Below are 60,948 nucleotides of genomic sequence, written 5' to 3'. Positions count from 1 at the left end.
TGTAACTCCTAGTCTTGACTGAGAATGACTTGGAAACAAATAGGTGGAAAGCCCTCTGGTGATTCCTGATTCATTCATCAACATGAATAACTTCTAGAACATCTTATCCAATACAGAAAGAAGAAATACCAGTGTAAGTGGGTTTAAAAACTTACTCTGAGGGTACCTGAGTACTGGCATGATCTAGAGACAGGATCTGTACATTCTACAACTCAGTTTCCTTGCATGGAAAATGCACTCCGACGCAAATCAAGTGTGTATCAGAGACCAGACTATTCCGCAGCTACAGCACCTACGGCAAATGGTTCACCAGGCAGAGCGTCGCTGCGAGAAGAGGTTGCAACAAGAGGTTGCCACGACAAGAAGCTCAGTGGTTGCAGGTTTACCTCCTTTTTCTTGCTAGGTCTGCTCACTGCATCCTACATCCGCTTCTGGCCAGGGGCACTCGAGCAAGCAGCAGATCTGTTAACCACTCTCAAAATGAGTAAGTGCTGCTTCTCCTGCTGCTGTCTTTTTTCCCCTCTCTGACTGCTGGTCACAAAGCTCACGAGGGCACCTACAACTATCAGACTGCCAGAAATTATGGAACACAGGAAATGTTCCTGATTTTACAAAACACCAGGAAATACAGAGGAGGAAACAAAAACTCTACTTATATAAACTGAGAATATGAAGGATATCTTCTCAGGGAAGACAGAGACACAACCTCACTGAGTAGTCATGTGTTGTATGCTCCAAAGCAACACAATGGCCTTCTGCGCTTTCTGTGACAATGAAAAAAATCACCTACCATCTGAAATCCCAACAATACAGCACTCTGGAAAGTTATGCGGGAACAAGGGCTTTCTAGGTGGCATCAGTCAAAGTGAACACTTCAGGAAAGATCCTCCAAGAAACAGAGGAAGTGCATGGCAGCACAAGCATGAGGCTGATCCAGCTCTAGAGAGCGACATGAATGACAGCGTGAAGACAAGGGATGCTATAGATCACAATGTCAGCAATAGCGCAGCGGCCAGGAGATGCCCAGAGGCTAAACTGGCTGTTGGGGCTGCAAAAGAAGTTCGCTTCCTGCTCAGATCCCCATTGGCTGGGGCAGGTTTTTTCAGCCCTGGCAGAGCAGGCTCTGCTGGTATATCTAGCGGCAGTGCTCCTGGGCAGGCAGAGATAAGCACACGCGCTGGTCTGGAGAATGGATCTGAAGATGTTCCTAATCTTCACTGCATTTCTGCTTCACCCTGCCCTGGGCTTCCCTATTCAGGTGAGAGCTGTTCCATGCAACTGTGCTCCATCTTCCAATGACCTGTTCTTCCTGGAGTGAAGCTGTTGAGACCCATTTTGATAAATTTCCTGCAAGAAAAATATTAGTAATTTAATAATATATAAAGCCAATCTAATGATTTACTTCCTCCCTTTGGCCTGATTTTGATTCTATTGCTGCTGCATTTATGAGCTATGGAAGAATAATGCCTTTTACCTATTGGTTTTGCAGGAGAACTATGAAAACAGCACAACAAGTAAGTAGGATTTATACTGTATTTTAAAGGCAACTGTTTATTCCTGACTGTGTATCACAAGCTTTGTTGGTGTGTGAGTAAAGCATGTGAAAGCGCTGACTGTCAGGCCTTTTGAATAAGGCCATGTTTCCTTATTTGTTATTGGGCTGAGTGCAGATGTGTTTTCACACAAATGTGCTTTACACATACTTTTGGGGTATGGTTTGTTAGGTTAATTTAGATGTGCTTTCACAGGCTCAAAAATAAAATTTTAATAAGACATTGTGATACCTTTCCATTAAGTTGAGTGTTACAAAAAGACCGCTACGCATTTGCCTCCTTGCCTACCTTAGTGCAGCAGTAAGAGAAAGGGAGTCAGAAAGCTTTGCTTTGTGCTGGGATAGAAAACAAATAGTACAGGCTTAGATGAACAGCTTTTGTCAACTCACAAAATAGAAGGAGGTAATTGCAGACCTCCAGAGAAGGCCAATGGAAATAAATAAATCTGTAGGTAGACTTTAACTACAGCAAGAAACTGCCAGGTCGGGGGTGATGTGATGTGTTGTGTGAGATGAAGAGGCCTTGGAAAAATTTGCTTGACAGAGTCAGAGCAAGTGAAGTGGCTAATGAAAACTGACCAGTTCTTCTTTTGAGCTGTCATTTATGGCATGTCAGCAAAGGGACATCGTAAAATTACCACTCAGTGTATTTAGAGCCAGCAGAGGGACACGCTTGCTCGAGTTAAAAGTAGTCAGCCGCTGGGACTCAAAGTTGCAGGGTTACTGGGACAAATGTATACAAGGAGCTTTAATTTACCATTGTTACTGCTTTCTGTGTCTTTTGAGTCATCTTTCAATATTTACAGTGCAGGGAAAACGTGAACTGTATCATTTTGAAAGCTGTATCATACCAGATGTTCATTCGATCAAGGGCATGGCAGATGCCTTTTGTGATGCCTCATTTGGGTTTTAAAAAGGTGTTGCAGGCTTTATATGCCTAGGAATCGGAGACTAATTTCCACTGACTTTGACTAGTCAATTAATCTAGTGCCTCTTGGGTGCATGAATTCTGAATCCAGTCGACCCATCTCAGCAATGTGCTTCCCTGCAGAATTTTTTTAGATGCCATGGATCTCATTGATGTAGCTGGTGGGATGTAAATGAACTTTTCTATAATAAACCACTATCATTACAGTGGACTTCCATCACCATATGACCGAAGTAACAGTCTGGAAAGACAACCTGAGGCCTTTTTGGCTCAATAAAAGCAATTCTGTTGCAGGTTCTAGGTAGATTCTGAATAGGAGGAAGTCCCCTCAGTACGTTTGGGCAATAACCACTGTGAAAAGGGAAAGGTGCTAAAAAGTGTGACAGCACTTGGCACGTCTTCTATTGAGAAAATATGGTCAAAAAGATAAGGAACACGGATAGGCTTAGAAATAAGAACTATTTGCATAAGTGTTCTCTGTGTCAGTGTTGGATAGGAAAAAAAAGTTATGCCTTTATATTTTGACAAGGAAGAGTGCAATTATTGGCAAACTGGAAGAGATTGCTAGAAAGGCTTGCAGCATATCCATCATACTTAAGAACAGGTCAAACAAACTGTGGTCAGGGATAACACAGATAAAACCGTTTTTGCCTTGGGGAAAGCAGACAAACCGGATGACCTCTGGAGGTCTTTGCAATTTCTAAACTTTTATGGTATTATAACAATGAAATTTCTGCTCAGAAATTTATACATGAGATCATATTTTCATTTCCATGTTTGTATCTAGAAAGTGACATTTAGTAGAAATCAAAAGAGACCACACTAGAAAAACACCTTAGGACTCAGAATGGTTCCAAGCTGCGGTGAGGTACATACTGAAGCTGAGATTATTTGCCTCATGCTAAATTATAGCCTTCATCCCATTTTATAACTTTACTCTTTGACTCTGTGAAACCAGAGAGGATTGTTGAGCTGGTTAGCCTGCACCTGTTGCAGTGAAATCTAGCCTATTTTTGTCCTGAGTTTCCTTTGCCATTTTCCACACTGAAGCTGATGAAATGCTTTGTTGATTCTTAGATGGTAAATGACCAGGATTCTGTCCTTCAGCACAATCTACTAGGAATTTTCATAACTGTTTTTCTCAATGTCAGTTTAATTTCTGTGCCTATGCGTCAGTTGGTGCACCCTGTTCCCCTCCAAGCAAAGGGACCTGCCAAAGGCATTCCCATTGCTGAGGAGGCCCATACTATTGAACACTGTGAAGTTGCACTCAGAATCTAATTGACCCTTTTTGCTTGTCTTTTTCTTCCTTGCATTCTGCAGCAACAGAACCTACTGAGGTAAGGACAGCTAAATCAGCTCTTTTCATCACTTTGGGGTTCAGCATTGTGGAAAGTGAGGTTGAGACTCAGGTACTCCACCTGTATCTCCATCTCTGCAGGAAAATCTCAGATCATAAGTGTAACAGAGGGAGCAGTTTTCATTCCTATTCCACTTATTGCTCCACAATGTCCAGATATAGCCCACATCCCGGGAAGCTTTTGCCTTCTCTGCGGTCATGGAGGAAACTCAAATTCGCTTTTTATTTATACAAGGCAAGGGAAGTATGGCAATCTGTTTTGCTACAGACATGACCCCCACGGCTGGGTACCAGCCCCACAGTTCCCTAGAAGCAGTACCATGGCCTTTCACCACTGTGTTGTGAGGTGAGGGAGGACTTTGTCGGCAATTTCATCAGCCTTGCACTTCTACTAGCAGGGACATAAATAAAGCTGGAAGATCTGAAACTTACTCCACACTTCAAATTGCATTTCCAGAGTGTCCTATGCTGATTGCCTTTATGATGTCCATATTTGCCAAGACATCAAAGAAGAATACCTACCACACCATGGTACTTCTTTACACATAGCACAGTATATAAAAGCTGGAGACTGCAGTGGTGAAAGATACTTTCAGTGACAGCCTGGAGACTTTTGATCCTTTGCATGTTATATTATTTAATATTTATGTTATAATATAAAATGTGAGATAATACTCATGCATCATTCTTGCAGGTTACTACACAAGAGGATATATACGGTATGTATTAATCTTAAGGAATAAATTTTAAATGAATGCACTCATCATAATATTTCATGGAAAACAGAGTCTCTTGGTTTTGGCCAATGCTTGGCCTTGCTAAAAACCTCAGCTGTTACTTTTGCTAAAAATAGCTCTGCTTAGATAATGCCCTGACTTACGTCACTTCCAAAGGTTACAGAAAGCACAGAGGCCATGCGCTTGTGCTTTTTATTGATGTCAAGACTTCTTGCATAATGCTCGGAGTTGCCTGACTCTCCTTGCAAGGCCTAGGAGTCCCTGATGCTGGGACATCAGTCTGACCCATGGAATAGGAGTGCAGTTCCTATTTCATTGGTTTCAAGGTTTTTTCAAGAGGTCAGCATGCCCAGCAGCAAACAGCAGGACTGCTCTCCATCCTTTTCTGCTCCTGGTGCCTTACGTTGGGGGTTGGGAGTGAACTGTTCCTGCAGAAGGAAACCTGTGCTGTCTGAGTGCACAGAGGGAGCCATGCAGCCAGCTGGCCACTGGAGTGGGACAATACAGACTTACGAAAGTCAAAGGTACAGGCCTTGAAATGCAATGGCTAGGGAGGCGGGGAGGTGGGGGGAAGCAAAGAGGGAAAGAGAAAATGGCTCTTGGGACTGGATTAATGCCAAAATAACCGCAGCTGGAAGGTTCACAAGACCGTGACACTGAGGAAATACCTACATGACTGAACACTATGCCAGTCCCTAAATAGGTTCTGTAAGTTTTACATGCATCTCTGTAATCAGGACCTGATCTAAGTGAGCTCCTGGAAACTCATCCAATTAAAAATCAGGATTCGTATTTTCCCTGTGAACGAGAAAGTGATACTCTTGTATTTCTGCACAGAATCTCCATCGCCTACAGAGACCTACTCTGAGGATGAAGTTATTTTTAACAGAATTCTGAAAGTTAACAAAGGTAATGCCAGCAAAGCCCTACTTATAATGGGTCTCCCTGTTGCTTTTTGGGAGTGATATGGGAGGTACAATGTCTTACCACAATCTGTGCAAATATTTCTCCCATCTTACACACCATCATGTAAGAGATGGCAAGAGACAGGCCACTGGGACTACTGCATGGTCTGCTGAAGCCCCATGGTGTCTCAAATCTATAGTGTCTTTACTGAAGATACCAAGTGTGGAGGCAACTGAACTGTCCAGGCAGTTGCCTCAGCTTTATCTCTCTATACCTTTGTCATTCTTTGGACATAAAAAGAGAAGCTGGATATCTGGATGCTTTATTATTTAACTGCCTTTTTCTTGAATGCAAGCATTGCTTGCATTAAGTCATCATACGGCTTTGTAATGCAGACTCCTAGATAAGCTGTGGTCAGTTCTACACTCCTGCTCCCTGCTCCAGACTTCCTGTTCCTTGATTCTTCCAAACATTCCCTGTTTGTAAGCTTACCTTTCTCACATTTTCTCCTTCAACAATCATTCAAGAAGCTTTGCTGCTGTCTGTAGAAATGGACACCAAACATTCCTGCAGTCTCTAGACAGCACTCCTCTTTTTGATTTGCTTGCCCTCTTGGGTTTCCTTATTTGCACCTCCTGCCTTTGCCCAGCACCCTTCCTCGGCACATGTTTGATGCCGTTCATTCAATGTCACGTGATGGATGATGAGATAGTATCAAAGTACAGCATCCCTCTCACTACCGCAACTGCTTTCAGTCATTCCCTGTCTTGCCTCAACTCCATCCAACAGAGCTGGAGCTTCTAACCTCTCCTCTTAGCTAAAGAACACAGCAGCAAAGACAGGGAAGCAGATAATGTCCATCTAGCCCAATAGTCCATTTCTCATGCCAGCCAGGAGCAGATGCTTAGGGAAAAATAGAAAAGGAGGATGAGTAGGGAGTGACACTTTTCCAAATGTGCTTAGCAACTGTCCAGCAATCTATTTCCATGCTTTCTCTCTCACCACAGACAGCTCTCAGTACTTGCAAGAAGGTGACATAGCTCCACAAAGGAGACGCAGTGCCATCAACTGTCGCCATTGCAATTGGCCCCAGTCCAGCGATGGGATTGTTCGTGTTCCCTATGTCTTGGATCCTACTTACGGTGGGTGCAAATTTTTATTGTTATATTTTTTAATATTTTTTAATTTGATTTTATCCAATAAGCTTCAGGTAGAAACATACTTCTAGTGGCCAAAAAAATAGCTGATTAAATCAATTCTGAGGATTTACTTGTGCTGTGCAAGCACAGATGAATTGTAAATTGCAAAGACCTGAACGGGAAAAAGAAAAGAGATCAAATTTCCTTGAGATGAGATCAAATTCCCTTGAGATGTTTGCATCCATGATGTTTTGGTCTGGTCTTTTGGAGACAAGATATTGATCATTCCTTCTAATGGTAGCTGCCAGAATACCTGCCTTTATAAGTTGCATGCCTGTTGCAATGTGGTTCCAATGGCCTTCTTTTCACTAGCAAAATAGCTTCACAAAGCTGTCTCCAAGTGTCCAATCAGAAGATACATCAACAATCGCCACTATAATTTAAAACAAGTAGTTGAGAAAAAAAGGCTCCCACCTGAATCCATTTGGACAAATACCTGGATAAAGAGGATCTTGTGCCAGGCTACTAATATCTTAAATGAAATTAATTACTGAACAAAAAGCAAGAACGATCATGGGCTAATGTTTCTGTCCCCCATTTACCCTGTTTTTGAGCACACCTAAGTAAGATTTTAATGTCACGTGCCATTGTCATTGTGTGACTCCCAAAATTAACCCTTTCTTCTCCAGAGGAGAGCCACATAAAGGGGATTCATGATGCCATGGCAGAATTTGAAACACTGACTTGTATTAATTTTGTGAAGCGCAAGACAGAACGTGACTACCTCAGCATTAAATCTGCCGATGGGTGAGTTGAATGACAAATTAACAAGTTATTTCTAGATTGTATTTTAGTTCTTCACTACAGTCATTCTGTGTGACCTTAGAGAGGAAAGAGGAATGGATTTATTGAAGAAACTTTCTTTTATCACAGTGCCAAGGTATCTTCCTTGGATACCTTGCTAGTGCAAGGACTCAGAAGTTACATCAGGGGCTCACTGAAGACACTGAAGTGATGCAGGTCATTGGAAAGAAGCATTAAAGTGGAAAGAATATCTAAGCTCATGTTTTCTATGTGGTATAATGCACATTGAGCACAGTATATAACAGATTACTGTAGGTCTTACTTGCACAGGCAAAACCAATTTCAACTTATGAAATAAACAGTTATCTGAAACACACAGTTGGCTGTCAAGGTCAGAATTAGAGCCTATGAGACAATTGTTCAACACCCATTAGCTTGAAAGTGCTATTCATCTTAGCTCCAGCTCTCATGCAGTGTTCAGTATTTTGGGGAAAAAATAAAGTTAGTTATTTCTAAGGAGTTAAAGTCACTGTGTACAAAAAGTCAGAATGTAGGAGCCTCCGTGCTAATGAAGGTATTCCAGGAAGCTTTAGTAATGACCATACAGTTTGTCATTTTCTACACCATGATCAGGTTTGCCCTTCTGTAGACTCTGCGTATCGCAGTGGACAGGAAGGAATCCTTCCACTTCCACAAGACATGTGTGCAGCAAGGTTCTCTGTACTGTCCCTTTGCCTGCCTGACAATAAAAATCCCATAAGTCTTCTGTTGGTGTTCAATGTCTCAGCTGCTGGTCCAACTACGGGAAAGTAGGAGGTGGACAGACTGTCTCTGTGATGAAAGGAGGCTGCATGTGGAAGGGAATAATTCAACATGAACTGGACCATGCTCTGGGCTTTTTGCATGAACATTCTCGAAGTGACAGGGATAAACATGTAAAGATCATGTGGGACTACATCAGTCCGGGTAAGTACCTTTGAACTCCTCAATGTAGAAAGTGGTGTAGACACATCCTACTGTTCCCAGCTCTTCCTTCTTCCCTGAAGGGAGTAAATAGGAAGCATACTCTAAGTACAATATCATATATTACAGCTGACCGATCAGACTTCAAGAAGTTTGAAAACTCCAACAACCTGGGTCTTCCGTATGACTATTCCTCAGTAATGCACTATGGCCCGTAAGTAGCAGCATGGCATTGCTTTCGTTGGAACTCAAATCTTACACTAGAATTATTTTCTATAATAACTCCCTCCTAACTAAGAAAAACAGCATAAATCAGCCCAGACAAGCCATTCCCTAAGATTAATTCATTATGCTTTAGCTTTCCATTAAGAAGCCATTCACAGCTGAGCTTGGGAGCAAATGAGGGCATCTTGAGATTGAGACTACTTACTGCTGGACATCTTAATCACATCTATTTTAACAGCACTGTTGATCACAACAACAAATTGTGTACAATTCTTGTTCTCCCTCCAAAGCATGCCATTAAATTCTGAAAGAAGAAATTGTACTTAAAGAACGTAATTTTTCATGTTTTTTTTGCAGATACACTTTCTCTAATACCACTGGGAAAGCAACTATTGTACCAATTCCTGATGAATCAGTACCTATTGGACAGAGGCAGGGACTGAGCAACTTGGACGTGGCCAAAATCAACAAACTTTACAATTGCAGTAAGTATCTCAAAGCCATCCTTTCATCTACTCGGATCCTTCACAGAGATGTTTGGGTGCGCTGCAGAGGCAGCAGTTTCTCAAAGACTGTGAGGCTGTTCTCCGAAACTAATGGTATCCGTTAGGGTTACTCTGGGAGAGAATGCAAAGGTGAAGCTGGAGGCACATTGTGATTAGCGACAAAATGCTTTCTGCTTCCAAATTAAATCAAACGCATTCACTATTGGCATAGGTGGCTGCTGTGCGACTGGCCTAACTGCGTACCATGTTGTACGCTTCACTGTAGTAATTTGGTTTCTTATAGCTCAGTAGACAACTATAAACCCCACAAAGAGCCAGACATCTCTGTTCCTCATTGCAGTTTGTATTTAAGATCTGAGCCAACATGATTCTTCATTTTAATCAAGATGTACCAGTACTCTGAAATGAATGCTGGCAGATCAGAAAATCGAGACCAGTCCATTCGGAAGAGGTTGCAATTGTAAATAAGTGGAAGCTTCTGCAAGCCTGGTGCTGAAGCAACTATTGTTTCTTTCTCAGGTCGATGCAGCACCATTCTCGACGCAGCATCTGGATCACTGAGATCTGACAACTACCCAAGAAATTACTCAGATAACACCAACTGTGTCTGGCTCATCCGAACTCGATCCAGAAAGGTAATCACAGGTTAATAGTGGTCTCGGAATATGTCTGAACTTAATTCTTTCTATGTTAAGCATTTTGTGCTTTGTCTGTATGCCAGTTGCCAGATAAGATCTTATCCATGGGAGACATTTCAGACTAGTCTCTACTTCTTCTTCATGTCCTTAAGCTAGGTATGGGCAAAGACAATTGCAGAGCATGCAGTTTTGGAAAACCTCCATATGTTGGGCTTCAGGTTTGCAAAATCAAGACAAAGGAGTCTGAGCACAGGAGCATTCAGTCACAGGCCCATTAGGTCTGAACCCTCCAGCTTCAGGGGATGAGAGGCAAGAGCGGGTGAGAAGTTCCAGTTTGGGCTTGGCTACAGTTTAGATTCTGTATTAAAGGACACTCCATGAAAGAAGTCTCATACATGTATATTAAAGGCTAGTTTTCTCTTCCCTTACAGATCTCCCTGCACTTTCAAGCCTTTGAGCTGCAAACAACCCGAGGCTGTCAGGGTGATTACGTTAAAGTTTATGATGGATCCAGCAAGTCTTCTGCAGTTCTAATGGACAAGACCTGTGGATCAAAGTTACCCAATGACGTAGTTGCTTCTAGTAATCTCATGCTCGTAGAGTTTGTCACAGATGGTGCTGATACAGCTTCTGGTTTCCAAGCAATCTTTACTTCCGGTAAGTCTGAGAACAAGGAGAATAGCAAAGAAAAACAATCTGTGCCAAATCATCCTTTCTCTTCACAGAGGAAAAACATTGTTTGAGGAACTGCTCTCTACAAGGGCCATCACTTCCTACCCTGCTTTTGATATAATGGATCAGTCCTACACTGGTACCATTTATTCATTCAGGCAGATGGTGTTAGCCAGGTGATTCACTGTTTGCCTTGCTTCTCAGATATAAGCCATTCCAAAGCATGTGCCACTAAGGGTAACATCAATTTAATGTTCCTCCTAGTGTTACTAGAAAGCAAATAAATCCTAATGCAGTATTTAAATATATTGCTTCTCTGAAAAAGATGTAGTTTTTAATCTCACAGTTCAGAGGGTGAAACGGATCTATGGTGAACCACATCACCCAGCCCCATGACAAGAAGAGAGGCAGTATTTCCATGATCAGGATCCCTGGAACGTATCCATTTTCTTCAGTCCGATTTAATTAAGAATTAAGGCCACAACTATACAATTAAGTTACCACAGGCTTCCAAGTTAGCGTATATCAGCTGGAATAAAGAAATGCCTGTGTGCGTATCTGTAGCCTACGGCAACTGTACGGTAGTGCATCTTGCCTTGGTATGAAAGAAAGATCAGCTGTGTCATATGCCCTTGTATTTGCCATAGGATAAGAACAAGCACAAAGAGTTTGCATAAATCCACTAAATGCAGTAGCTTTTTATGCCCAAACCAAAACAGCTATTTTGCATTGTCTCTATGTAGTAACTCTTTCTGTCCATTGTAGCTATGGAAGGAATGAAGAATAAGAAACCTCCCCATGCCACTTTGATGTGTCAACAACTATAAAACAATCCTCATTGTCAGATAAAATGTGATTTAACATTTACATACTTTAGAGATACTACAGTTTGTTCAGAGAGCTCTGAAAGCTAAATATTCTCTCATTTCACTTACAGAGAGGACCCGAAGAAAACCTGGCATCCACAACTGACTTAATGAAGAAGAACCTATTCTGTGAACATTGAAATCATGTGTTTCCTACTTTGCTCCTATCCTGGCTTGGATCAGTGTGAAATTTAATTCTATTAAGAATCGAAGTTTTCATCTTCCTAAGAAAGTTTATTCCACAAGCCATATAAATGTATGAATTCTATACATCCAGTGTGCTCCTCCTTTTGTCTGCACAGTTAAGTTATTACCTCTTTCTATTTAACAATTAAATAAAAAGCTTCATAAAAAAAAAATTTATTTTCTGGTACATATATATACACACTATCAATGTGATGTTACTTCTTAGCCCCTTTCATTCAGCCACAGGGGTATCTCTTAGGTATATCCCTGATATCATAGGTTTAGTTAGTTGGCTGAAGAGACCAGCTCTGAACTTCACATACTCATTTCATGATCTTCATGGTCTTGACCATGAAAGTCTTAGATACAGATTCTTTTCCCAGCCTAACATTCAAGCTTCCAAAAATGACAACTCCCTGTTATGGTTTGAAGAACCCACAACAATTTATTGTCATTTAAACAATTATCCGATTGCCCAATAACTCCTCCCAGAAAGGGGAATCGGAAAAAACAAGGAAACATGAGGGTTGAAATACAAACAGATTTAATAGAATAATACTAAATAATTAATATTAATAATACTAAAGAACCAGTATTGATCCCAATACCAATATAAAATGCACAATGATTATACTCACCCAATTATGTCAGTAGAAAACTGTGCACTCCCAGCAGTGGACAGCAGAAGTTGGACATTGTGAGCGCTACGGCTTTGGGAGGAAGGGAAGGGCTCAGGGGTCTGGCACCAGGGCAAGAAGTTCTCAGGATTGCAGCCATCATAGCAGAGAGAAACTCCTCAGCAAACTTTCTAATTTATATTGAATGTGAAGTTCATGGTATGAAATAACCCCGTTGGCCAGCGTGGGTCAAGTGCCCAGGTCTTGCTCCTCCTCATCCCTGCATCTGGCAAGGCTTGAAAACGAAGACCTTGAAACCCACATACCACATACAATAGCTGCCTGTAAAGTAAATATTTTCACAACTTCAGACACTAGAGTCTTAAAAAAATGCAGTTTTCCTAAGCATTAGAAGAGACCTTACTGGAAAGTAAAATTACTGAAAGAGAAATTAATCCTGTGTCACTCAAACCAGGACACTCCCTTAACAATCCTGTTACATCCTTAAATCACAAGAAAGATGGACAAGACAAAGCAGTTGCCAATAAAGGACTGGTACTTCCTGTTGCAGCTTTGCTTGTACAGGTCTGGTAGGCAGGGGACAGCTAAGGGTGCTTGTCTATCCACAAGCCATTTTTTATCCACAGATATGGTTAAGCCTATCACAGGACAAAAGATGGACTAGATAATGCTGCTAGAATTCACGCACAACTTCAGTTTTTCAGGGAAGAAATTTTTTTGCCAGGCAAGAAGCTTAACTCTCCTCTTCCGACTCACCTCGGTAATTAATACTTGTATGTTTAGGTCTGAAAAAAGCAAATAGTTTTCCTGTTCCTGCTCTGTAACACTAGGAACTTTGGAATTTTTCTTGTAGAAACACATTTCTAAAAAGAACAGTGGCAAATTAATTTGAATCTCAGAGTAAAATTCATACAGCAAATGACAAACTCTTAATTTATATTCTTTTGTTAAAGGAGGCACCAAAAAGACTTAATTTGCAAGAATATCCTCGAAGCCCTGTCTGTATTTATACTATTTGATGAAGAACCAGTCACTTCTTGATGGTAGAGAAAGTTATATTCCATTGAAGTTTGCTTCTTTATCCACAGTGGCTGTGCAAATGCCTCTGAACACAGCAATTTTGAGTCTGCTTTAGAAGAGACATTTCTTCGGTTCTTCAGACACTGTAAGATGGGTTCAAATTCTGCGACATTGTTCCAGTTACTCTCAGCAGTCAAATGTTGCTATCAACACATCATAAAAGGGGTAGTCCTTCTGAAATATTGTTAAAAATGCAGTTGTATAGAAAAATATTGGACAGTTGTGATTCCTGTGTCCCTACAAAACAAAATGGAGGAAATAATACTGCAAAGCCAGAATCTAGTGGTGGATTGGTGAGAACCAACATCCTAGCCCTCTTTTTTTTTTTGGAGAGGAATTTCAGCTGGGATTAAGGTGTTCCACAGGGTGATGAAAAGGCAGTTTCAGGTGATTTAGATTCTTATGCTTGAAGGAGGGATAGTGATTTCAGCAGATGAGCTTTGTGGAAAAGAGCTCTGAAATATGTTGGCAAAGACTGAGAACTTAATAAAGCTGGGATCATCTGTGTATTGCTCAAATAATTAAGAGGTTTTCCTTTTAAGAGAAATTAAAGTTATCTGTGTTAAGAAAAACCAAACCCAATGGATGTTAAGACCCTCAATTTCCCCTTCTAATTCCACTGGAAGGGGAGCCACTTCCCTGCCAAGAGGCAGGCAGCAGAGTCCAGGCACGCGTGGGGCTGGTCTGATCCCTGTTGCGCAGAGCAGGGGTAAAACTGGTCACAAAGGCTGAGCCAAGGTTCAAGCCGAGCGTGACCACTCACTTGCCCCAGGGCAGCTCTCCACAGGTACCAGCAGCTCAGGATGTTGTGAGCAGCCCAGGGCAGCCACTGATTCCACCTAGCCTGGGTTCCCGGACATCAGCTGGGGTGTAGGGGGACAGCAATACTAGGCAGCCTGGCTGTCTGTGTCTGGAAATGCTTTCTAGCCTGAGGAGTTTCACATCGCCTTGCTGTGACCATAAATGTCCCCCACCCCAATTTCAGCCTGAGGGTAGAAGCCATCCTGTTCAGAGGGATCATATCTCCACCTATTGCCCTATAGCACAAGTGTAGCCTTTCTCTTACGTAGGTGGGTGTTTCTCTCCAGCTCTAGGAACATGCACTAGGCTACAGACAGGGCAGCATGACCATGGGTGTCTCAGCCTAGGAATGGCTTCATGAGGCTACTACTGAGTGGGTCCAGTTGTGGTTCCAAACACTCATTGTCAGACAGACAGACAGACACAGACGCACATGGATTTTTCTGCATCCTCTTCCTTGACTATCTCCAGAAGAAAAATCAGATAATGCAGGAACATCATCTTCAGAGACACCACCTTGACGGAGAAAATGCCTGCTGGGCAAGGGAGTACGTCAGCAGGGAGAGCAGCATCATAAACCACAGCTGGGATTGCCCCAGGCCCATATCCAGGTGTGTGCGCAGTCTCCTCTGGGACAGTACTGGGCATCTCCCTCAAGCAGTCCTAGTCTGGAAGCTGTTTCAGCAGGACAGAGCACCAGGAGTATTGTGAGGCTCCCCTGCAGGTTTTTATTTCTGGGGTGCTACCCCAGAGGGATGAAGCTGGGACTTCTGCTTCTGGTACTGGATCAAACCCACTTTGGGTATGTGGAAGCCTTCATATACACAAAACCTCCCAGGGATGTGGCAGAACATCTCTTTTAGGACACCATCTCTTCGCCCAAACCACATCCATAGCAATCCAGCCAGGCCAGTCCTTGTGAAGAGATTCTTAGCAAAAATACGAAGATTGGCAGGAATGCTGTAGGGATAGAAATGTGCATGTGTGAGAAAGCACTGGAAAAAGCAGCTGAACAAGGGTTACAAGAACAGCCTGTATTGATAAGAAGGGACATCATTCCCATGACACTGCTCCCATGACACTGCACCTTGGAGGATCATGGTAGGAATGCATTGTTTATGGCATGACCACGGGGTCTATACTGCGTTCAGGCAACAGCACAGATGACTTGTCAGTGGAAGGTCCCGCACTCACATGCCAGCAAGTTTGCAACTACGAAATGTGCCATTCCTTTTTCCTGTTACCCCAGCAGGAAAACAGACACGTGCTTCCAGCAATGACAAACTGGTTGGTTGAACACAAGAGGCTCTACTGTAGGGAGGCACAAGGCTGTAATTCCCATGCTTATTTCAGTGGTGGTTCCCCCTCATGGTCTAAACTCTTCTTCACTAGGCATTATGCAGACATGGGACAGTTGTACTGTCACCTTGAACCCCAGGGCCCCCATGGGGGTCTCTGTTTTCAGAGTCCTGAGGCACGTGCAGGCTGCCGGGGCTGTGCACCGTCCTGCCACACTGCCCATGCTGGCGGTGACAATGCAGAGAGCGTGGGAGCCCTTACTTACACCCTCTACTCCTTCCTGTCCTGGAGCTCTTTGCCCACCCCACTGCCCGTCCTGGTTCATCCCCCACCCTCCCTCACACGGAGCTCGCCATGGGGTCTCCACAGCATGAGGAGATGCATGCACAGGGGTGATCCCTCTCCTCAGCCTCCTCTGCAACAGCAGCAGGGGAATACGAGCAGCACTATTTGCAATTTTACTTTCCCTTCAGTCGTTTAAGTTAAATGTCTTCACTACGTGATTAAGCTTTTTTTTTTTTGGCTTTTATTTTTTTTCAGGCAACTAGTTTCTGTGGAAAGTGGTACCTTATTGAAAGCCAATCTTTCTTAACCAGCTGCCACTTGGGTTAAGACACTGTGCTTGAAGGGGGAGACTGAAATACTGCTTTGTGGAAATGCAGTGCTATACTCTATACCTCAGCATCAATATGCTCAAGTAATATGTTCTGTACTGTGTATGAAACGCTATCCTTTCAATAAGCCTTTTATACCTAACTGAACTAGAAAAGAACAAACACTATTCTAAATCTATCTAACTACCCAAGGGATAAAAAAGTTCTCTAAACAGCTCTGGTATGGAACACTAAATAAAAAGAGAACTGGAACAATCCGGATTTCATAGCAAAAGTGAAAATCAGTTCTACATATATAGATTACATTTTCATTTGAGATTAGGCTCCACTTTCTCTGTAATCTTCCCCTTGAATTTTTCTTGCGGCGCATACTGATGCATGCGCTGGTGACACATCTGAAAGAATTTTAGCTTGGTCATCAGAGGGAAGTTCTTCTATTGACTCACAGGCTTCCTGTGTCGAGAAGGGAAATTTCTTTACAAATATCTTTCACATTATTATTTTATATGAAGAATGACCTTTCTTTTGCTTTATAGAAAGTTGGTAACTTTTAGTCTGCCTTTCCCACTACTTTGAATGCTCAAAAGAAAAAAAAATGTGCAAACAAGCACAACCTTCCCTTTCCTCCTTCATTTCTAGCACGGAGTTGTTCGTAGCAACTATTCTGTATCTCTTCCTAGCTTCAAAGCAATTGGATCACCCCCTACCAGAAGAATCTAGGAAAACAGTTACAGCTCAAAGCACATTCAGAACTTCACTAAACAATAATGTCATTCTATGCCTTTAACAAGTACCTCTCCTTTTAAACAAAGTGATGGACAAAAGAGTGAGAGACCAGACAAGGGAAATGAAAACTTTTTTAGTCACAATTTGACAACTAGTACTATGTGACCAGCAAGTGCTCTAATCCATAAGCAATCCATGAATTACAGCTGAGAAGCATTATATTAGGGTAAACTTCATATTTATTTATAAGGTCCTGGAGGAAGCATGTGGAAAATCATACATTTTAAAGTTACTCACCTAAATCCATTATATTTCTCGTATATTACATTAACTTTTTAGTCAGGGTACTGTAACTATACAGTATCTTAACTCAACTGTGGCCCAGTACTAAAAAGGTAATTCCAGTGAAACAAACAATGACAATAATAAGAAACCCTTTCCTTCAAATGGGTTCTCAAAAAGCTGTAAATATGAAAGAGACGTTCTGCATAGAAAAGATTGTTCTGGGGAAGAGTTTATTCTTTTTTAATAACTTGAAAATCTGGCTTCCTGGATATTAGCAGACCAGTGGATAAAACGTAAACTCCTTTTTCTGTCTTTTTAGAGTGGTATGCGGAGAAGAAAATAGGAGGAATATGGACTTATGCACACATTCAAGATGGCACTTTAAATGATAAAATTGTATAAAGTGTTACGTAGAGAGAGAGAGTAACACTGTGTAGAGGTAGCTATTTGCCTAAAAAGGTAGAAGTAAAAATTAACCAACCGTAGGCATGCCAATCAATAAGCAAACAACACTTCCACGCTGATGGCCGCTTACGCAAAAAGCCAAAAACCATTTAGCTGTGTTTTAGGATAAATCTAAGTATAGTTATCACCTTCATCATCTTTTCCCATTTACACCAGCCTGCTGATATACTGGATGCCAACTTGTCCCTCTGCAGGTTTCTGTTCCTTACAAACAGTACTTTGCTCTCTAGCAGTTGCTTTTTCCAACTGATCCTCCTGCCCCTGAATAGCTGACAGCTTCTCTTTCCCCCCACATCTTGCAGTTGCAAGGTAAAACCTATCTCGAGATCAATATAATTTAACTTCTGATACAAGTTTCTGATTCATAATTGCTGTAACATTAACCATATGGCATCCGATTTTAACCTGGTATCTAAATAAATCACATCGAAAATTACATAACCTTATGAAAATATTAACTGATGGGTTTTTAAGGCAGATTTAAATCCTTTTCCGGATGGATACCTCACAGTCTCTCACAGCCCCCAGCAGGAGATGCATGACAGTATCTCACAGCTCCTGCCCTGAGACTGTGGGCGCTGCAGGAGATACTGGACCTGCCCTCACTTGCCGCCCTCACACCACTCTTCCCCCATCATTCCTAAACCAAAATCTTCCCATCCTAACCCAAAATCTTCCAGTCTGTTTCATACCCTCCCCCTTTTTCTTCTTTCTTCACATCTCCCACGCCCATTGCCCGTCGCTATCAGCTCTCCTCCCCACAGATGTCTGCCAGCAAGACTGAAAGGAGTAAACCCCCCCCCTGCCCCCCTCCAAAAAAAACCCCTGGGCCGAGCCATGGGAGGAGGCAGCCAGGACAACCACAGGTTGTCCAACTCCTCTACTGGAACGTCCAGGAGAGACTGGAAAATCCTCCTGTGGTTTTCAACTGTCTTGCCCAAGGTTACACACTATAAAGATAATACAAACAATTGCATACATGCCAGTAAGTTTTAACTCCGATCTTTCACATGTAACTACTAAATATTTTTACCTGAGGCTACGGTATCCTAAATGATCATAGAATCATAGAACGTGTTGGGTTGGAAGGGACCTTTAAAGGTCCAACCCCCCTGCAGTAAGCAGGGACATCTCGCTGAGGAGACCAGCTCCAGGGCAGGTAAGTCTGTACGGGGGAAGGGAATCGCGGCAAAAAAGGCCGGCAAAGGGGCTCGTTTCTGAGGCTTTTCAAGCCAGGAAAAGCGGCCAGGCCCAGCCGGGGGGTGGTGACAGCTGAGGAGGAGCGGGGCGGAGCCAGCGGCCCCCTCACGACCGCAGCCCTCCGGGGCGCCGGGCGAACAAGCGGCGAGCGGGCGTTCCCTGGGTGTCACGCGCGGAGCCACCCGGCAGCGCCAGAGGAGGGTGTACGCGGGCGAGGCGATGCCAGCGGCGGGCAGCCAGCGCGGAGCGCGGCGCGGGACGGGACGGGTGACCGCGAGGGGAGGAACAAGAGGAGAGCAGGCAGGCAGGCGAGGTAGACCGCAAAGAAAACATGGTCTCCACTAGGTCTGTAGCCAAAGCCAGAAGGAATAAAGCGACACAAACGGACGTGACGAAGAGACATGCAGCCGTCCGGGCGACGGGCTGCATGGAATGTCTGTCAGGAGGACAGCAAGGACAGTACCTGTGTGCGCTGCGACCAGGTAAATGATCTGCTCAGCCTGGTGGCTGAGCTTAAGGTAGAAGTGGAAAGACTGAGGAGCATTCGGGAGTGTGAAAGGGAGATTGATTGGTGGAGCCACACCCTGCCATCCTTAGGGAAAAAGCAGCAGGAGGAGGCTCCATGAGAGGTAGAGGATCCCCTGCCCTCTTGTCACCAGGCAGAAGAGAGGATGGGGGGGAATGGAAGCAGGTACCTGCTCGGGGCAGCAGGAGAGCCCCCTCCAGACCCCCCATGGCCCCCCAGGTGCCCGTACAGAACAGATATGGGCCTCTGGAGATAGATGATGAGGGAACTAAGGATCCTGATAAAGCCCCATCCAGGGAGTTGTCAGAGCAACCAGCTCCGTGCGTTAAGACTGCTTCTGTGAAGGGCAGGAGGAGGGCAATAGTCATAGGGGGGCCCATTCTGAGGGGAACTGAGGGTCCCATGTGCAGGCCGGACCCTTCCCACAGGGAGGTCTGCTGCCTCCCTGCGGCCCGTGTTAAGGATATAGCCAGGAAGCTTCCTGGCCTGATACGGCCCTCAGACTATTACCCTCTTTTGATCTTACAGGCAGACAGTGAGGAGCTGGAGAGTAGAAGTCTGAGGGCAATGAAGAACGATTTCAGGGCCTTGGGACGGCTTGTCAAGGCCTCGGGAGCACAAATTGTGTTCTCCTCTGCCCTTCCAGTTTTGGGGACTAACGAATGGGTAAACAAGAAAATCGGACAGATCAACACCTGGCTCCAAAACTGGTGCTATGAGCAGGGCTTTGGGTTCAGTGATCATAGTTTGATCTGCAGGACACCAGGCCTGCTTGCTAAGAATGGGAAAACCCTATCCCAAAAGGGGAAAAGGGTACTAGGCCAAGAGTTAGCAAGGCTCATGGACAGGGCTTCAAACTAGAATCGAGAGGGCAAGGGGATAAAACCAGGCCCACTTGTAATGAGCCTAGGGATAAAGGGCCAAGGATAGGGGTGAAATTGGTAGCCCAGCTCAAGTGCATCTACACAAATGCACGTAGCATGGGCAACAAACGGGATGAGCTGGAAGCCATTGTGCAGCAGGACAGCTATGATGTAGTTGCCATCACGGAAACGTGGTGGGATGACTGTCACGACTGGAATGCTGCGATGAATGGCTATAAGCTCTTCGGAAGGGACAGGCAAGGAAGGAGAGGGTGGAGTGTGGTTCTGTACATTAGGGAGTGTTTTGATTGTATAGAGCTAGATTCCAGAGATGATAAAGTCGAGTGTTTATGGGTAGGGTTGAAGAGGAAGGGAAATAAGGGAGATGTTGTGCTGGGAGTATGCTATAGACCACCCGACCGGGATGAGGAGACAGATGAAGTATTCTGTAAGCAGCTGGCTGAAGTCTCACAATCGCCAGCCCTTGTTCTGGTTGAGGACCTCAACCTGCCAGGTATCTGCTGGAAATATAACACAGCAGAGACCAGGCAGGCTAGGAGGTTCCTCGAGTGCATGGAAGATAACTTCCTGACGCAACTGGTAGGTGAGCCTACCAGGGGAGGTGCCTTACTACTCACAAACAGAGAAGGACTAGTGGGAGATATGGTGGTCGGAGGTTGTCTTGGGTTTAGTGATCATGAAATGGTCAATTTTTCAATATGTAGCGATGTAAGGAGAGGGGTTAGCGAAACCTCCACCTTGGACTTCCGGAGGGCGGACTTTGGCTTGTTCAAGACACTGGTTGAGAGAGTCCCTTGGGAGATAGTCCTGAAGGGCAAAGGGGTCCAGGAAGGCTGGACGCCTTTCAAGAAGGAAATCTTAAAGGCCCAGGAGCAGGCTGTCCCCAAGTGTCGCAAGTCTAAAGGGCGGGGAAAATGGTCAGTCTGGATGAATAAGGAAGTTCTGATGGGACTTAGGAATAAAAGGAGGGTTTACCTCCTTTGGAAGAAGGGACAGGCAACTCAGGAGGAGTACAGAGCTCTCGTTAGGTTATACAGAGAGAAAATTAGGAAGGCAAAAGCCCAGCTGGAGCTCAACTTGGCTACTAACATTAAGGACAACAAAAAAAGCTTTTATAAATACATCAACAAAAAGAGAGCCAGGGAGAATCTCCATTCCTTACTGGATGCGGGGGGGGGGAGGAAAGTTGCAACTAATGACGAGGAGAAGGCTGAGATACTTAATGCCTTCTTTGCCTCCATCTTCAATGGTCAGACCAGCTATCCCCAGGGTGTTCAGCCTCCTGAGCTGGAAGATAAGGATGGAGGGCAGAACAACCCACCCGTAATCCAGGAGGAAGTAGTCAATGATCTGCTTCTGCACCTAGACATACATAAGTCTATGGGGCCCGATGGGATTCACCCAAGAGTACTCAGGGAGCTGGCAGGAGAGCTCACCAAGCCACTCTCCATCATTTATCAACAGTCTTGGTCAACAGGGGAGGTACCAGCTGACTGGAGGGTGGCTAATGTGACGCCCATCTACAAGAAGGGTCGGAAGGAGGATCCGGGAAACTACAGGCCTGTCAGCCTGACCTCGGTACCAGGAAAGATCATGGAGAGGATCATCTTGAGTGACCTCTCACGGCAAGTGCAGGGCAGCCAAGGGATCAGGGCCAGCCAGCATGGGTTTAGGAAAGGGAGGTCCTGCTTAACCAACCTGATCTCCTTCTATGACCATGTGACCCGCTTTCTGGATGCGGGGAAGGCTGTGGACGTTGTCTATCTGGACTTTGGTAAGGCCTTTGACACCGTCCCCCATAGCATTCTCCTGGAGAAGCTGGCGAATCGTGGCATAGACAAGTATACTCTTCCCTGGGTTAAAAACTGGCTGGATGGCCGTGCCCAGAGAGTTGTGATTAATGAGGTGAAATCCTCTTGGTGGCCAGTCACCAGTGGTGTCCCTCAGGGCTCAGTTTTGGGGCCGGTTTTGTTTAATATCTTTATCAATGATCTGGATGAGGGGATTGAGCGCACCCTCAGTAAGTTTGCAGGTGACACCAAACTAGGTGGGAGTGTTGATCTGCTTGAGGGTAGGAAGGCTCTACAGAGGGACCTGGACAGGCTGGATTGATGGGCCAAGGCCAGCTGTATGAGGTTTAATAAGGCCAAGTGCTGGGTCCTGCATTTTGGTCACAACAACCCCAAGTAACGCTACAGGCTTGGGGAAGAGTGGCTGGAAAGCTGCCCAGCAGAAAAGGACCTGGGGGTGCTGGTGGGCGGCCAGCTTAACATGAGCCAGCAGTGTGCCCAGGTGGCCAAGAAGGCCATCAGCATTCTGGCTTGTATCAGGAATAGCGTGGCCAGCAGGAGCAGGGAAGTGGTCGTGCCTCTGTACTTGGCACTGGTGAGGCCTCACCTCGAGTACTGTGTTCAGTTCTGGGCCCTGCTGTACAAGAGGGACATTGAAGTGCTGGAGTGTGTCCAGAGGAGAGCTACCAGGCTGGTGGGGGGTCTGGAGAGCAGGTCATATGAGGAGAGGCTGAGGGAGCTGGGCATGTTTAGCTTGGAGAAGAGGAGGCTGAGGGGAGGGAGACCTCATTGCCCTGTACAGCTACCTGAAAGGAGGTTGTAGAGAGGTGGGTGTTGGCCTCTTCTCCCAAGTGAATAATGACAGGACCAGAGGAAATGGTCTGAAGTTGCAGCAGGGGAGGTTTAGATTAGATATTAGGAAGAATTACTTTACTGAAAGAGTGGTCAGGCACTGGAACAGCCTGCCCAGGGAGGTGGTTGAGTCACCATCCCTAGAGGTGTTTAAGAAACATCTAGATGTGGCACTTCAGGGCATGCTCTGGAGGGCAGAGATTGTAGGTTGTTTGGTTGGACTCAATAATCTCAAAGGTCCTTTCCAACCATGAAGATTCTATGATTCTCTCTTTAACTAGACCAGGTTGCTCAGAGCCTCATCAAGCCTGGTCTTGAATGTCTCCAGGGATGGGGCCTCCACCACCTCTCTGGGCAACCTGTTCCAGTGTCTCACCACCCTCATTGTAAAGAGCTTCTTCCCAATGTCTAATCTAAACCTACCCTGCTCTAGTTTAAAACCATTGCCCCTCATCCTATTGCTACATGCCCTTGCAAACAGCCCCTCCCCAGCTTTCTTGTAGGCCCCCTTCAGGTACTGGAAGGTGGCTATAAGGTCTCCCTGGAGCCTTCTCTTCTCCAGGCTGAACAACCCCAACTCTCTCAGCCTCTCTTCATAGGAGAGGTGCTCCAGCCCTTGGATCATCTTCGTTGCCCTCCTCTGGACCCGCTCCAACAGGTCCATGCCCTTCTTGTGCTGAGGGCTCCAGAGCTGGACACAGTACTCCAGGTGGAGTCTCACTAGAGCAGAGTAGAGGGGGAGAATCACCTCTCTGGATCTGCTGGCCATGATTCTTTTGATGCAGCTCAGGATGCGATTGGCCTTCTGGGCTGCGAGTGCACATTGTTGGCTCATGTCCAGCTTTTCATCCACCAGTACCCCCAAGTCCTTGATGATGCTTAAGGCTTATTTTTTTGCTCTAGCTGTTTTTTTTTTAATTAAATGTAACTTGTGCATTCCTGAAGGTTCTGATTCAACGTCTACACAGAGATAGAAACTTTTACACTAGATCAGCTCCCTGAACCAGTTGTGAAGGCAGCAGAGTGCAACCTTGTGCTGCTGAAAGGCAGGGATGGGTGTCAGGAAGCAGAAGGGGACTGGCAGTCAGCAGTGATAATAAGACTGACTGCACCGGGAACTCACCTGTACCTGGACGAGAGAAGCAGGACAGACCCAGAAATCGTGGCCAAGCTCAACCGAGAGCCCATGGCATGAGGCAGATCCATGATCAAGCCAGGAATGCAAGTCAGCAAATCAAGATTGAGTATAGTAGCCATAACCAGGGTCAGACACAGCTCAGTGATCACCGGGCAAGATCATAGTGACAAGGTAGGTCCACAGTGAAGCCAAGAAGTCCATTCATAGGTCAGGATAAACAAGGTCTATGGTCCAGTAGAGGCACAGCGGTGACAGCACTAGAGACAGATATACCTACCATGTAGCTTTACCAGAGACTGAAGGTGTTGGTCGGAGCTTAAATGAATCTCCTGGGCCCATGAGCATAAGGTTTGCAGGGAAGTCCCAAGTCAGGCTCATCAGGGCAATTAAAGCCTGAGGGACCTGAGAGCAGGAAGTAAATGGTGTTGGGGATGTTGCTGTTCCTTAGGTAGCAGGGTACTTTAGGGCAGGCTTAGGGTGGTTCTGCGAGGTGTGTCCCAAGGTAACAAAACGGCAAGTACCACAGATATTCATGAATGTGGAACTGCTAAACCATCTGCAAATAAAGCTCTTAAAAGTTAAGAGAATGCTTAGGTAGCCGTTTGATTAATTATAATGTTTTCCATTTCTCTCAAACCTCAATCTGAATTACACGCCAGACTGTGAGGTTTTGTTTTAGGCAGTAACTATATCATAGGAGTTATTTTTTATGACAGCTGAGTGCTGTACATGTATTAAGAGTTAACATGTGAACAACAACAGGCCATGACTGTTTATTCTGTGATTTTGCTGCCACCTTGCCCTGCTGGCATTTTGTGCACCTATCAATTTTATTTGTTTTGACTATTGTATGTGAAGCCACTTGATGGAAGAAGCTTTTGCTTTTTTTTCCAGTCCTGTGCCTTGATGGATCTGCATGATGTCTACTTCTATTATGCAGTTGTCTTCTAGAGCATCTTTTCTGATGCTTTTAATCTATAGCTATTTCCTTTTACATCATTGTGTTATGGGATTGTAATGATTAAATCCAGTCATACTTGCCTGTGCATAATCTATTTAAATTGAAAGAATCATAATGGGAGAGAACATGCACACAGGGAGATTCATGTATATAATTATTTTCTCTTGACTTTTAAGCTTCCATTTGCAATATACTTAATTATTCTTCTTGTATATGGCAATCTTGGAGAAGCTTCTCTATTAGGAAGATGCATGATCATCTTAATATGGAAATTCAGAAATAATTTTCTAGCAGAAAACAGTGCAAAACTGTCTGGAAGCTCTCAGCTTCTAAATCTCAATGGTTCTGCATTGTCTTATACTTTGCCTTCTCCAGCTTGTATAGATCCACCTGTTGAATGTACATATGAATGTTGCTAATTAGATTTCCTCACGTATTTAGATGCAGTTTATCACATTTGTAAGTTACTGTTTAAAGTAAAGTGGGATGAGGACATAGGTCTGTTGAGTAGAAGCATTAAGTTGGGGGTAGCTGATGGACTTGGCTTGTGGAAACCCAGATTCAACATTTTGACTGCAAACTCAGGATTATATTATGTAGGAGGAATAAAAGGAGAAGCTGTTTACATGAACACGCAAAGCTGTATGAGACCCCGAGACTGGAATCACGTAAGGTATTACAGGTTAAACTTGAGCAATATTATTAGAATCTGAAATATAACTCATTCACAGGAAGTGCAATGTAGAATGTACCAAAGTGAGAAAGAATGGATGCTGTGGTTACATTTAAAATTCCAAATGTAATCTTTTTAAGCTCTTGGAAGTAACATGGCTGTTGGTAGGAATGCAGATGTTCAAGAGAACTTAAAATATTCCTTTCTGAATGAAACCTAGTTTTTGTTTTCACCAGCAGTAAAATCATCAATACATTATAAAAACAAATTAGGTGGTGCATTAAATTTGATCTGTTTTTGATGCTGCCTCTTTTCACAGTAGTTGTCAAGATACTTTGCGTATCTGATACAGTAAGATTCAGGTTCCTCTTTGACTTCATTCCAGAAGAAGATATTATTATTATTTTTAGCCAAAATACGTGCAATTTTTAACTCAAATCTGGCATTGTCTTTTGTACGTAAGCAATACACAGATCTCAGCTGATGGGCGACACTCCAGTTCAAAGTGTTCCAGAGACTGTAACTGCTAGCAATGTTCCTGTCTAGCATTTGTGTGTTTTGGATATGTGTGTGATACACTAGATACCCTTGGGAAATGGATATACAGCGTTGCTTGGTTTGAGGGGAAATGTTTATAGAATGCAATGTAAATGAAAGAGGAGTAACAGTCTACTTAAATTCACTGGTATTACCCCAAAATCTTTTATGTTACACTCTGCATAGTAAAATATAACTACAAATAAAATAAATACCTTTGCAAAACTAAACGTATTCTTAGTTTGCTTAGGTCTGAAGTCTGTACCTGATCCCATTTCTACCAGTTTCTGTTAGGGTGGCCCACACCTAGATTTCACACAATAAAGAATCTTACCCAAACTGCCCTGTGGGAAAATCCATTTCAATAATGATAATAATGTTCAAGTGGTTTTCGAAACAGAAAAATCAGCCCCTTCCTTGCAGGATATACAATTCTTCTCTCCCTAGAATAGTATTTAGGCCAAGGCTATCCCAGTGCGGTAGTAGTGGATCCTAGTCAAGTGTATAAAATGAGGTAGACTTACAAGTTACGGCAATTTTAAGATCCACGCGTTTCCATTTAAATCAATTGTACAATGTAATGTTGATGCTCAGTTCCATGATATTTTTTGTTACTCTTGCTAATCTAGTCAGTAATCTCAAAATAAGAGGCTATTTCTGATGGACTATTTATTCAGAACATTATTTTCTTTCTTCTGTTCACCAAATGCTCAGAAAATTCCTACATAACTTTATTGCCTGAGTTTGTAAATTTGTTTGAAGAATGTTTTCCCTGTGTGAATATTTTATAAACAATTTGTTGTAGATATTCATGATTCAAATTATAGCATTAATTCAGTTCCTAAATAGCATGGTTCCTAAGTAGTACAGTTTCTGCATTGTAATTGTGACTTGTGCAGCTTACTCACACATTTCCCATTTAGACTATAAAGTGTGAATAATCACATTCAAACATATATTTGGGGACTATTTAAGCTTTCACATTTAAATTTACTTTTGCAAGTTAAAGTAAGGCTTGGCTTTTTTAATTCTAATGAATAGTAGTGGATTTTTTCCTATTGCTTACTCAGCTCTAGTAATTGCATTTTGCTGACCTAGATTTTCCCTGCAGTTTCAGTGTAAAGCCTTCTCCCTTGACTTCATCTTCTAGACTATTTTGAAAAGTTCCTATGGGCTGGGGAGGATTTGTCACAGTACGCTGCAGATATCTTCATTCCAGTGAAATCTGTTTATCCAGTGAAGCCCTTTGGGATACTTTGATGAAAGGTACCCCAAGATATAAGATTCTTTCCATATACTTTCTCAAGATGGAGGATTGGACCAGATGATCCCTAGACGTCCCTTCCAACCTCAGCCATTCTGTGATTCAGTGCGTGTAGGGGAGGGAACAGCATGCTGAAATAGGGAAAGAATCTGGTGGTTGTACTTTAAATGTACAGTGAAAGCATAATTGGTAGGGAGAAAGAGTTTGTGAGCTGAGAAAGGCCTAAAGTATCTCAGGACACAGAACAGTGTCCAGGAACTGAAAATGAATTTTCTTCCTGTATAATATGACTTGGAGTTATTGATTACTTCACAGTGGAAATTTTGGCAGCATCAGAGACTATTATCAGCGCTGTTGTAAAGTAGCTAAATGTTCTTTTTATCCTTGATCAAAGTGTCTTCTTCCTCAGTTGACATATTAACTGTCTCATTCGGAAGGATTATATCATTTTGATGGAAAAGCTGTTTATGAACCTCACACGTCTACAGGAGAGCAGGGCCTATTGCCAAGCATTTTTTTCTCCACACAGATGCATGATTTCATTTCTTCCAGTTGGCTTATTATTTATTCCATGACTGTGGGAACAACTTCTCTCTGTAATGCATTCTTTAAGTACAGAAGTTGTGTATTCTTCTCCTGAACATGTAGGAATACACCAGCTTTCTGCTGATGAGTTCCATCTCTTCCTGTTCCAGAGACAGAACCAGTCTTACTGCAAGGATTCTACGATGTCTGAAAAGCATCAGTTCCGGGAGGAAGAGCAGCTATCTCAAACTCAACTTGGGCAAAACTGAAGTGGCACTATCCAACATACCCATTTTTTCCAGCAAGCATTTTCCTTTCCTCTTAGCCCCAAAGCCTAGCCTCTGAGAATTTTCTCAAACAACAGCCAGCTTTAAAGGGCAGAATATTGGCATATTGACTGAATCACAAAATTCATTGTAAGTCTGCCATCTATATGCAAAAGAGAAATGATGGAAGCCACCACAGCAAATTATGCTCTCATAGACAGAGGGTTTTTTGGTGAGGATATCCATAGCCCTTTTAAAAAGTTATTTGGGTGGCTACTTTAATTTGGTATATACAGGATGATACGGCAGATCTTTTAACTGGCATTTTCGAGGGTTAGGATTTTCAACATGAGTTGTTCTGTGACCCTCACAATCATTTACATGCAGCTTCTGCTCAGATGTTTGCTGAAATCCCTGACTAAGTCTCATGCTCTTTATAAGAGCATTATAAGGAAGTTAAAGCAATAGTCTACAAAGAACTGACATCCAGGAACTGATTGTCCTGATAGGGATTAATCCATAATGCTCTCTACATCTGTAACTCATTTCTTCAGCACTGGATACCATCGTTTATGCAACATTGGTCCCAGGTTAGTGTTCTCCAGCGCTAGCTCGCATCTGGTTTTGCACTCCACAGTTGTAGACACTTCACGACTTTTAAGGATTAATTCCACAGTGTAGTAGCTCTCAGTATTTGAGGGTTGGTTTTATTTTATTTTTCGTTGTTGTTGCGCACTTGTGATTTCCTTTTTGTAATTTCATTTCATTTTTATGCATATCAGACTTCTTCGGCCTTTTTGTTTCTCTATGTGCAAAAACCACAAAGGCAGAAATGAGAACTCCAGCAGTTTCCTAGGTCATTTTGTCCAGAGGCAATCTCATACAAAAACTGATGTCACTGGGAAGTTTGAGTTTGCTGTTTGGGAGAGCAGTTATTACATTTCTTCAGGGGATGAGAAGATATTCTGCATATTTCCATCACCTTTTGCATGAGAGACAAACCGAGGTCAGAAAGAGAGAAGCTGGCAGGTGTATTAGCATGTGTCATATCAATGGCGATACTGTTGGAATTGGTAAAAGCAATCTGGTGAACAAAGACAAGCTACCCAATAAGCTAAATTTACAAACAAAAGCAACTGAAACATAAGGAGGTAGTAAATTACTTATGTTTAACCTCTTAACTCTGCCGTTTCTTTTTTCAGTCCAGTGTATTCTGGACAAAGCTCTGCAGTTTTTTGTCTGCTTGTTTTTTTAATTTATTTATTGTTTTTGATAATGTTTCCACTGACTGTACAGATTATTAAGTCGAGAAAAAAAATGATTGAGATTGAAAGAAACAATACAAAGAGCTGCAAGCAGCAGAAGCAATACCAACAGTGAAAGGTGAAAGGAGAAACCTAGAAGACAAGTGAAAACTAAAATAATAAGGTACACATGCTACTTACCTCTTTGCATCTGTATTGTATACCTTTCCTTGTTTCTGTGTTTTTGTGTGTAGAATACCAGTCCTTCTGGCAAAGTTGTATCTTCTATTTTAGTGACTGAGGTAATATAAAAAAAGTCACTCCTAAAAAATCAGTACAAAGTTTAAGACAGTTCTTGTTTCCACAACTTACAGCTTAAACTCTCAAGAATTTTACCAAAATTCATGTACGTTATTTACAGTGTTTAACTGCCAGTAACTCTTTTTAAAATGCCAGCTTACACAGTTATTGATGTTTGGCATGAGCTTTAGATAATTCATGGGAATTCTGCATCTTCTTGAAAGAAAAGGATAGAACACCAACTGTTGGCAATGAAAGAAAACCAAAACATTCTTTTTAGGTTATTGACTTTACAGAATGCACCCATTCACTTGCTGTACCTTAATTCTCTCCCCTGAGCCCACAGCAGCACATGTCAGCAAAGACAAAACCCACCCTCCTTGCATCCTTTAGAAGTTGTGTAATTCAGCGCTCCATGGAAAGAGAAGTAAAGGCTATATATAGGTGTGCATGGGTGCTGCACACAATGCTAATCGCTAAATAAAGCTGCTGTCTCAGTGAACAGGTGAGTCAGCAAAGCATCCGCAGAGAGAAAAGCAGGCATGACTGTTGCTGAGATGCCATGGTCTCAACGCAGAAAGTAATATAAATTGAGTTTCTTTATTAATAACTTACTGCAGCATATATGTAGTAACCATGGCACGTAGGAAAAATAGTGGCCATCCTACATGTACAGCAAGTTAAGGCACATGGCGAAGTGCAGAAGGGCCGTAGGTGGGAGCTCTGATGCCCATCCTGATGGAAAAATAGGCAGCAGTGACAGATTAATAAAGCAGAGCTATGTGTTCAGTTTGGTTTTGTTGTGAATGTGGCTGATGGAACTGGATTGAGTTTTGCTCAAAAAAAAAATAATTATGGGTTATATCAGGTGCGAGTATCTGAATGTTAGTGTCTGTATCTAAACTCGTTAATCTGGGCCTAGGACTTGCATGAACAATTGGATTTACTGAACAGCATGCTTGTTTCAGTGGCTGGGAAGTGGAAAATTATTTCAGAGCTGGAACCACTTTTCAGCTGGAGACATTGTCGTTTGCATTTGAAAACAATGTTGTAAATAACACTGTACTTTATGAGCCAATATGTGATATTATTTCAGTAATTGAAAATTTGGGAAATCTGCCTAACATCCTCAAGCAAGCTACTCCTGCTTAAAATAGGTAAGTTCCTTGGACGGCTAGTGCAGACTATATGGATAATAAACGTATGACTTGCTTTTTTAGAAGAAAATGATTACTAAATAGTCTGAGGTCTTGAGAAACAGAACTAAGATTCTCCAGGTGTTTCGATTCTCTGATCTGACTTGTGTTGTGTTCATATCAATTTTGATATAAAGCTTTAATGCCAAGCATAGAACAAGTGTTTTTATTTAAACAAACCGTTTAACATTTTGAAGTTCTCCTGACTGCTGATTTGTAAAATGGGCAATGCTTTAATTGCATTCCAGTTTTTCAAGAATGTAATGGAAGCTTTAAGGAAATTCTTCAGAGCAAGAGTGAGATACCTAATCCTCAACTTTAAGCTGTCAATCTTGTCTAAGAGAAGGTGTGCAAGAGGTTGAACAAGTAGCTCTTAGTCGCCAATGTATATATTGGGGGCTGGGGTTGTTCAGTCTGGAGAAAAGAAGGCTCCGAGGAGACCTTATTGTGGCCTACCAGTATCTTAAGGGGGCCTACAAGAAAGCTGGTGAGGGACTTTTTAGGATGTCGGGTAATGGTAGGACTAGAGGGAATGGATTAAAACTAGAAATGGGTCAATTCAGACTGGACGTTAGGACGAAGTTCTTCACCATGAGGGTGGTGAGACACTGGAAGAGGTTGCCCAGAGAGGTGGTGGAAGCCCCATCCCTGGAAGTTTTTAAGGCCAGGCTGGATGGGGCTCTGAGCAACCTGATCTAGTGGGAGGTGTCCCTGCCCATGGCAGGGGGGTTGGAACTAGATGATCTTTAAGGTCCCTTCCAACCCAAACCATTCTATGATTCTATGATTCTATATGGAAGTAGAAAATACAGAGTCAAGGTGCAGCGGGGGGTGGGGGTGGTGCAGCAGACAGAGCATAGAAAAATGGGTTCTGGGAAAAGGGACATGGATATGGGAACAAGCTGAGCATCCTTGGACTAGAAGTGCAGTTGTTAATTACCTAGGGATGATTTATCTGATTTGTTAGCTTTGATGCAATGTGGTGCAAAAAGAGCTGTGGAGTGGCCAGCTCAGCAGTGCAGGCACTTCTAGACTGAGCTAAAAAGCCCAGACAGAGCTCAGCTAGCAATTGGTCTGAGCTCACTATATGTAAATCCTCTCCGGATTATGCCATGCTCCTTGGTATGTCCTGTCAGGCCTAGAATACCTAGTATGTTCTAAGTACCTACCTTGTTCCAGCCACATTGCTACCGTGGCTAATGAAGATATGATTGTATACTCATCCAGTTAATTTCTTAGCTGTGAGTCACTACCTTGGAGGAAAAATATCTCCCAGCCTTAGAGAACTTGGTCAACCTTGTTTTAAATAACTGGTAAGTACTGCTTAGTAAATTGATGGCAAAGATTTGGATTAAATCTGTTTCTCCAGAGTAAAGTTTTACTGCACAAATCATAAGACTATCTTTTTATTCAGCCTACTATTTCCAACGCTTTCTCTAACAAGTGTTGCACAGTGTCCCACATACAGTCACCCCTCCACTGCATAACCTTGCTTCATCTCAGGAGAGAAGGGCCTGAGAACAAAAAGTGTATGAGCAGAAGTTAATTTCATCTCATTTATAATGTCACTTTATATTGAGTGAAGGTGGCAAGGTTTTGGTAGCAGGGCAGAGGGAGGCTGCAGGGATGGCTTCCGTGGAAAGACATCAAGGGCTGCCCTGTGCTGGACGCAACCAGATGCGGGCAGCTCCACAACAGACCCACCACAGGACACAGCTGAACCCTTCAACCAAGTTGGTGGCACCTCTGTGAAAACATATTTAAGAAAGGGTATAAAATGTTGAATACAGAGAGGAGAAGGGAACAAAAAGTGAGGAACAACAGAGGGGACACCAAGGTCAGAGGAGGAAGAGGTACCCCATGGCAGAGAAGGATATTCACTCCAGTCTATGGAGGACCCCCACCAGAGCAGACATTTGTTGCAGCCTGTGGAGGACCTACGTCAGAACAGGTATTTTCTGCAGCCCAAGGAGGACCCACACCAGAGCAGATGGATATTCCTGAACAAACTGCTGCCTGTGGAGATCACATGTCAGAGCACATACTCGCTTTTAATTAGTAGAAAAAAAATGGCACGGCTTTGCCTTGGTCCCAGGTAACAGCTTATGGACAACTCATGCATTCTTAGGGATGAGGGCTTCAGAGCCTAACAATGACACTTTTAGGCTTATTTCAGTCACTTAGGAGCTCTATAGCCCATATTACCAGTCAAGTGGAAAGATTCTGAGGTTTGTTATGATACCAGTTATTTGACAGCAGGTTCAAGGCTGCAGTGTCTAATGATTGTATCACAAAAACCTAAAGCTGGAAATTAAATTTCAACACTAATTTCTAATGTTTTTTTAACCTCAAATACCAGTTGCAAACTTCTGTTGCTGCTGTTCATGAAATGAGGTTTTTGGGGAAGCAAAACAGCTACCAAATAAAACAAATTTGAAGGTTAGGATTCCTTTTTGACCTTACCTTCAGTTCACACAGAGAAAAATCTTTTCTGTCTGTCCTAAATATTTAATTATCTCTATTGTGAAACTGATCTCGTGCTGAGTGTAGGATAGAGAACCCTGTCAAAAAAATCAAGAAGAGTCAGAAATTGACCTGAAACTGAGCTCTCCAAGTGAGAAACAAATCAATCCGTTAGATGCTAAAGATAAGTCAGAAGTTTGATGGAATCAGAAGTAAATCTCTTTGTCTTCAGTGCTGTTGTTCAGGCCAGGAAAAATGGGACCTCAGCAGCAAGTACTTTCACATGAAAAGGCGGCTAAAAATTTTCTTAGTCTGCAAAAGCAGGATTGTGTTCGCTCTATCTCATTTAATTTGCTCTTGCAACTGACAAGCAGAGGAATCACGTCTGAAACTCATACTCATCCTTATATTTGAACTCATTATTTTTCTTCTCAGTAACAAATCCCTAGAACATGTGTCTCAAAGCTGTGGTTTGTACATGCAGGGAGAAGACACAAAAGGCCAAATCTCAATTAGGATTGAAATTGGCCTGTGGTGTGTCAGATAACAAGAAGGGCTTTTTTAGTACATTAGTAGTAAGAAGAGGTCTAAAGAAAACATTGGACCGATACTTGTTGAAGGTGGTCGTCTGACTGATAGGGACGAAGAAGAAGTGGAGGCATTCAACGCTTTCTTTTTTTTCTTCAGTCTTTAATAATATTGATAGACCTTGAGCTGCCTGGTCCCCTGAGTTGGAGTGTGGGAACAGCAACTTTCCATTTGTGGACACTGAAATTGTAAGGGACCAGCTGTATCAGCTGAATATTCACAAGTTCGTGGGCCTGATGGGATTAATCCCAGAGTACTGAAGGAGCTAGTGGATGTTATGGCAGGACCCTTCTTGATCATCTGCCAAAGGCCTTGGGAGTCTGGGGAGGTCCCTGCTGGCTGGAAGCTACCCAGAGTTATTCCAATTTTCAAGAAGGGCGTGAGGCAAGACCTGTTAGTCTAACCTCAGTTCCTGGAAAAAATACAGAGAAGATTATACTGGGTACTATTGAAAGGCATTTGAAGAATAATGCAATCATCAGGCACATGGATTCACAAAAGGAAAGTCCTGTTTAAGTAATTTGATATCCTTCCATGATAAGGTTACCATACTAGTGGATGAAGGGAAGGCAGTGGATGTAGTTTTTCTGGATTTTAGTAAGGCTTTAGTAAGTACTTACCAAAGTAAGATTTGGTACTGTCCCTCACAGCATCCTTCTGGACAAGTTGTCCAGCTGTGGGATGAGTGGGTTCACGGTGCACTGCGTGAAGAACTGGCTGAAGGGAAGAGCTCAAAGGGTTGTAGTGGATAGAGCTACGTCTGGCTGGTGACCAGTCACCAGCAGTGTTCCTCAGGGTTCAATTCTAGGGCCAGTTCTGTTCAATACATTTATCAACGATCTGGATGGAGGAGTTGAAGGCACCATTAGCAAATTTGCTGACAGTACTAAACCAGGAGGTGCTGTTGACTGTCTTGAGGGACAAGAGGCCTTGCAGAGGGATCTAAATAGATTAGAACATTGGGCTATGATTAATGGGATGAAATTTAACAAGTCCAAACGCCAGATTCTGCACCTACGGTGGAGTAACACCGAGCACAAGTGTAAATTGGGAGAGGAGGGGCTGGAGAGCAGCCCTGCACAAAGGAATCTGGGGGGCTGGTCGACAGCAGGCTCAATAGGAGTCAGACGTGTGTCCTGGCAGCCAAGAGGGCAAACCGCATCCTGCGGTGCACCAAACACAGCATAACCAGCTGGTCAAGAGAGGTGATTATCCTGCTGTATTCAGTGTTGGTGCGGCCTCACCTTGAGAACTGTGTGCAGTTCTGGGCCCCACAATTTAAGAAGGATGTGAAGGTCCTTAAATGCGTCCAGAGGAGGGCAACAACGCTGGTGAAAGGGCTGGAAGGAATGTCCTGTGAGGAGCGACTATGGACTTTGGGCTTGTCTAGTTTGTAAAAAAGGAGGCTGAGGGGTGACCTTACTGCTCTCTACAGCTCCCTGAGGAGAAGTGGGCAGGGAGGTGCTGAGCTCTTCTCCCTGGGATCCAATGATAGGATGCGTGGGAATGTTTCAAAGCTGTAATAGGGGAGATACAGTCTGGACATCAGGAAGCACTTCTGTACTGTGAGGGTGGTCAAACACTGGAATAGGCTTCGTAGAGAGGTGCCCCAAACTTGTCAGTGTTGAAGAGGCATTTGGACAATGCGCTTAATAACATGCTTTAACATTTGGTCATGCCTTAAGTGGTCAGGCAGTTGGACTAGGTGGTCACTGTAGGTCCTTTTCAACTGAAATATTCTGTTCTGTTCTATTCTATTCTAACATCTCTGACAAACAAACTGTACAGAACCCTGTAATCCCAGGGCCTAAAGGACTTCATGGCATCCAGTGTCTTTAGCTCACAGTACTATATCTTATATTCCTGAGTTTACTAACTGATCTGGCCTAGTGGCCTGTATGTGTGTCAGCAGAACAGTTCTTCATCTCATTCTAGTATTCTAAGTGTTTACATGTAACTTCATGATCAAATTACACATAACACCAGCACTAAATAGTCCCATTTTCTCCCATTTACTGCCCTACTGCTCAGTCCCATATGTCATTCTAGCTGTATCCATTTCTGTCCTTCTGTCTTCACATGACCACATTCCTGACTCTTTTTAGCCAACATTCCCCTTTTCTTTTGGTGCAGATAGTCTACATTGTGAATAATCCCATACACCACCACTAATAGTTTAGCCTCTGTCTGCATCAAATACTAAGTTGTCTACTCCAGAAAACTTTTTTTCCATCCCTAACCTGGATTCTTCTTTTATTCATTGTTATATAATACGCTATCTTCAAAGTATATAGGTAGGATATAAGCACATGAGCACATATAAGACCAGCATCGAGCTGAGGGCAGGATTGTTCCATGTTAAGAGGTAATCACACCTCTTTTTATAGAGCAGAAATATGAATAAATTTACTGCTGATCAAGTTTGCAACGTTTCATAATAGGCTAATAATACATTTTATAGTACTAGAAATAAGCTCACAGGAAGGATATAGTCTAAAAAAGGGCAATTGCAATAAAATTGCCAAGTATAGACCCAATTTACCTTTGACTTGCTTGAAGTTTAACCTTGGATATATTTGGCCTTTTGAGTCCAAGTGAGGGTGGCATAAGCAAAAGAGCAATCTAGATGGAGTCTGACATACTGGCCACAGTGTGATGCTGGATGGGGAAGTTTTCAGAGAGTATTTAGATTCCCACAAGCTCACCAAGTTTGAAATGACATCAAGGATAAACCCCTGTAGATGGCAGCAGTGCTTTAAACTTCAGCAGCAAAACACAGTGTTCGGTACAGCCTGAGTCAGAGCCCTGTAGTGAAGACACTGACTGATTCTCATAGACCATTACAGTGACATGTTTTGCTAGTAGTCATCATGTTACTGATGCTTTATTTTCAGTTTAAAGAGGAAAGTTTTAATACTTGTCAAGTAGCAGAAGGATGTTTTTGAGCCTTGTGGAATCCCTCCAAGTTCCAACGCAGACATCTCTCCCTGATTCAAATACTGCATGTGTGGTTTTTTTTACAAAATATTTTGCATCCTTCAGGCTTGCAGCAAGAAAATGACCTGGCTGACTTGGAGTAGCACAGCACACTAATACTTCTATAATAGCCAGTTCAGCTATAGAAAAATTTAAGTGACTGTTAAAAAAATCCTTCAGGTAGCAAATAGCTAGTTCTAAAGATACCACATCAGAAACAGAATAAATGGATGGGTCCAAATACCTGAAAAGATATCGTCGCTAATCTACATGGATACGAAATATTGTTTCCCTTCCTTTTACTAGCTGTGTTGACCTAAGGTAATTTCTTGAGCCTGTCATGCTGCATTCGCTCTTTCTTCCTTGCTCTAATGCCTTTATCTCCTTTTCCTCTTTTTCTCACTACTGCTAATCCATCTTGTAATTTGTATTACCCGTCTTTACATCTTCATCATCTCTTTGCAGTTGCTAACATTCAATCTTACTAAGATAGAAACTATCCAGAAGAAAAATGATCAAATGGAACCTTATGTAGGTAAACCTATCTTCATAATGTCTTAATTTTGTGGTATTCCCTCTACACTTGAGGAAGAGTTTGGTACCCATTATGTTTGTGCTGCACTTAAATATGTTGGCTGTTCCTCCTCTGTCTTCAAGGAAGAAGCTACTGTTTTCATTAACATTGCTTTATCTCTGTGCTTATACTGTTATTTATTCAGGACAATGACAATGCCTTCTTACTTTACATACAAAGTCTCTGCATATCATGCTTGATTGATGACTGATTGTTAGCAAATGACGACTGTTTATTTTGGCACTGTTTCCTAGCTGGGTTCATCAAAAAGATGCAGTATGAAAGAGTTTACTGGCAGCCTTCATAGTCTATGAAGTTTGAACATGTTTTTGATGCCAAGGTTTTGATGTCTCAAGAGCAATTTTGAAGCACATGGACAGGACAGTTCTGTTGGATTCTTCCAACAATTTGGAACAATTTGAGATTTATTTCTCCAAGACAGGAAATTTTTGCCTTCTGCTGAAATCTGCTCAGTATATAGCTAAATACTTTCAAACTTAGTCTTGCCATGGGATTTTTGTTAGTGTTCTATTTCCTGTCCTGTAATTTTGCATAGTGTTACTGGGTGCTGGAGATTATTGTATTTTAGCAGTAGGGAAAGCGATCCCTTTAAACCTGTTGAGATGCTTTAAGATGAAAGGCGTTATGTAAATTGTTACCAGTTTTACTATTTCATATATTGTGAACTGATGAAAGACAGCAAGGGAATGGCAGTTACCTCTCAATATAATATAAAACTTGCCTTAAGTAGGACCATTCTGTTTACTGAACGCTTCATTCATTCCCAGTGGAAAACCAATGGTGGCATTTTCTGTTTTCATAACAATCCCAAGAGGATGCTGTGTCTCTGACTGTCTGGCTATCCCCTGATAGCAAAATGGCAAAGAAGTAATGTGAGAAACGACTCTGCTGAAAATAACGCCAGCTATCGTCACTGAAGCGCATGGATTCATTCCTACTGTAGGTCTGTTTGCTATAGGCAAATCCCTTCTCCCATAGTGGTAGGCTGCTCCCATGACTCTCTTGGGCATTCCCACTTTCTTTTTTTTTTACTGCATAAGCAGCATAAGAGGACAGGATAAAGGCGAAGGGAGAAGCTGTTGAAAGAAATCTGCCATTATGTGACTAAACTACTGAGTAAATAAGATATTAAGGGGAAAAAAAAAAAAGGGAGCTCAGCAGCCTAAAATAGTGGTATCCTGGGATTCTGACACTTAGAAAATTGTTTGCAGTTTGTTTCTGTTCATGTCAGCAAGAGAAAGAGAATATAACACTGCACTGTATCATAGCCACTTTGTTTGAAAGTTAGCAGTCAGAATGGTCAGGAAGAAATGAAGAAAAGCAAGAGTAACAGTAGCCGTGCTTGGAAGTTTACACAGGCCTAGCAGTGTGACCTGGCAGAAGACATTACTAACTCCTCTGAGCAACAGCTAATGTGTGGGCAAACCTCAATACTCTCCCCAGTCTATTAGTACAAAATTAGATGAACCATCGAATTGGAGACCCCTGCAAAACAAAAACCGCTGTGATCTAGAAATCAAACAGCAGCTGCCAGAGCTGAAAACTGGTCACAGTTTACACAAAAGGTAAAACCCCTTTTCAACTGACAAGCATGGAAATAGCAGACGAGGAGTGTGGTTAGATAGGGGATTTCTACACTGTGGAGTTGAGTAGACCAGCACAGAGTAACAAAAAATTCATGACGCATCAAGGCAACACCAGCAGTCATTCAAGAGGAAACAGAATTAGCTTCCACTGTCTCTGAACAAAGAGATTCACTTAATTCTGAGGAAATGAAAAACCTTGCAAGTGTGCCCAGCAGCAATGCAAGATCTGAAGATATTAATTTGAAACCACCAGTCACTGTGGGCAGGAGTGATTAAGCACAGAAAGATCCAAGGCAGCCTTTGAAAAGCCTTAGCAGTCAAATTTGCAGCCAGGTATTTGTGTACAGATGTGTACTTTTATATATATATATATATATAAAAAAAATATATATATATAAAAATATATTTGTGTGTATATACTTACATGTAAATATATAGAGAGATTTTATCCTCACTGGATATTTTGCTGAATAACGGGATAACTGGGAGCAGCCTCAAAAGGCATCGTACTCAAAGTTGAGATCAAGAAATAAAGCAGCAAAATAGGAGTATATCAGAGTGTAGATTTTTACCTGGCATTTTCAAAACTATGAAAAGGGCCTCCCAGATTGCAATGGTGACTGGCTCAGACAGGTGCACTGACTCAAAAGTGCAAATTAATGTGCACAGCAACAGATATTTTGGAGATTATTTGTGGGCAGGGAAATAACAGTATTGGTAGCTTGGTGCTTTGGTGCTTATTTTAAATGACTGAATATTTAGAATTCATTCTTGGGGAACTGTGTTGAAAATTAATTCTTGTTTGGTGAGGTAGCCCAGGAACTGATTTCACAGCCAGGGGATAGTCTGTCTTAACAGTAAGGAAGAAAATCAGTTGAGGAAGTTGTTAGTGTACATTTCTAAGCCAAGAAACACAGGTGACCCTGATAGGGGCCATACGGAATGCTACCAAAGCTGTAATGTAAATATTGTAAATGGAATGGTGTGTCCAGGAGACAGTTAAGCTTTCTGAAAGGGCATATGGCTTCTCGCAAAATACAGAATTACAAAGGAATTACTGGACTGTTTGCCTTATGTGCGCTTATATCTTCTCAAGGTTTATGAGTTTGTGTTTAGGTCCTATAAGCAACCAGCTGTAAAACATGGTATTTTTTTCTCCAAAAATCCCATCCCCAGTGGAGTCTAGTGCATTGTCTATGCCTGATCATTCACAAGCAGCAGAGACACAGGCTGTTCGCCTCCTTCCTTCTCCCCTGACGGATCAAAAGAAATGAAAGCAGGGAAAGAGGGCAGGTCTAACTCAAACCCTTCTGGAGACTGACAGTGTGTGTTGTAGCTTTCTCAATGGAGTTATTATCAATCTTTTAGTGAACGAGATTTTGGTGAAGAGCTTCACATAAAGTTTTTCTTGCACAGAGCAAAACTTGAGTTTTAGGTTTGGTGAAAGGGTAGGTATTTCTGTGTGGAACTGAGTAGTGTTGGCATCTTCTCACCAGTCTGAAGTGAGCTTGACCATCCTGAAGGCAGATAATCTATAAAGAGAGAGAGGATAATATAGATAATTTTACATCCCTTCAGTTGTTGGGAACCCTGAGTTGCATAGCATCAACAGGCATGGAGCATCATGGAGCAGCACACTGTGCAGTCCCCATCCATGGAAAGGTTATCCAGCATTTTGGTCTTTTGAGCTCTTACAGGATATTCTTAAAAGAAAACAACTCTATTCATCATTCCTACTGTCAAACAAAAAGTTCACATGAGGAATTTGTTGCTGCACTTTTAGGTAAAGGCAGGGACACGCAGGTTAGTCAGTGTTACTGCGAGGGAGCTGCCTGTCAGCCCCTCTGTTACCATCATCTGGCTGAGTTTTCCCTGTGTCCCAGGATCACGCACAGCAACACACTGTCCCGAAGGCCAAGCTGTAAGTGCAACGTAGCACAACACAGGCCTGCGCCTGCTTGGGTTCACTGTGAAGTGGCGTACAATGGTCTTCTGGATCTGATCGTTCCGCTAAGGATAATTCAGAGAACAGTTAATTATATACCTCCCTCCCTCTCTAATACATCTCATCCTTTTCTTTCATTTTCAGGGATTTAGCTATCACTGGGGACACACACGTTCCTTTCTCCTTTGTTAAACAAGGCTTTAGAACAATTGCAGTAGGCAGGCTCTTGAAGAATTAATTCCAGGTTTTACAATGTATGTGGTGCAAGTCTGGACAAAATGTTCAGAATTTTAGTCAGCTTAGGAAAGCTTCCAGCACGGCTGAATTCTAAAGACTTTGCAGATTTAGCTTAATACAGAACTTTAGCAATTAATCTTAGTGAAGGGTGTGATATGGCCCTCAAACACACTGACACCCAATGCTGTGTCACGCAGGTTCTATAGGAATATTTTTTTCTTATAACTTTTCTAGGTTTGCTTCCGCTTGTTTATATCATATCAGAATGTGTTAAACTGCAAAGATTACTTTCAGTTTCTGGTACCTCATGCTCAATTATACCTAATGAAATGGAAACAGTCCTGAAGTAAAATATGAAAATGTATTCCTTATACTTCAGTTCAGTTTTGGGGTCAAAATAGTAACTGTGTTACCAAGAAACCAGGTGGCCCAGAAAAGGTGATTAGTCCATTTTTGCTCATATGGAACACCCAAACACTGCCAGAGGCTAATCACGACGTTTAGGCCTAAAATGAGTTTTACTGCTCCTAATGTGCAGTACTGATGACAATAGCTGCACTTCTTCCTGCCAAAAATTATCATGCATACAATGAAATTGTCCATAAGTAATAAAAGAATGTAAAATGTTCAGAAATCCCAGTCTCTTGCCTTCTTGTTTCCTCCCTGCTCTTTTACCTGTTTTTTTTTTTTTAAAACCTGACTTTAACCTAGCAAAGATGAGTAAATCCTCGGTTCTTCTTTGACAGTACCTACACATTCCTGTTTCTGGTTTCCAAGCTTTGCATCACTGATATTTGTTTTTATCTGCCTGACCACCTGTCTCAATGAAAACCAAGCTTTTCCTCTTCTTTTCCACAGTCCTTTGATGTCGTCTTCCTTACCAGATGGCAAAGATTTTGCTATGCCTTTTCACTACCCAGATGCACTGGATGAGCCATCATATTGTCCTCCTAATTCTGTCTTTTTGCCTTTTTGCTCTTTTTGCAGTAATTTGTTCTTTCTTTGGTCCTTCAAATCTTTCCAAGAAAAAGTAGACAGACTTTGAGGAATTGTCCAGGTTTATACTACTCTCCATTTTCTATCAGCATCTCATTTACTTAAATACTTGATGTATTTTATTGCGGCTATCAGATGGTGAGTTGTTGGTGCCAAGGAATTGAATCTGTTTTCATGTCAAAATTGACAGGATAAGACAAGTAGTTATGCAATTAAAAGGGAAATTTCTAAAACTGAGCGTTACTTAGGTTTTTGGGGTTTTTTACCTTCACAAGTTTTAACAGAAAAGGTGAAGATGTAACAAAACCACAAAACTGATCATAAAACATTCAATTTCTTACAGTCCCACCCCTAAACACTAGGTTCAGAGCCCATGCTGACAATGAGACCTCTTTCTCCCCTCAAATTACCAGTTGCTGGGGTATCTTATTTATTAAGCTACTGTGATCCTAACTGTGTGTTAAGTCTTCAGCCATATCTTATTATTTCAGACAGTTCCTCTTCCACAGCAGCACAGGAATTAATTGTTTGCAGAAAACTAGGCACACCTTTTGTATTCTTTTGCAGTTTTGTGTTACAGCAGTACATATAAAATACATGGTCAATACATACGTAATGGTTCTTATTTAGGTCATTTGCTTTCTTCAGAGGTAAATTGGCAGTGTTCATCTTTCTTGTTTGACAAAATCTTCCTCAGTGAGAAGATTCCAAGAAATTAGAACACTAGAGAGACTGTGTCTCCATCAAGAATCACAGAATCACAGAAACTTCAGAGTTGGAAGGGACCTCTAGAGATGATCTAGTCCAACTCCCCTGCTAAAGCAGGATTGCCTAGAGCACATTACTCAGGACTGCATCCAGGCAAGTCTTGAAAGTCTCCAGAGAAGGGGACTCCACAACCTCCCTGGGCAGCCTGTTCCAGTGCTCTGTCACCCTCACTGTAAGGAAGTTTTTCCATGTATTTGAACGGAACTTCCTATGTTCTAACTTGTGCCCGTTGCCCCTCGTCCTGTCACTGGGAACTGGGAATTGATTGCTAAAATTTCCTAACCATGCTAGAAGTCTGTCTACAAGCTTCAACTTACCTCACAGACAGTCTAGAATAACTCCTGGTGGCAATCTGGGCTTGCAATAGCTCTTGGCTCATACTGGAACAATTATTCACTAATGCCCATTTTAATAATTTTAAATTTAAGCAAGCCAGTAAAGTAGCTCAGCCAGAAGCATCAGAGGTAAAAGTCGTAGAATAAACAGAGTGCTGACAGTTTCTGATGTTTTGCAAAGGGGGTCACTTAGCCCTCCTTTGCTTTAAATGTTAGTTACTGCCCGCAGCACTGCTTACAGTAATGCTCTCTTCTTTGAGGTTAACTGCTGCTAGCAACAATGGAAAAATTTAGTTGGAAAAAATATCATTAGAGACAGAAAGAAGAAAAACAGTTTAAAGAAATTACAGTAATACTTCCTACTTTCATGGAAACACCATGATTTGTCAGTCAGGTTTCTGTGGAGTAGCAAGTAGTTAAATTCACAGTTCCTGTGTAACCAGAACTTCTGTTTAAAAGGAAAGAGAACAATCCTCTGAGTCCAATCTGTCTATGAGATATTTTCAATATAAATTATTGATGCAAATGATATTCTCCTAAATGGCTTCTGGTCACTCTGACCTGTGGAAAAATTTCTTCCTAAACCTCAGTTTGAGGAGGAGTTTAACCCAAAGTTTGTGAGCTAAACATCAAACATCTGAGAAACTACCACTAATAGGAATATCAGTTTAGAATTTTCAGTGCTTCAGGAAAAGGTAAAAAAGACACTGCTTCAAGGAGCCGAATCACCCAGCCAGCCAGAAAATGGCCATCCTGGGTCTATCCATCCAGGGCCACAAGAATGATCATGGGACCGGACCATCTGTCTTCTTATGAGGAAGGGAGCTGGAATTGTTTAGCTTGGAGAAGAGAAGTCTCAAGAACAGATTATCAAAGTGTATAAATATCTGCTGTGTTGGTGTAAAGAGGGTGGATGCAGACTCTTCTTGGTGGTGCCCAGTGACAAGAAACAATGAGCACAAACAGGAAAAGAAAACACTTTTTTACTGTGGTTGAACATTGGAACAGGTTGCTCAGAGAGGCTGTGCAGTTCCCATCCTTGGAGATATTCAAAAGGCAGCTGGATGCTGTCTTGGGCAGCCTGCTGTAGCTCACTCTGCTTGAGCAGTGGGATTGGAGTACGACAATCCCCAGAGATGTCTTCCACCCTCAGTTATTCTGTGATTCTATGAAAAATAATCCTTTCTGACCTCTTAGGCAAGCAACAAAGGTCCAGAAACTTGAATAAACATTTTGCTAATAGGGTGGAAACAAGCATAATGAACAAAGAGTAATCAACTCTCTAAATAACACCTTTGGTGAAGAGGTTTTATGGCTAGAAGGTACATTCTTCTGAACTGTGTTCTTTTCTTGCATGTATCTGTTCCTTCCACATCTTCAATGGAAAAAAATTCCCCACAACCTTTTAAATGGCATCCATTTGCTTCCATTATGTGTCAGCTTTGTGTATTCGAAAAGCTCTGCCAAATAGCTATTTCCCAGTTAAACACTGGTACTTCAACTTCCATCCTCCTGCCTGATCCTGCATGTTGTATTGTGAATGTTTCTTGGTCCTTAGAGTCCATCCAAAGGGCTTGCATTCTGAGTCTAGAACCCGCTGTACCCTTCCCTGTATTATACATAGTCCCGTGTTCCTTAACCACTGATTCTACCCAGAGATTGTTTTGTAGAATTTGGCGGGGGAAGTACCACTCATTTGTCACTGGCATCACAAAAGAGCTGTCTGTTTTCCTTGAGGGCTGTGTCTCCAAGTGACACAGCCTTCTGCAGACCATTAGCAGAGATCTCAACTTTTGGAAGGGTATTGTTAATGCAAGAGGATAGGCTTACTGGGCATTTCTGTCAGCTTTGCCCCCTTTCTAGCTTGAGACAGCTTTCTGCCAAGTGATTTTCAGCCGCCTTAGGAGCATGCAGCTGCTAGCCTGAAGATGAAATTCTATGTTGTCCTTGAAATCTTGTCACTGTACCTTCCCGTCGCCCTGAACTCTTCCAGGTCAGCAAATGTAGACTCAAGGGACAATAATTTGTCACTGAGGCCCTCAAGCTGTCTGTGCTGTGTTCATGTTTATGCCACTTGCCAATGGAGCAGGTTATGATATATGCAGCATTTCGGGATTTTGTCATTTTCTCAGGAGGTGAACACTGGGAATTCCATAACTTTTCCCATACACAGATGAATTTGCACTCCAGCTGAACTCCTCTTTTTCTTTTCATGCCTAATTTTGTTCCGGTCCTCATACTGGACAGTAGTTTTACTTGCTCAACATCTCCCATATCATTGTTATGGGCAATACTGTGCTGTGACGATGAACACTGCAGTGAATGAATACTTGTCAAAAATACAGTGCAGCAAGTCTATCTTGATCAAAATTAGGATTAACAAGTATTAAATTTCAAAACCTCATGATTTCAGTTAGGCTTTGAATTTTTGAAGTAAACATAAGAGGGTAGGAACGAAAGAACATTTTTGGTACTAATAAAGGTGGGAACATAGTGAAAGCTCAGAATAGGAGGGAAAGCTGGGTTTTTTTTTGAGAGGTCCATGAAGCAAACTCAAGGATTCTCTAGAAGAACGTGTCCCGTGGGAAGCATTTCTGAATTGCATTCTGATACAGCTGGAGAGCCATTAATAGCCCTAAGGGACAGGAGAAACTGACTGTGCTACTTTGTGTTACACAACTTCATGATGAAGCTTACTTCCTTAAATCCCTTCCTACTAGGTAGCAGTAGGACAAATTCGTCAAAAGGCATTAGTCCCTGCCTAAAAAGTAGCCTGTTACTTGGAATAGTGTCAGATGAAAAGTCTGTACTCATGATAATTTTACTAAAAGTTTTAATGGGTCTTGTGCCAATAATAAGCTTATAAAGTATATGACTTGTACCTTGTAATGTAATGTGTTACCCGAGTGCATTGATCTCCTTTCAGTTTCAAAGTGTCAAGAATTTTTAATGTAATGGGATTGCTTGCAGGCAGGCTGTGCAAGTCTTCTGAGAGAGGGAAAGGTTGTGATTGCACTAAATGGGAATTATTCAGTGTAAACACATTTTTGCACAAAGGAAACCTAAGTAGTCACCCTGCCACTTTGTGTTTTCTTCTTGTAGCAGAGATTCCCATATTTCAAGTCTCTCTGAAGGATAACACTTACCTGCATTGTTATTGCCCTTTAACAATGCTAAGGTTATTCTGGAAAGCACAAGCAATAAGGATTTTAATTGCTTGCTCAAACAGCTATCTCACATTTCCACCCCACTCAAGGCTGTCAGGAGAGATAGGTTTTTAGCAACTTGTGTGAATATTCTACCATTTTAAAATGTCCAGCACATAGCCCAATTGCTGGACAATCTGATTTAATGAGACACTTCTGACTGGAAGTAATTAATCCCCAAGCAGGTTTTTCTATGACTTCTTTTTTTTTTTTTTTTTTTTTTTGTAACCTCCCCCTACAAGAGGATTCTCCATTTAATTATTGGGTTTTGTCATATTTCTACTTGTTCTCCTACAGAGCATGGTGGGATACAGTAACAGCTGTCGGAGGAACAACTGAAGTCCACTATGTTGTTCTTTGCTCAGCAGCTAGTCCAGAGTGTACCAGTGAAACGCTCACTGTTACACTGTTGTTTCAGATCTCTTAATTCTAGGGCTGAGATGGAAAGGGAGAGAGAAAGGGAGGGGGAGAAGGGGAGAAAACAGACCATGAAAGGCAAAGAACAAGCTGGGGAAAGATCTTGATCTTCCCTACCCTACATTCAAGGAGAAAGGCAATCACTGTACAACAGGCCATTTTGTACCACAGGAAACCTTACTGAAAGGAATCACAAGGGTAGCCAGAAGAAAAGAGACAAAACCTCTTAACTGGAGAATATGGAAAATGCAAAGTATTTCTGTCCAGTCTCTTGGTTATGTTCTCAAATGATCTTTGTGGAGATATTCTGTCCCTAGGATATCTCCAAACTTCAGTGCAAAGTGCAGTCTTTATCATAGAAACCAGGGAAAAGTGAGACCTAGTTAATTAACCAGTTCTGCCCCTGATTAATGAAGGATTATTCCCTATCATAATTTCTGTCATTTTTTGTCTCATTGTACATTTTGAATGATTCCAAAATTCCTCGCTATTTCTGAAGGAATATTCCATTTTCACTAATTAAAACATAAAGATGTTTCTGCAAAGAGTAAACCTAAAATTTCCTGGTGTTGATTTTATTTCAATACTTCTCAGTACTTGGAAATATTAGACACATATTCTAGAACATAAGACCTGATAACTGCAGAATTCATTGCTAATTTCTATAGACTCACCTGGACACAGCTTAAGTAAATTCAAGGACAGAACCGCATCCTCACACCAAGAGAGTTTGAGTAATAGATAAATTCAGTATTCCTCACATTTATATGGATGATAAATGCAATACATCTTCACTTAAAAGTGTTTCATATTTCTACATAGTGCTGCAAAAAGTGCAGTCATCAGTATAAATCAGCTCTATAGAAACTCAGTGTAAAGCTAGAATATTCACAGTTGAGCAGAAGACATTCCTGCTGCCACAGGAAGAATGGGCTGAAGTACAGGTAGCCTACCTGTTGCCCAAGCTTTGGCACAGAAGAGACGTTAGCATCTCTTTTGCCATTGAATTACAAAACTGTGGAAATAACATTTCTGTGGCAGCATAAAATCTGAAGTTGATTATTAATGCTTGATCCGTACACAACTGCTGAGCTATCTGCAGTATACATTTGACCTTGGTTTGGCCAGAGAGCACAACAGGGCTTGTGCCAGACCGGTATCTTATGATGCCTTTATCTTGTTAGAGAGCTACATGACTTGATCTGGCATACGCCTACTGGAATAAAATTGTCCCTGCAAATAATATGACCGAATCTAAACCAGCAGAATGAGACGGAGCTGCAGTGAACCAAGGCGGGAGTCATAAGTTGAGGTAGTAACAGCGGAGGCTGCTGCCGCCTGCTGTTGCCTGCAGCTCCCTTTCCCCATGCTGCAGGCGCCTGCTTTGCAGGAGCCTTCACGTTTGCGACCAAAGCCACGTGTATATTTGCACCCTAACCTCCTCCAATTTCAGGGTTCCAATGTTAAACATGTTTACACTACTCTGGATCATTATAATACCGGCAGCTCTCAAAGGATGGCAATCTAAACAAGAATATATGCAAAACAGTGAAGTATTTACTTTTAACTGAGACCTAATTGGATGTCATGTAGAAAAGGGGGTGTTGTGAAAGAGTAAGAAAGAATAAGAACTGAAGAAATCACTCTATGAAATCACAATGCCTCAGTAAGGTGTGTTGCACTGTGGCAGAGGAATATTTTTTTAATAAGACTAATTTCTATCTTTTTTTTTTATTTTTTAAATTGATAGATTCTTTGTACCCTAGCTGTGGGGGTTCTAGGATAAAAGTAGAAATGCAAGTCACTGCTAGAAAAGGTTACAGATGACAGAAAAAGATTGTGACATACTAAGTTATAGGGACAGGGGAATTCTATGGTTTTCTGAATGCCCTGATAAACAGGGTCCTCTTGAGCTCAGAATTTAATACAGCAGAATAGGAGACAGTAACTCTTGGAGCCAAGAATGCAGGACAGACTACTAGAATGAGAAGTGCTGTTTTGGAAGGCAGTGAACGACATGATTCAGGATTACGCAGCATAGCCCAAAGGAGTCAAAAATCCATTGTGTAATGGATCTACAGTGGAATATCCAACATACACAGGGTGTTGTTAGTATCACAAAAAGCAACAAAAGAAAACGTATGCGTTAGAGGTGGCTTGCCTGGGTCGTATATGTATGATCTTAGGATAAGAGGGCTCTTCAATGTACCAGATGAAGCTACACTGAAGACAGAAATTAGACTAAAATTTCTACTAAAGAGGTTCATTAACTGCTGGAACAACTTCTTTATGAATGTGCTTAAATTCATCTCCTTGAAGTCTTTAAATAAAGACAAGATCTGTTCATGGAAGATACAGCTCTGCTGGAGGATACAGGTTTTATAAAGGAATCAGTTGATGAAATTCGGTGGTCCGTGCTAGGCAAAGTCTGGTAAGATTATTGCAAGAATCTTCTAGCCTGAAAAGCTACAGCACTTCTTGGGGGATTTTAACTACACAGCCACAGAAAATCCATGTTTGTGTGAAGAATCCTGAATGACACAGCTATATGGATTTCATTTTCTGTGATGCACGCACATAAGATGGACGAGTTATTGACTCTCATCTGTGAAGCAGAACTAAATGTGCTGATTGAATTGGTGTTTAAACAATACTTGCTTTAACTTTCAATCAAGAAAAGACCTGCCTTTGTTGCTGTCTGGCTTCTAATACAGGTTACTTGGGAGGTATGCAAGGTAGTATAGAAGGTGTTTTAGCACTGGAGAATGTTATCTGAAAACAAGTACATGATTTTTATTTTTTTTTTTACTTATTTCAGCAATATGTTAGGTGTATATATCACATTACACCAGTAAAGGAAACTTACTAAGGAAAATAATTCTTAATGTAGTTTAATTCATTTCGTTTTGGCAGAAGATTCAGATTTTTCTTTTGTAAAGAGCATGTGCTTTTTATTCCAACAGAGACAACTTGTGTCTCAAAAGTGAAAAAAAAAAACCAGGAGTAAACTTCTGATAAAGTAAAATTGAAACAAACAGAAATCTCTTGTTGCTATTTAACTTTGTGCAGTGAAGATACATACACAAGCAGAGAAAGGCTGTTGAACTAGAATTCAATGGCATCTGACAAAAGTTTATTGAGTACTATATTGTATTCAGTGTTTTAAAAATTAATTCTTAAGAGTAAAAACTTTATGTCAGTTTTCATGCTACATATCAGAAAAACAACAAAACTGTTCCTGAAATTTAGTTTTGTATATTCATTTCAATGAATACATGGTGCTTTCTACTCTTGAATTACCCAACCGTTGTTAGAAAAATGCAAAATGCCTGCAGTATCAGTGGAGAAATATGAAATCAGATACAAACTACTTGGCAAAGGTTGAAAGGGTAGATTCTAGTGAATAGGTTTCAGAAAAGGAAATTGTTTTCTTTGGTATTCACATAAGCAGATACCATCATAATCAGAAAGCAACTGAATGGGTCAGAAAAACTAAAAAAAATTGAGAGGCTTTTAACTCTAGGTCAGTGACTTCAGCCTGTATCAGGTGAATGGTAAGATAAATCTTTACATATCATTTTCACAGTTTTGTGATGGTTTACAGCAAAAATCCTTTTTGTAACATGAGTGATACATTGTTAGGTGTATAGTTGCAGAATTATTGACACACACTTTGTTTGCTGTGTACTGACAAATACAGCAGAGCATATGCGGCTTCCAGACACCATTAAATGCTCCTTGCTCCCAGACACTGTTAAATAATCCCCCACTTCTACAAGCACAGCTGCAAGACAGCTTCTTTTTCCAGTTCATTTTGGATTGAAAATGCTACTAAGTGTGTCATTGTGTTCTATCCCGTGCAACTTCCCTTCCTTCCCTGCTCTTGAGAATCACTGAGCCTTAAATGACCATTTTTGACTCTTTGTGCAATGCTAAATCCATCCATTTACAGTCAGATATTAGCATGGAACAGGCACCTTTTCAGCAAAGAGACCAAGCACCAGAAGGGTGCTAGTTGTCTATATTTTATCAGATTCTCTGGGTTTTTCAAAGCCATCTGTGTACTCTGAAAAGAGCGTGTAGGTGCATATGCAGCATCCACTGTAGAGCAACTATTTGTTGATGAACTATATGGTGTGGAAAGAAAAAATCAGACTTACTTACGACCCTTTTTACCTCTTTAGTCTTAACTTACTTGTGATTCAAAGAAAATTGGCTGTTGGAAAAGAGGTGAGAACACGGTACAATGCACTGTGTTGATTTTTCTAATAACCAAGGACTCTTCTTTGCTAAAATATTGCAGCTCTTTGAAGACTTCACTTGAAGCATGCTGTGTGTCCCTTGGTAATCACAATGGGATTTGCTGGAGCTTGTGGCCAGAACTGTCTTTGCTCGCTGTTCAGAATAGCAGTGTGAACACCAGCTGCATTAGAGGTAGCTGCTTTTTAGTAGTCCTAAGTGGGATATGCTGTGGCATAGTAATTAGCTTAGAAAATATGATTCCTTTTTAAATTGATTAATTCCCTGTTGGCTGCACCTTAGAGGGAGTTGGGATTTCTCCACTTTTGTATTCTACTGATACTGTTTACACCACTGAGCTCACGTACTATCATATTCTGCCAGTTTTACTAATCCTTCCACATGAGTTGTATGCTGAGTAGGAAACGTGGGAATCTATTGGGTGCTAGGTTTTAGAGATTCTACTACCTGATATAATTTTAGTCCTTGGAACTATGATTGCACTATTACCCAGGATATGAAAAAGAATGTTGTGTCACACTATTTCAGCAATTCTCCCCTGGGCAATTACACTCCTCTCTTACATCATTTGAAACCATCCAGAAAACCTTCTAAGAACTCATATAAATATTACACTTTTAACTGGTGTTTACATAAGACGTTTTGAGCTAGGTTTTCTCTTCTCTGTCTTTGTAAGGTATTATATCTATTACTCTAGTTGGGGATCTAACACTAACTTTGAGATAATAACGAAATATTATAATGGACCTTAAAAAACTTCATGTAGGGGGTTACCATGGCATCACTGTGTTATCAGAAAGCTTTTGCAATGAAGCTGCATAGACAGGACTATGACTGCTTTTTTGGAGAAAACTATATGCAGCGTTACTATCCTAATGTCTGAAACTGTTTCCTCTGGCATTTTGCTTGCAAGGGAGGTAATGAAATTGGAAGAAATGGTTGGAATAAGCATTAAAACTTACAGTCAAGAGAGACTGACTGGGAAAGAAGGCACACTTCGGTTTCTTGGATACAACAAGAAATGTCTTATGTTTCTAAGTCACTGACCTTATTTCAGGTATTGACTGTTAGAAAGGGAATTGGCTTTTGACAGCTTGCTTTCATCTGAGCATATGATGACTTGGATTGTCATCCAAGAAGCAAAGGCTTCTTTCTAAGTGACTGTTCAGAATGCTGGTTGAGAAACCTGAAATGCCTTCGTGTAAGCAAGGAAGGAATTGTCCAGAGCAGCAGTTCCTTGGCTCTGCCTTTGAAGGGAGTTATATACAGGGGACAGAATCTGAAATGCTGTTTTTCAGATGTGTTAGGCAGGTGAGCATTCCTGGCAAGACTTTTCCTAAAGAACTAAGCACAATACAAGGAAGGATGTAGGACAGACTGCACAGACAGTAAGTTCCTGTTTGTTTTTAAATGTTTATAGAGCAATAGCTCAATGAAACCTCAGTTAAGAGCAGGATGACACCACTTTAGATATTCATACATGCTCCCAAGATTTGTGATCTGAATTAGAGATATCAAATGTTTGGGTTCATAGTCTGCATATTGTGCATTTGAAGTGTTTAAATAGCCCACATGGCATATTCAAAATGTGTCTGTTCAGTAAAAGGCAGATTTTTAGCTGTGCTCACTGAAAGGGTAACATTTTGTGTGTAACACATTGTGAAGTGGCACAGTGTTCTCTTTCCAGACCTGCAAAATGGCACCAATAGTGATTGAAAACTGTGAATCTCTTGTTCCTTATTTTGATGAATTGTTATATTTCTCAATATCTTTATATACATCTATCTTTATGACTCTTCACTATTAATTTTTAAAAAATAATATTAAAATAACCTTACCGTTTCAAAGTCAAGTCCTCAAATGTTAGGAAACCTGACAGTTCAAGTTCTATATGAAATCTTGATTTAGCATGAGTCTGTATACATTATGATATAGATATCACAATGTATGCTGTCAATCATAGATTTTAGTGACATGATTGTGCAATTTTTTTTCCCCCTACAGAGCCCTCATCTCATTTAGGTGATGGAAAATAAGGGAAATAAAAAGCAGAAAAAATGAGAGACACATAACAGGACTGAGTCCTGATGGTAGAAGAGGGAACACAAGAAAAAATACACAGATGGAAAAGAAATAGAAAACTAGAGTTGATCCTAAAGGTAACTTGTTTTTCTACTGAATAATGCTGAATAGCAATATGTTAAAAACTACTGGAAAGTTTTTTTAATATAGGAAAGTTAGTTTAATTCTTACTTCTCCTTGATTCTGAGTGAGATAAAAGAACATAGAAATTTGCTGCTGTAAATTACAACTTCCCTAATTAATACCAGGTAGAACAAACATTACCCTCTGGATTACATCCCTACTCTGAGAAAGAGAGAAATTCAGAGGAGATCATTATCAAGAACTAGTTAAGTACGTAGCTCTGATCAGCTTAGCAACCAGCCCCCTAGAGCTATGAAGGCATATTATCCCTTCTACGAGGAGACAGAGGCCTCTGCCCACCATTATTCTTATTTTAAATGAGTTTATAAATGCACTGATTAGCTGCCCCAATTTTACTTCTGCATGTTATAGTATATGGCATTCTTTGTTCACAGAATTGTAACTGCTATTGATGTCAACAGTAGTGTTACGTGTCTTAAAGCACCAAAACCGCTGTCGCAAGGTGACTACGCAGTATATTATGCCTATTATTAAAATAGTAATAGACCTTCCAACAGATTAAGCCAAGTGACTGCCCTTTGACAAAATGAATATACAAAAGCACTGGGTGCTAGAAGCTCAGGAGAAGCAGTGCTTCTATAATTTATTCTAATCGAAGAGGGGCCACCGTAAAATTAAAACCTAAATATTTTGTTTTGTAAAACTGGATTAGAGTGTCTCAAGGCATAATAACCGACAGTTATGGTACATACCTAATTGCTTATTTCATTCAAATTGTGCATTAGGCAAGCCTGTTGTATATTAATCAGAGAGCTGGCTGGCATGAAAACTTGGCAAGATTTTACCCAATATATTTTTATTGCCACTCAGTGATGGTGAAATGTGTCTTTTTCAAAATAATTTTAGTGGCCTACATAATCTAAAATACCTGAAGGGACCAACTGTGACCCTGTGAGCAGCACTCAATGTGTTTAATTGCACTCTTCTAAAGCCTCCTCTACTGCAGTGGCTATGTAAGTGTGGGCGGTCTTAGTAGTTGCAGCTCTGATGCCAGAGTGCTCATGGCAACGTAGCGTTCAGAGCGGTTCTAACTGCTCAAATATTTTCCGAGCATCTTTTGTGTTTTTTATAGTCCCCTCTTAGATGTATGATATCAGAACTAGACTGTTAGCAGTGCTCCAGCCGCCTTAAGTGGAGAACACCTTCCCTTTACTGCAGCAATGACTGTAGGTAAGTGTTGGCCTAAGATCTGATTGTTCTGTTTATCCATGGGCGCTTGTTTTCATATCCTGTGCTCAACATCATAATGGCATGGGCCCTACCACACCACACAAGAAATTTCCCGTTGTACTGAAAAAACCTACTTACGAGGTCGTGCAACCTGAACAGAGGAAAATTCTTTACACAGGAATGTAAATTATAAAACAGTCAAACACGACAAATTATTAGAAAATTACTTTTCCCAAGTTAAGGACATCGCAAAAAGAATCAGCTTTGGAAGTATTTTTGTTTCTCTTCATATTGCGTTGAAGTGGGCAGATACCATTAAAAAGTCCACCTGCTATTGCAGCGAGGGCCTTGCCAGCAGACTTTGAGGTAAATTCAGTATCTTCCTCAGTAGATGAAAGTCTGACACCTAGTGACTGTCTTCCACAGCACCATTGCACTTAAGCACACAGAAGGCTTGGAAAATTGCCATCAAGAACAGAGATTTGCAGGGGTTTGGCACGGTTTCTGCTTGAAAAAATTAGTATGTATTGATATGTGATTTCACCTCCCGATAGACTTTGGTGAATAAATGATCTGCTCTTTCAAATTACTTTGGCTTTTGAAAATCTTGGAAAGCAAATAAGTAGAACTGTAGCACACCCAGCTCTTTTTATCTAAGACAGATCTATACTTTAAGGGAGACCCCATGTCAGTCATTTAACTTCAGAAGCATATTCCCCATTGCAAGTTCACTTGAGAACATGCTATTCTTAATGCTGCTGTTCTTGAAGGCTTGTTGCATTTGATTTTAGCAGTTATGACTGTACAGTAACCCACAGACGTTATAGCCTTGTATAGTAAACATCAGTGGCACGCTGCTCACAGAGGCTGCCTAATAATGTAAGGTAATAATGATTCTTACTGATTCTTACTGTATTTCATAGACTACGGGAAATTTTGCTGTCAGAGAAATTATTCTTAGTAGAAATCCCAGGCAAAATGTTGAGGAGTGTTGTAACAGAGAAATAATTGGCTGTATTTTTTGCTACAGAGTCAGAAAACTTGCAGTGATGGCAATGAACAAGACAGGATTTGTGATCAGAATTCTCCATGAAGAGTCCAAGGAACCGGCTAGAATGTCGTTGTACCTACTGAATTAATTGGTGGGTTTTCATAGAGTCTTACTTCTTAGTGATCTGAATATTATCTTCTCTATAGTACTAACAACAGCAAATAACAATAATAGTGATACAGTCTTAAAGTAAATCACCTTGAGTCTCTAAAGTTTCCAAAGCAAATGGAATGGATTATACACATCCTGAAGATTCCTGAAACTGAAGTTTGCTTATTAATGTGCACAGAAAGCAGTAATTTTAATAGGGATTTTTTTTTTTTAATTGTAGGCCTGCTTAAAAAGTAGTCTTTGGTATATAGCTCTTAAAATTCCATCTTGTTTTCCTGTATATTCCAATGCAATGCTGCTTTATTTCACATAAAAGATACCGTCCACAATGCATTGGTAAACAGCACCAATGATATCAGTCAGTAGTCACTAGTAACTTTAGTCACAGAGATAAGAAACTACCTTGGAAATTACTGTAATTCTGTAATACTTTCATATAAGGAAAATAATTTTCATTGAGAATGAGTGAATTTTCTTAAATTAAATAGAACTGTCCTGAATATTTTTGCCTACTCAAATCAGAACTAAAACCCTGAAACTTGTGCAAACTCTGAGAAATTCTGGTAAACTTATTCCAAGTTTTATTTCTGTGGTTAGTTCTGTAATTCCAAAATATGGAAGAATTGAATGTAACAAAATGCCAAAGCAGGGCAAGGTCTGATGGTGCTTCTGGCTGGACTGTGAGCAGAGAAGACCAAAGATACTGCGAATTTGCCTTCTGGGGGCTGGTGCTACCTTGTTCCCTAGGGTATTATAGGAATCGTTTAAAGTGAAGGTTCTGACACTTTCCATACGACAATACTTCACAGTTCAGTAAATTTCATTGCCAATAATTTTTCTTGATATCCAATCTAAATTTTCTTTCTTAATCTTTTCCATTAATCCTAGTTCTTCTCTCTTATCTTTGTTTAACCCTAAACAATCTCTGTTACTTTGGTTTTACCTGAATTGAATACTTGAAAAAAGGAGAAGGATGGAAAAATGGAGTAAAATAGAGAGAAAGTGAAATATACAGAAATGTGTTTCTTTTGGCCAGTTTTGTTAGCACTTGCTAGTTAGGAATGTGTAAAAAAAGAAAAATAGAATTTACAGAACATCAGCAGAATATGGGAGCAAATAAAAGAGGCATTGAACACCAGGTGAAAACCACATGGAGTGATTTGCTGAGCTTCAGATTGTATTAAATTACCAATTTTTTTCTGCACTATATTGAAAAAAAAGGGAGATATGATAAATAGCTCAAAGAAACTTGCAGCTATGTCACAGTTGCAAAGTACGTCACTGTTTTTTTCCCCTATGTGTTTTTCATGCAATAAAATGTTACTCAGTTTTCTTTGTAGCAGAATTTCCTTTGAGCCTCTCTTCTGCCTTCCCTAACCCTCAACTAATCTCTTATGTTCTTTTCAAGAGGGGTTTGCCAGTGACTTTTAATTTTGTTATATTGTATTGAAAGCAAGAGTTTCTGCTTGGCTGCTGGAGTCTAGAAAGACTGAAAGGAAATCTTTATCTTTTCCCTTCCCTTCCCTTCCCTTCCCTTCCCTTCCCTTCCCTTCCCTTCCCTTCCCTTCCCTTCCCTTCCCTTCCCTTCCCTTCCCTTCCCTTCCCTTCCCTTCCCTTCCCTTCCCTTCCCTTCCCTTCCCTTCCTTTCCCTTCCCTTCCCTTCCCTTCCCTTCCCTTCCCTTCCCTTCCCTTCCCTTCCCATACCTTACCTTTTTTAAGAAAAAACCATATGCCTCTGACCTGGAAACTGCTGAGAGACGTGGGAGTTAATCTAGACAACAACAAAAATTTGAAACATATTAGTGTGTGTTGGTATGTAATAACTTGCAGTGCACGACCATAATGAGGAACAGTGGAAATAAATAGATCTTCAATATTAAAAGTCTGTTCTAGCTAATTTAAAAGAGATTCTTCTTTATCTGGGAATGGCAGGAGGACTCTTACTTTCTGAGGACTTCAACCAAAACAGAGCTATGCATAGTCCTTGGGTCAAAGCATGGGAACTTGGACTGACATCACTTACTTGCTTATGCCGTTCCCCATATCAGGTGATGTGTTCAAGATAAGCAATTCTACCTGGAGTTTTGCAGGATGAAGTTACAGTATGCAAATTTATAGTCCGTCTGCTAACACCGTCATCCTCAGCTCAGTGTGGATAGAGGAGTATTCATGTCATAACCAAGTAGGAAGAACAGCCTCCCTGTAAAAAGCTATCTTTCTCTCCTCTCTCCTTCCACAAAGGGAAGGTCTATCGCAAAAACATCACATCATACTGACTACTGGTGCGCCCTCTGAAGCTGTGGTGTCACTTCATATCTCCTTTCACTGAATATTTCTAGATGGTTGAGATTAAAGTGTTCTGAGTGAGCATTTTATTTGGTTCTAATGAGGCTGTTCTGGTATGTTAATTTCCCATTCACCGGACTCTTCAAAGAGCCCAGCATGGCTGCAGAGTACTGAAGACATACCTCAAGGTGCTGCAGAATTAACTTATGAATTATAAAAGCAGTAAATGCACGATTACTCTTTTCTTAACGCATGCAAAAGAAGACGTGTGATTGGCACTTTAACAAGTTGGCAGCAGCAAATTTAAATTTAACGTGATTATGAAATGACAATTACTGTTAGTAATTAATTGGTATCACCTTTCTGTAAACCCATTCAGTACTTTTTATGGAAAGTTTATATTAATGAAAGAATAATTATGTGATTAGGTGAAAAATAGGGAGGCTGTAAGCTTACAAAATACTGTAAACTATATATTTTTTTTTTTTCTGTGGAATCTATGCAATTTGTTATTGTTAACAAGTAGCACTTGCACCCCATAAATTTGCATCCCAAAGGAATCTAAAGAGCTTTGGAACTGCATGAAATTGCAGATATTCCTGTACCAAACTGGGAAAGATTAGTAAGACAGTACCCCTAAATTGCAGTTCTTGGTAAAAAGTAGTGTAGATAGTAGAAATCACAAAAAGGCATTCCAGGTTTGCAGGGAAGAATAAGAAGGTACTGAAGCTGAGGTGATGCCTTTGCTGATTTTCAATTACTATGAATAGTCAGAAATTCTTTTTACATGTCATGTACAGCACTTCTAGCAGAGAATTCCTCTGCTGGAAGTAGAGGATCTTCTGCTAGAAGACCATGGTGGGACCATGGCTCAGTAAAGACAAGTATAATTTCCTGAATCATTTTTGTTCTTTGGAATCCAAAACATCACCAGTCTGGACCACATAATTTAGGACTGTGACTTAGACCCATCTTCTGCCATTTCCCTGTACGTGTCTGAAAGAATGTGATTAGAACTCATTTGCCATTGCTGCCAGGCAGCAATGTCCTTGCCTCATGGATTGATCCCTAAAATGGGCTGCAGATTTCTTTCTTTTCTGACTTGTGTGACAGAAACGAAACAGAAAGTTACAGCAAATCAACTTTCCTGTGTTCATTTTCTGTTTCAGACAGGCAAGGGACAGAGTAGGTACATGGGCTACCTCAGGAACACCCGTGTGCTGTAATTAGAAAAGTCAGAGGCCTATTTCCCATTTCTGATCTACCCAGCCTCCCCCAAGACTCCAGAGCTCTCCTCATCCATCTTGAAGAATCCCCTAAAGGAGGCACAATTCTTTACAGTAGCAGCCAGAAGCCGTTAGCAACAGCAGGAGTATAATGAAAAGGATTAAAACTGCTTCTAGCCACCTCCAGTGCTGCTTTTGTAAAGTCGCCAAGGGTCTCCAGAGTGTAGATTCATACACTGCAGGCAGAACAGCTTCTTCCTTTAATCGCAGTATAAACATACGTCAGCATATGTGGGACTTAATAGACGTGTTTCAGGTATGGAACACAGGAGTCTGCACATGGCACAGAGGTTCAGATGGAGTGGGTAATACTGCTAACTCCAAACATTAGAATATCGTAAGCAGACCTTCATTCATTAGCTCTTAAAAACAGAGCACATTTTCAAGATTTGTCATGTAACATCATGGGCAAGAAGCTTCCCTCTTCTTTCCTCATTTCTTCTTTTAATATGAAAGTTGAGATCCTGAAATAATGATTTACCTTCAGAAGCTGGGACTCTGTGTAAGGTATAAAAAACCAGATGTGTGGAGCTGTTATGGTGGTTTGACCCCAGCCAGCAGCTGAGCAGCACACAGCTGCTTGCTTGCTCCCCTGACACAGCGGGGCAGGAGAGAGAATAAGAAGAGACTATAAGAATAAAGAGAAGAAACCTTATGCATCAAGACAGAGGTAGTTTAATAAGTGAAGGAAATGCATCTTTTACTTTGAAACCCAGTTAAATTTTACATATTGATAATGAGTTTTAAGGAGGATAAAAAATACAGACCAATTTTCCATCAAAACATACTGCATTAAAGCATGAGAGGAATGCATGCTGCACTCTGAAAAGCTATAAATATGCTGACTGCCAGTACAATTAAAGTTGTATTAATATTCATCCACCTTGTTTCAAATATCATCCTACAGAAAAAATGATATCCATCTCAAAAGTGAAGAAATATGCATCCTTTCAGATTGAGTGTTCTGTAAGAAAAACCCAAAAATGGATTATTTTAAAATAAAAATTGTTCTGAATTGAAAAAGGAAAAATTTCATTTAGAAAATGAGTTTTCCAGTTTTCTGGATTTGTTACTTTTTCTTTGTTTGTTTCCATGAAAACAAGAAGCCAAAAATGAATAATTAAAAACTTACTCTAAAATCTTTGGCTTTGTTACAACAAAACAAAACAACAGCCTATAATCCATAAAATTCCATAATCCTTAAAAAGAGACGTGAACTTCAGCTGGTGCAGACAGTTGTGTTGTATTTCTGTTAGCTGTACTAAGAAATAGGGAATTTCTAATTTCTAAGAAATAGGGAATCCCTAAATATAGGGAATTATAGTGGCCTGTTAATCATCTGTTCTGAGTTTTCAGATAGGATTACTATAATATTTCAGTTTGTTACTCTTAATGTCCTTTGCTTGCTTACATAGAAGGTATACGGAAGGCGTGCAATGACATTACACTTATGACTATGTATAGCCAAACAGCTACACCGAGCTAACTGCCAGCTGAGATAATATTTTGGGAAAACAGGCAGAGGTAGGGGTCAAGTTAATTACGACCTGTACAGCACAGACAAAATTCCCCCTTTTCATGTCAATTTCTACAATCTAAAGATAATATTAAATAGAACTTCAAATAGGAATGTGCTTTTCATCTGCATTGAGCCAGATGCACAGCAAGAGCCAAGGCCTTTGTCACTTCCATACTTGACT

The 60,948-nt window shown here is 41.4% G+C and overlaps 1 protein-coding gene across 2 annotated transcripts; it reads left to right on the top strand.

Moving 5' to 3' along the window:
• The first annotated feature begins 1,144 nt into the window (after positions 1-1,144).
• Positions 1,145-11,599, top strand: LOC134514561 (astacin-like metalloendopeptidase). 2 transcript variants are annotated; one of them, XM_063332532.1, is made up of 13 exons: positions 1,145-1,258; positions 1,490-1,514; positions 3,804-3,820; positions 4,535-4,559; positions 5,415-5,486; positions 6,491-6,625; positions 7,312-7,429; positions 8,214-8,392; positions 8,519-8,603; positions 8,972-9,099; positions 9,640-9,755; positions 10,190-10,415; positions 11,368-11,599. In XM_063332532.1, exons 1-13 carry the CDS (start codon positions 1,190-1,192, stop codon positions 11,400-11,402), a joined length of 1,230 nt encoding a protein of 409 aa, XP_063188602.1. In that variant the 5' UTR covers positions 1,145-1,189; the 3' UTR covers positions 11,403-11,599. The 2 variants fall into 2 exon arrangements, with proteins under 2 accessions (XP_063188602.1, XP_063188603.1); XM_063332533.1 differs by lacking the exons at positions 1,145-1,258; positions 3,804-3,820 and having other exon boundaries at positions 1,493-1,514.
• The last annotated feature ends 49,349 nt before the right edge of the window (positions 11,600-60,948 follow it).

The sequence above is a fragment of the Chroicocephalus ridibundus genome, chromosome 4, assembly GCF_963924245.1.
Source record: "Chroicocephalus ridibundus chromosome 4, bChrRid1.1, whole genome shotgun sequence".
NCBI classification, from domain to species: domain Eukaryota; kingdom Metazoa; phylum Chordata; class Aves; order Charadriiformes; family Laridae; genus Chroicocephalus; species Chroicocephalus ridibundus.
The sequence above is the reverse complement of the archived record's forward strand: the minus strand, read 5'-3'. Positions and strand labels throughout refer to the sequence as shown.

Excerpts from the sequence above, each read along its gene's own strand:
- LOC134514561 (XM_063332532.1), top strand. The coding sequence starts at position 1,190 with ATGGATCTGAAGATGTTCCTAATCTTCACTGCATTTCTGCTTCACCCT. Across the intron at positions 5,487-6,490 it reads AATTCTGAAAGTTAACAAAG|ACAGCTCTCAGTACTTGCAA; the intron begins GTAATGCCAGCA and ends CTCTCACCACAG. Across the intron at positions 8,393-8,518 it reads GTGGGACTACATCAGTCCGG|CTGACCGATCAGACTTCAAG; the intron begins GTAAGTACCTTT and ends CATATATTACAG.